Source organism: Olea europaea, chromosome 4 (genome assembly GCF_002742605.1).
Source record: "Olea europaea var. sylvestris chromosome 4, O_europaea_v1, whole genome shotgun sequence".
In the NCBI taxonomy this organism is placed as follows: Eukaryota; Viridiplantae; Streptophyta; class Magnoliopsida; order Lamiales; family Oleaceae; genus Olea; species Olea europaea.
In genome coordinates this window covers 3,740,808-3,807,262 of record NC_036240.1, presented here as the reverse complement: position 1 = coordinate 3,807,262, position 66,455 = coordinate 3,740,808, and the positions used below count along the sequence as shown (strand labels likewise).

Sequence of the window (66,455 nt, the reverse complement as noted above, 5' to 3'; positions counted from 1 at the left end):
GATTCATACACACTTTTGATACCCGATTTTCCTAAGAGATTTCCACTAACTAAGTTCCGATTCATATCCGGAACATGTAATACATTAGTGAGGGTAACGTTTTTCCCGGAAGTGAAGATTAAATCTACATTTCCTTTACCAATGACTTTGGATCGAACTTCGTTGCCCATTTGAATCTCTTGGTCTCCATCCATTTCATGATAGGTCTTGAATAAAGATTTATCATATGATACATGCACCGTAGCACAAGTATCATACCACCACCCGGGAACCTTTCCCTTAATTGCATTTATCTCGCTCACGGTGGCCACAATCTTTTCTTCTTGAATGGAGTTGATTTTACCTTCGGAGTTGTTTCTTTTCCGGTGTCTACAGTCTTTTGCATAGTGACCAGACTTTCCACACACAAAGCAACCTCCTTTGTTCTTCTTCTTGAACTTGTTAAAGTTTCTTGAAGGCTTCCTTTTGTTGGTTTTTCCAGGTGGTTCAGATTTCTCTATAGCATTCGCTTTAGAAGTTCCTTCCGAAGAGTTTTCACTTCTATCGCGTAACCTGGATTCTTCTTCAATCCTTAGGTGCTTTTGCAATTGTTCCAAAGAGTAATCCTCGAAACTATGCATAATTTTCTTCCGGTATCCTTTCCAAGTTCTCGGGAGTTTTGCTATTATAGCCCCCACTTGAAAGGTCTCCGGGATTTCAATCTTTACCGCCTTTAGTTTGTTGACAAGGACTTGCAACTCATGTATTTGGGGAAGTAGGGGAATATTTTCCAAAAACTTAAAATCAAAATATTTTGAAATTATAAATTTCTTTGTACCTTCTTCCTCTGCTTTGTATTTGCTTTCTAAAGCATTCCATATCTCCTTTGCCGAAGAAGTGTTGGTGTACAAATCATATAAACGATCTGAAAGAGCATTGAGTATGTGACCCCGACATATGAGTTCATCTTCTTGTCGTTTTTACCTTTCTGCTCTATCTGCTTCGGTTTCTCCATTGGCGGGTTCCGGTAATGGCGTCAATTCTGGGTCTAAGATATAGAAGATCTTCAATGCGGTGAGAAGAAACTTCAGCTTGTCTTGCCATCTTGTGAAATTTGTGCCATCGAACCGATCCAATCAAACCAAATCTTGATTCATCAATTTGATGGTCGCCATTGTAGTTTCGTTTTCCATCACACACAAGAAAACTTCGTTTGAGATTGTTGGAAATAATGTTACTCCATCAAAGATGAGAACGAATTACAAATAGAAAAATTATTGAAAGAAGTATAGGAGATGAACAAATGGCAAAGGATATATGAAGAACTTTGAAGGCTCAAACACAATCTTTGATTGTTGTCCTCAAACGAATTTTGCCCCCACTATTTTGGTGTTTAAAGGGTGATCCGGCAAAAGGTTTGAAGGATTAATCAAGCCTTATAGAGATTCAAACACTAAACACTTGTTTGAATCTCTAAAACTTAAGAACACAAAGAAAAGATGAATATGAGAGGGTATTTTATCTTTTGGATTTGATCTCAAGAAGGATCAATATAATAAGTGTTTTTTCAACATTTTTCAATGACCCAAGATCACCTATTTATAGCCAAGTAGTATAACTTTACGAAGTGGTGCACCTTATGGATGAAAAGCCACCAAAAAACCAACAAAAAATGACCCAACGATCGTTTTTTCTGTACCATGCGACCGCATGGTACAAACCCATGCGGTCGCATGGTACAATCCTACCGAGACCATATGGTCTCGGTAGGGTTCCATGCGGTCGCATGGCTTTAGGCTATGCAACCGCATGGCCTAATTTTTTTTTTATTTTTTTTATTGTTGGTTTTGAACAATTATACCACTTCATAACAGTCTTGAAAGCACGAGCGCCACCTGTAGCGACGAACAGCTCGTTGACGCCCTCAAATCATCATTTAGCAGCGCTCAGAGCGCCGATCTGTTCGTCATTGTAGAGCACCGCACATCAGCGCGCTACCTAAGCCGTCTCTACTCACGGCGTCAGAGAGTATGAGGTGGGTATATAGAAATGCCATCGGAGAGTGTGGGGGGTGGGGTTATACAGAGATAAGGGAAAGGGAGAGATAATGGATAGGAAAAAATGTGGATTGAAATTGAAATCACTTGTAAACTTCATACTTGATTTTTGCACAATGATCTTTGAAATCAGTATAAGGTGTAATTTCCACTTTGCATATAATAACCAATAGAAGACATGCAGACAAAAATGATTGATTCTAGTTTAGTAAACATGGGAAGGAGGCGGCCTGCTGGTTGGCTATGTTGGACTGTTAAACCAACAAGCGTGCAATCGGGCCCACTATTATGTCCAGTGTAATTCAAGTTTACGCTTACGGTTTGCCATTGATCTAATAAAAAAATGAAAAATATGTCGAATTTACACAAAATATCTTTGACTCAATCTCATAACTAAGCACGTAATTTTTGATTGAGAATTTTTAAATTTTATTTAGAATTTGAACAATTGTTTCAATTTTACTTTTTTTTTTTTTTTTTTTTTTTCGCTTTTGAAAAATTCTAATGTGGGGATTAAAATATTTCGATCTCTTTCCAAGTCTTCCATTAAAACCGATATCTAATTTTATAAGGGAAAAAGCATGTTGTATAACATGATTTCTTTGGGTTAATCTTGAAAATATCTCTCTTAGAGTTGGAGTAAAAGTTTAAAAATAATGTAGGATTAATTCAGTGAAATTATAAATAATATTACTATTTTATTATATTTGTTAAGAACTGAAGATTCAACCACCAAGTTAGCTGTTAAACCACGACCACAATGACCCACCCTTTCGTCCAGGTTAGTGCATGAGTTGAGTTTGAAAATGTTAACCAACAATGTATTTCAAAAGCAGTATTAGGTCTAGGGATACCAACGGTGGGAGAATCACCAATGGCAAATTCAAGATTAGAGTTCAATTACGACGAATCGTTGATAGTTAACCGTTGACCATTGATCGTCGATAATCAACGATCGTAATAGCGATATCGTTAATTAATATTTGCCTTATTATATATCTCTTATTTTTCGATTAAAATTTATTCTAATGTTTGTCTTTTTATCTCTTTTCCCTTCTTATTCAACTGCATTCTCTCTTTCCTCTTCTTAATTCTTATTCTTCTATTTTTTTTCTCACAAACAGGCCACAGTCTACAGTTTCACTTAGTCGACTTTTCTTCTAAGTTCTACACACTATTCTTCTACTTTCTTCTCTCACAGTCATTATAATTTAATAAGTTAACAAACCAAAAAGAAAAATAAATAAATAGGCGACGGGATTTACTGTAACTAACCACAGTCGATGAGAATGTAAGAAAGACAGAAATTGAATCACACATAAAATCGAAGAATTTAAGTATTTTGTTTTCCTGTGTTTCAAGAACAAAAAATATTATCAATCAAGCATTTCAATTTTCAATTCCAATGCATTTAACCAATATTGTAAAACTCAGGAAAAGAGACACTTTCTTTTCTTCCAATTTGTTGGGCCAAAAAAAGAGATGGAAAGTTGGAGAGGCCAGCAGGTTTGGCTGGCGGCAACAGCAGTCACATGGAACTGGGAAGGCCAACGGTGGCTGTAGTGTTCGGTTCGCAGTGAAGAACAGCCAACAAGGGTTTGCAGATGTATTGATTTATTTTATTTTATTTTTTTCAACTCAAATGTCGAATAATAGAATTCATAATTGAGATTTGAGCCTGATTTTATTTAAGTGGAAATTACATATTCTAATAGATTAAAAATCCACATTTCATAAATAACATGCCATGTTTAGTATTTCACAAATCAGAAAATTTTTTAATTACTTAATATAATTAAAAATTAATTAAATTAATAATTTCAAACCTAATTATCGCCTATCTCTCTCTGCCCCAATCTCAATTGCATTTCTCTCTCTCAATTCCCTCTCTCTCCTTGACGTCTCGTTCTCTCACCATCCTCTTTCTACTGTGTCGTCACCGGAGCACCGTCGACGCCGGTCAACATCGTCAATCTGCAGTCACCAAAGGGGAAGAAAGACTCGACACGCCTCTGTCACTGTTTGCACCTCGATCTGCAGTCACCATTCCATCTTCTTTCTACTGTTTCTTTTTTTTTTTTGATGAATTTATGGCGGTTGTGGCGGTTTTATGTGATTTTTGAGGTGGTTTTGTGGTGGTAGTGGAGGTGATGGTGGTGGTCGTGCACAAGGCACCCGTGATCTGGTGGTGTCGCGATTGATGGTTTTGACTTTGGTGTGCGGTGGATCGGTGGTGGTGTTATTACAATGGTCGTGTGGATGATGTGGATCGGTGGTGGTGTGTTATAGTGATGGTGATTTTGCGTTGATGTGGTGGTGGGTTTGCATTGACGTCGTGTGTGGTGGTTGCTGTTGAGGTGGTTTTGCACAATCTGGTGAGACAACGGTGATGGTTGTGGTGATATGTTGGCGGCGACGAGTCTACTGAGGTGGTGGTGGATATGGTGCGATGATGTGTTAATTTGAGGTGGTGATGTTGCCGTCGGGAGGTGGCGGTGGTGGTAGTTATGGCGACAACTGTGGCGGTGGCGCTACTATAAGAAGTGGCTACATGGTAGTCACAAGTGTTGTGGGGGTGTTTGTGACTCTCGATTGTGACTCACAATTGGATATGTGACCTGAAAATTGTGACTGTGACTCATAATTGATTAAATTGTGATCGAAAAATTAATCATGACCAATAAATTCAATAATTTGCAATGAGTAAATGAATTGTGACCAATAAAGTTTTCAATATATGACCGATGAATAATCTGTGACCTGTAAAATTTTTGGATTCGTGACCGAAAAATATTCTGTGGCCTATAAAATTTTCGATCTGTGACAAAGAAATAAGTTACGACCAATAATTTGATAAGTCGTGACTAAAAATTAATCTGATATGTGACCGATGAATAATCTGTGACTTGTAAAATTTTTGAATTCGTGATTGAAAAATATTCTGTGACCTATAAAATTTTCGATCTGTGACCGAGAAATACGTTACGACCAATAATTTGATAAGCTGTGACTAAAAATTAATCCGTGACTAAATAATTAGATAACTGTGACCTAAATATATTAAATTAATAAAATAATTAATTCATAAATAATTTTAATAAAAATCTGATTTTTGAATTTTGAAACTCGTTTTCTTAATTTTGAAACCTACCATATTTAATCTCTCACTTATAAAATTTTTCCTTTATTTAAAAACAAGTGGCCCAAAAAAGGCCCAGAACTTAAACAAAATAAAGGTCCAAAACATCAACTGCGTTGTTTCATCTTCCTCCCACTTTCCTATTGGCGGCCACTATAAACTCTGGCAAAGCCAGCAAGAGCGACCGTGCCCCCTCACTAGATACTGGCTTCGCCACTCCCAACACCATCCTGGCCCTCCATTGAAAATTTTCGAGAAGCATGCAAGGCGCGGTTATCATCCCATCTAATTAAGTAATTAATGTTTAAAAATAAAAATATGATTTAAATTGAAAATTATAAAAATAAAATAATTCAGGATGGATTTGAAAATTTTGAGGCGAGGCAAGGCACGGCCTTTCACCATTCGAGTTGGGACAATGCAGGACATGTCATTGGGAAGTAGATCGTCCTCAATAATACTATTAGTTCACAAATTGCTTAATAAAATTGCAAGAATATTTTGAAAATGGGAGAATGAGGGTGACAGATGATTTCATTATAGCAAAAAATTGAATGACCAAAAAATTAACACTTTGCAAACTTTTAGGCTGGCATTACATAAACGACTCATTCCTGACCTCAAATGCCTTTTGATTAGGGATGACAAAAAAATTTGTTCAACCCGATGCCTGTGGGGCCCCATCCCGAAGGGGTAGAGTTATACCTGCCTAACTGGGTACATGGGATGAGTATGAGGAGATGGTCATTGCCCTGAAGCGGGTATAGAATGGGTACGGAAAACATAGTCCTCGCCCCGTTTAATATTAATTTCGAATTTAAGTTTTTATCAAACAAAAATAATAAATTTATTATTCTCTTTAAGGAGAATATAAGTTGTTTTTAACAAATTGGTAAAAAATAAATACTATTTACTAACTAAGGACATAGAAAACTAAAAATAAAAAAATAAAAAGAAAAAATAAATGGGGAAGGGGACTTGCCTCGTCAATCTTTAACCAGGTATAGATATGGAGTAAGATAACAAAAATACTAGACAGGATAGGGGTGGGAATGGCCGACCCATCCCATACCGATCCAGTTGCCATCCCTACTTTTGTTTGTCTTAAATGTCAACTTCTGCCCGTCCAATCATTGCCTTTATTTTCACTGAATAATAGATAGGAATGCTGATTATTTGGTAGCATCGGTAGGTATACCGTTCCTCACCTATGATATCCTATTTGCACATATATGGTCACCAGCCGTAGTTGTGTACTATTCAGCCCCTCCAATTACGGCAAAAAGGCTTTCCCGAGCTTGATATAGGCGTTGACTGGACAGAAAACAAGAGTCTGCCAACCGGGAAAATTCATATCAAATTTGAAGCTATATCTCGTGAAAAAACTGTGTGGTCTTGCTCCTAAGTTGATTTCCAGTTGAAATTTCTTGTCGAAAGCTTTTAACTTAGTGAACATCTGCACTTTGGGTCTGAAAGCATCAAAAAGAGCCGGCAGAAATGAAGGTAGTTGAGCCATCAGTTCCTCTTGGGAGAGCATTAAATGATAAAAAAAATTTACTTTTGAAACTGTCCTTTGTCACATGGAGCAGTTTTTCAATTGGAAAAATCCTTATGTATAGATTTTAAGTTTACAGAAGTTGCACAGAATAAACTCATGTGTGTGAGCCCCACGGTATATAAAATATTCCAAAAATGTTGTGGGCCCCAGGAACTGTGAGATTTCTGTACCCATTCTGTAATAAAATTTTCTGTACGTGTATAACAGCTCTTTTCAATTACAATCTCGACAGAATCCTCTATAGCATCTTTCTGTTAAAAAGTACAGAAAACTAATAAAGATTGAACAAAGGGCTAATTGTGGGAAGAAATGCAAGTATCAGTGATCCAAACCCACAAAAACATAGACAATGGACCTGATTATTCAGCATTTCAACAATCAGTGTAGAGCCAACTCCAGAATTGATGAATCAGAATCATCCAAAACTTCAAGAACAGTGGTCAAAATCTGATTGAAGTACTGCAATATATCAAAACTTATTAATAAATTCAAGATGTCTTTTTTCTCATTGCAAACTATTACTGGATGCTAAATGATTGAACAGGAAAAAGTTGAGCACTTTTAAGACGGTGACATCACTAAAAAGTAACAATAGCAAACGATAGTTATTTAAATTTGACAAGTAATAATACCTTATTCCAAATTGATTGATCATTGGATGCAGCAGCTTCAATTAACTGCTGAAGTGCACCACCTTTTTATTCTGTAGAACTTTCTTCATTCCCATTGCAAATCTACCCAAAGTAGGGCGGAATGAGGGAAAGACAAGAAAATAAAAAGGGCTAAATTTCATCAGTTCAACTGATACGTAATGTTCTTGTGCAGGGGTGGACCCACATGGGGTCATGTGGGGTCAAATGACCCCACAGATTTATTTTTTTTTTTTTAAAAAAAAGCTGTTATCCATGAACATTTGGGGGTTCCAATTAATTCCTAGCCGGCTAGCCCAATGACTCCAATCCATCATCCATATCCATATGATCCAATGACTCCAATCCATTATCCATATCCATTAATCCATAGTCCATAAATGATAGACCTAAGACCATAATCCACTCTCCACTCCATTGTCTCCCCACCGATTTCTGATGAGAAAAATGTAGGAAAATCTGAAAATTTAATGAACTCTAAGTCACGAAAAACGTTATATTTTAAGAGATGTTTCTTCCCTATCCAACGAAGTCACAACTGGGGTATGATAAAAAATCTCTCTTAGGATATAATGGAGGCGTTTGATTCAAATTGTGACTATTTGATCAAACCAAGAAGACACTCGAAAAAGAACTGATGATGCCAAGAGAAAGAGAGAAGAATATTTTTTAATGTGTTTTGCAAACAAGAATTCGCCCAGAATTTATAGAAATTGAGGCAACCGTTTGAATAGGTGTGTCCCTTGAAATGAAGAACACATATGTTGGAAGTAGTAGTTAGGTCGATCCCCGTTGCGCAACGACAAACACTAGTCGGGGCGGCAAATCATTCGCAAAACAAAAAAATAAATTCATGTAAAATGATGAAAAATATCTAACAATTTCTTCCCAAACAGCAGTGGCGCAGCTGCGAAGGGCGAAGCCTTCATTTTTGACCCCACAGTCCGAAGTCTCTGGGTTCGCCCCTATTCTTGTGGAAGAGATAAGAACAAAAAATTTCAAGTCCTCCACGTCAAAAAAGACGAGATTGCATGGCAAAAATATTTTAAAGAGAAAACATCATTTGTAGCATGCAAATGGACTGCAGAAACTCACTAAATGAAGAATCTGCGGTGTTGAAGAAACATCAGCCCTTGTATGATTATCACGTTTCTAGTTGATTAGCCGAAGAACCTATTCCAGCTGTTGTATCAGAGGCATATTTCAGAGTCTTAAAATCAGAAGTAGGGTTATCGGGGTTGGAACCATTCTCTGGTGTATGATACAAGTGTTCCTAAGCTTCATCAGATTTTAAGTGACCAGTAGAGCTTATGAAATGTGATGCATCTTGATGTAGAACAGATGGCTCAATGGATTGAAGAAGAATTGGATCAAATGGGAAAAAGGTAATAGCACAGGCTGGGCGGACCCACTAAGGGACGAGTGGGGTCAGCCACCCCCACTGAATTTTCGAAAACCTTCAATTCAACCTCGTTAAATTTAAATTTTCAGATTTTTTTGGTATTTTCCATAATTTATTTTAGCCAATTTTGATGAGGACATCCAGTCGTTTTTATTTATTTTTAGTTGGACCTTATTTCATTTTTGTGGATTTTATTATTGTGGAAATTATATATTCTAATAGATTAAAAATTCTCATTTCTTAAATAAGATGTAATGTTTAATGTTTCACAAATTAGAATTTTTTTAATTAATTAATGTATTTAAAATAAATTAATTAAACAAACCCTAACTATAATAATTTCAGTCTCAATACCCTGTATCTTTCTACTCGACTCTCTTGTTCTCTTTCTCAATTTCCTCTCTCTCACGCACAGCGGCAGTCAACTCTTCTCTCCGATCGTCGTATCTTCGTAAATTGTCAATTCTACAGATCTGGTTGAGGTGGGATCTGGCTGTGATTGGTAGGTGGCGGTGGATTGTGGCAGGTGGTTTGTGTGTGGAATGACATGGGTGAATTTGGTGGTTGATATTTTAGGAATTTTCATTATTAGATCTGTTGTGCAGTGGTCGACGACGGTGGTGGTAGTTGTAGCCGGGGTTTATGTGTGGGATGGTGTGCGTGACGCGATCTGATGATTACTGTGATGGTGGTTTTGGGTGGCTGGTGGTGGTGATGATGATCGGATCTGGCGGTGTGGTGTGGTGTTAGAATAGGTGGTTGATAGCGGGTGAGGTGCAATACTTGTGGTGGTTTTGGCATGGGTCGTGGTGGTTGGTTTCTGCCACTGTGTTGGTGGAATGGGTGATGCTATTTGGTGTTTGTTTTTCGCGACGGTGATGTTGTTGGTGAAGAGGGCGGTTATGGCGGTGGTGCTGTTAGAAGTGGTGGTCGTCACAAGTGATGGTGGTAACGTCGTGGTGGTGGAGGCGTCGTTGGTGTTGATGATTGTGGTGGCTTCGTGTGGAGTGGAGTGGGGTTGCGGGATGGTGGAGTCTGGGTTATGTTGTGTTTGTCGTTCCAGTGGATTGTGTTTTTCCTTTTTTTTGTTGGCGTGAGATGATTGGATAGTTGTGATGTCATGGCAGTGGAGGCGCTGTTGGTGTTGATGATGGTAGTGGTAGCACTGCATGGAGGGGAGTAGGGCTGCAAGATGGTAGAGTTTGGGTTAGGTTGCATTGGCAGTGACGACAAAGGTTGTGGTGAGTTGCTAGCTGTGTTATCATCGTTGGTTGTAGTGAATTGCTGGCTGTGGTAGTGGCGGTGGTAGAGTAGGTTAGGGTGGGTGAGATTGTGGTGGTAGTGGTGGTGAGGTGGTGTTATACTATGTTTGTGACCAATAAATTGGTTGAAAACTGTGACTGTGACTCAATAATTGATTAAGTTGTGATCAAAAAATTAATTGTGACCAATTAATCTAATAATTTGCAATGAATAAATGAGTTGTGACCAATAAAAATTTTGATTTTGTGATTGATTATTAATCTGTGACCTATAAAAAAAATTATTTGTGATCGAAAAATAATTCGTGACCTAGAAAATTTTTAATTTGTGACCGAAAAATAAATTATGACCAATAATTTAATAAATTTGTAACTAAAAATTAATCTGTGACAAATTAAATTTTTGATTTTGTGACTAATGAATAATTTGTGACCTATAAAAAATTTTATTCGTGACCGAAAAATAATATGTGACCTATAAATTTTTTGATTTGTGATCCAAAAATAAGTTGTGATTATAAATTAATTCGTGACTAATTAATTTTTTGATTTGTGACCGATAAACAAATTGAGACCTTCAAAATTTTTGAATTGTGATCGTAAAATAATTTGCGACATAAAATTTTTGATTTATGACCAAAAAATAATAAATTAGTAATTAAATTACTAATTTGTGACCAAATTGTATACACCCGTGACCTAAATATATTAAATTAATAAAATAATTAAATCATAAATAAATTTAAATAAAAATCTGATTTTTGAATTTTGAAACTTATTTTCTTAATTTTGAAATATACTATACTTAATTTCTCACTTATGAAATTTTCACTTTATTATTTTGGATTCTTATTAGGTTTATATTGGCCCAAGTCCAATCTAGTTAGGGCTTAGGTTTTTAATATTTAAATTACTTTGTATTGTAATTTATTTTCAGTTGATGATTGAATAAAGATATTTGGTGGCTTGTGGCAAAATTTCCCTCTTCCTCATTCTTCTTCTTCTTCCCCTGTTTTCTTCTTCTATCATTCATTTCCTTGATTTCTTTTTCATGTTCATTGATTTTCTCACTCTCTATTAATTTTCTCATTGGTGCTGCATCAAATTTGATATCAGAACCAAAATTTGGGTAATTTTTCATCTACAATCCAAAATTTTCTTCCTATGCTCTTCCAAAAAACTTGTGGAACAGCACAAACAAAAAAATTTGTTGTGAGGCAGCAGTTTTCTTGTCCAATTTTTTTTCTAGTTGATTGGGGGGGAATCGTTACTATTCAGGAGTATTGTTCACACCCGGAATTTCATTTTTTAATTTTTTTCTACAGTTTCCCAAAAAAAAAAATTTAGTTTTAGAGTTTTAGGTGGTTGCTGCTGCAAAGTGTGTTGTTTCATAAATTTCATCCCTAACAATCAAACCCTACTTACATTCAGCCTCCATATAATATCAGCCCACCTTACGTTAATCCAACCCTATAATAATCCATATACCTACATATAATTATTACCTGCGAGCCCATTCCTTTTATCAAGACATTTAGGCCATAAACTAGTGGCCCAAATTACTCCCAATCCTAGTTAAAACTCACTCTTACTTAATCCAATTCAAACCCACAACCCATTTCTTCTCAGCCACCACGGCTATCATAAGTCACAATCACCAGACAAATCGTTCCACCTACACACAACCCAAACGTAGTACACCCCTTCACTTCCACACTCATGATAGATGTCACAGTCGTCTCCACCGCCGCCTGCCACCGCCAGCACCACAACAAAGGGATAGTTTCTACATGCACCACCAGCAGAACTAGAACAATAGTCACTCATATTCACAAAAACCCACCTGAAGGGAAGGAAAGGACGCAATTATATCCAGAGCCCACGTGTCAGCAGTTCGAGCAACTAAACGACATGGAGTCCTTGACCTTTATTTATTGTTGGTTTACACTACTTCATTTTAAGATCGCATCATTTACATTACTTGTGTTGCTGTTGTTGATAATTGTAGCCTTAAAAATCCACTTAATCAGAATTTGTGAGTTCACAACCATTGTTCTCCAATTACCCCCACATGATTAGACCTTTCGAATAATTATTTGTATCCTTGCTTTCTATTTTATTTGCATCACTATTATTAGGTTGCCACGTTCAACCCTACGTAATCCCTTCTTTTTCTCAGTAACTTAAAAAAAATAAAAATTAAATAAAATAAATTACTATTTTACTGTTGGTACCTGTTGTTTATTGATATCAATAGTGCATTTCACTTAGTTAGTGTTACTTTGTATGCATTTGCACAGTGATCGTGTTACTACCTCTAGTTCTAGTACCCTTGCCATGGATCCATCCCAAATTGAGGCCTTCAGCCGACAGTTAGTACAATTACAAAATTAATTAACGGCTGTCCAAACTGAGGTAGCCGCTACTCGTGAGGAGAATAGAGCCCTAGCCGCTAGGTTGAACATTTTTTATCTAACCCCATATTCGACTAAAGCTGAAAACTCTGAAGCTTTCATGAATAGACATCAACGTCGTCCACAAGGTGGTCGACACCACGCCAGATATGATTGTAGGGAAAGAAATCAAGCTCGTGGACGAGAGAGGGAATATCACCGTCATGGGACACAAACTCCCCCTTGCCACAAGGACCGCCTCTTTCAAAACATTAAGTTAGATGCCCCTACATTTGATGGTTGTCTAGATTCTAGTGTATTTAACCAATGGATTAGAGAGATGGATCGCTTCTTTGCCTGGTATGGGGTCCCGAAAGATCGGAGGGTACAATTTACCAGTTTGAAATTAACTGACACTACTCAACTCTTTTGGGAAAGTGTTGAGGACCTCCGGGAGAGGCATCATGCTCCCTTTATTGAGAGTTGGGATGAAATGAAGTGTCGCCTTCAAAAAAAATATTTACTTTAATCTTACCGGGGTAACTTGCTAGATCAATGGAACGCCCTTATGCAAGGCAATCTACCTGTGACCGAATACATCGCGTAGTTTGATGAGTTTCGAATGAGATGTCAGGTCGTTGAGGATGAGGTCATGACTTTGAGTAGGTTTAGGCAAGGCCTAAGAGATTATCTTAGGCGTGAGCTTATCCTTACGAGTTAGTGACTAGGACACCGTATAGAACTCGTAGTGACACTTGCACTACAACCTCTTCTGCATCCACTCCATCCCCTAAGTCTAATCTGGGGCCTCCTCCTTCTAATGCTACCCCTGCATTAAATAGTAAAGGTAAAGGTTCTGAGGTTTCAAGGGCGTCCTCCCATTTGCAATGCTTCAACTATAAGGATTTTGGTTACATTTCTTCTAAGTGTCCTAGCCGAGCCCTAGTTATGGAAGAGAGTGGAGGTATAGTTGACGAGCCATTAGAGGACCAGGTTTATGAACCTAAGTTAGAAGAGTTTGATGACTTGGAGGATAGTGAAGATATCTTCTTAGGTTGTATTCAGGCTAGTCCCCTTATCCCACATACGCTTAGAGTCGATGTCATCCGTTGCACTCTTACCCAGCCTAGGGATGCTAATAATTGACGTCATCATGCTATCTTTCACACTTACATCAAGATCAATAACAAGGGCTGTAAAGTTATCTTGGATAGTGGCAGCTGCATTAATGCAGTTTCGATGGCTACTGTATCCCATCTAGGGTTGAAGCCAGTTCCTCACCCTCAACCATACAACGTCTTTTGGGTTGATAACTCTTTTATAGCTGTTAAGGAGCGTTGTTTAGTCCCTATCCAGTTCCTCGAGTATAAGGATCATATATGGTGTGACGTCATTTCAATGGATGTTGAACACATCATCTTGGGACGACCTTGGTTATTAGACCTAGATATAACCATCTATGGTCGATCCAATTCCTGCTCCTTCATGTTTAATGGAAAAAAGATTCACTTTAACCCACTGTCCCTAAAGCCTGTTTGCTCACAAGAAACGAAGAAGAGTGTGGAACAAAAGGGATTGCATATAATTAGTCCTACGGAGTTTGAGCGTACGCTTGTTGGTGACTCAATTGTGCTCGCTTTAGTAGTCATGGAGGTTTCATCTAACTCCACAATAGAGAGCCCTGCTGAAGTCCAGTTGTTCCTTCAAGAGTTTCGAGATGTCTTTCCAAAGGACCTACTTGATCATCTACCTCCTCTACAAGACATTCAATATGTCATAGATTTCATCCCCGAGACATCCCTTCCAAATTTGCCTCATTATAGGATGAATCCTACCGAGCACGCTGAACTCCAAAGGCAAGTGGATGACCTCCTTCATAAAGGATTCATTCATAAGAGTTTAAGCCCGTGTGCTGTCCCCGCCCCATTGACGCCTAAAAAGGATGATTCTTGGAGAATGTGTGTGGATAGTCGCGCTATCAATAAGATCACGGTGAAGTATCATTTTCCCATTCCTAGACTTGACGATATGCTAGATATGATGGTTGGTGCTACAATTTTTTTGAAGATTAATCTGAAGAGTGGATACCATCATATTAAAATTCGCCCAGGTGATGAGTGGAAGACCGCTTTCAAAACAAATGATGGTCTTTATGAATGGCTAATCATGCCTTTTGGGCTAAGTAACGCGCCGAGTACCTTTATGCGGGTAATGACACAAACTCTTCAACCTTTCATGGGTAAGTTTTTTGTTGTCTACTTTGATGATATTTTCATCTATAGTAAGACTAAAGAGCAACACCGTGACCACCTTACACAAGTTTGCTCTAAACTACGTGCAACTAATCTGTATGCTAATGTCAAGAAGTGCTTTTTCTTCACCGATACAGTTGTTTTTCTGGGGTTCATTGTCTCTTTGATAGGAGTGTCTACTGACCCTGTCAAGGTTCAGGCGATTATTGACTGGCCTGAATCTAAGACTATTCATGACGTCAGGAGCTTTCACGACTTAGTTATATTTTACCGTCGCTTTATCAAGGGGTTTGGCACTATTATGGCGCCTATTATGGAGTGCATGAAGAAAGAGGAGTTTCATTGGACACAAAAAGCAGCTAAGGCCTTTAAGTTGGTCAAGAAGCAAATGACGGAGGCTCCTGTCATACGTCTTCCCGACTTTTCCAAAGTCTTTGAGGTCGAATGTGATGCCTCCGGGGTAGGTATAGGTGGAGTCTTGAGTAGGGATGGCAATGGGGCAGGCCGCCTTGCCTTAGACGAGGCAAGACGGGGTAATGCCCTGTTTACTGCCCCTTTTTTTCTCTCTCTCTCCTTCTCAAATTCACAATTTAAAAACGTTAACATCCAAATTAAATACTCGAAACAAACAATATCCGAAAATAAACAATTACAAATATAATTACATTATAACTAAATTTCACTTCTTTATCCAAAAATAAATTTGATATTTTTCCATCTTTATAACTTCATTCATCGGCAGGTTCAGAGATTATAGAAGATGTATCCTTAAAAATGTAAGAAATATTATACTCAGTATCATCATAAATTCATAATAACTATGATTAAAATGTAAATTATGTAATAAATAAAATTACCTCCTCATCAACATCCTCATCATTCATCTTGGAGCAACTTCCAAAATATGCAGACGACGCAAAATTCGCTATTAATAAAATAAATTAATTAGTAATAAGAAAATTCATAAAAGAAACAATATAAAAAGAAAATGTTTCTATACATCGTACTGTGAATATCGGCCCATAACCAATCTTGAGCACACATTAAAGCCTCCAAAATTTTGGGGTGAAGTCTATTTCTGTGTGGACTAACAAATCTACCACTAGTTCTGAAAGTAGATTCGGATGCCATAGTAGATATCGGGATGGCCAAAATATCTTTTGCAATTCGAGATAAAGTCGGATATTTGATTGACTTCACTTTCCACCATGTCAATATATCAAAATCATTCGACCGAGGCAATATAGGCTCATCCAAAAAAATATCAAGCTCGGTTTTCACACTACTAGGAGCTTCAACATTAGAAACAAATTTATAAAAATCCGCCATGCGATTTGATTTATTATTAGCACTTGACGTCTCGGTTTGACAAGAAGAAGTAGAAGACTGAGCTATAGACCCACTTGAATCATTCTTTTTCTGATAATCGTGCACCAACTTGCTACAAACTTGATATATTTTGTCAATCTCACTTGCAGCATTGTGATTAAAAATACAAGATAATAAAACTTAATTAACACCATCTTATACCTCGGATCCAACACTGCTGCTAAAGTTAAAACTCCATGAATATCGCTCCAATACTTAATAAACTTTTCCATCATACCAGTTGCCATCATTTGAACTTCCACATAAGGAGATTCAAGCCACTCATATAACGACAGTTTGATATCACAAAGATTTGCAAAGAAGAGATTAGAAGATGGATACTCTGTTCCTAAAAACAATTCAATAACCTAAAAAAACCTTTAACTTCTCACATATTTCTTTTGCTAAATCACAATCACCATCACTAGGGAAATATTTATATCGTGACTCCCTCTATTTCAAATGCGAAAAAACATCCTTATAAATCAAAGCAATACTAAGCATCAAATACATCGAATTCCACCTTGTTTTACAATCAAGCACAATTTTTTTTCACAATCAATTTTCAATTAACGTGCAAAGAGCTCAAAAATTTCAAATCTCTTTGGCGTGGCTGTCCAATAAGCAACACTATCACTAATTTTCTCAACACTACCACTAATAATGTCCAACACATCCTTCACAATAAGATTTAATATATGTACACAACACCTCATATGAAAAAATTCACCATTCAGTACAAGAGAACGAGTACAAAGTTGACTTAACACAATACTGATCATTGCATCGTTTGTGGTGCAATTTCTACAATCAAAGTTGGTAACTTACGATCAATATTCCAGTCCATCAAGCTGCTCAATAGAGTTTCTAAAAGCATATCAGCAGTGTGTGGGCACGGTACATATATAAACCTGAGTTCATTCAAGAACAAATTAAATCAACTAAAAGAATATCATTTTGGTAAATTATGAGAACAAGTGAATGTAATGTTTTACTATACCTCACGATTCGACTCTATAATTTCCACGCTTCATTTATGAAATGAGCAGTGATAACCATATATCCACTCTTTTGATTAGAAGAGGTCCACATGTCGGTAGTGATCGAAATTCGACTCTCAATCTTCTCAAGTGCAATCATATTTTTGGCTCTTTCGTATTCATAGATTTTCAAAGTGTTGCGAGAAGGAACCTTAAACAATGGTTTTAGGTCATGCAAAAACTCTCGAAATTCAATGTGATCAACTATAGACAAAGGATACTCATGCAAAATCACCATTTTTGAAAGGCTATATCTACATTTATCTGGATCGAAAGAGTTGTGAGCTTGCCACTCGTGGCATCCTTTTTGAAATTTAATATTGCTTGGTGAGTATTATCCTTATAACGGAATACACATCTCTTCAAATGATCATGCAAAGGCTTTTTACCAATTTTTGTTTTACCCCCTAACTATTTCTTGCAATGATTGCATATAGCCTTCCATTTCTCACCAATTTTCTGTCTTTTGTAGTGCTCCCACACAAGTTGAAGTGAATTTCCTCTTTCCAAATGATATTTCTCCAATATCACGCTCCTTATCACTTAGGTTTATTGTTCTTTCATCCGCATTTGGTAACAGTTCAATTGGATCTTTTTGCGGGACATTGCTCTTCGGTACATTGGTCATGCTATCTTCCTCGCGTATTGGTCCTAATCCAATACTTCCAATACTACTTGGGACAGACATCTATGCAAATAACAAACGACATCAAACACAACGAATTTTCTAGTTTGACGTGAAAATCATATTTATAAAAAGAGCAGGGGATAAAATATCTAAAGTAATACTTGGCAGTCATGCTATCATTGATGTTACACGTCCATGGATCTCTTGTAGATGCTGACTTAATGCGAAGTTCTTGATCTACGACGGTGTAGCAGGATCGGCTATTTGGCGTGCTTCAGGGCCAGTTGATATCTGCCATCAAAAAATACTTGTCAGCTTGAATTGAGAGTGGAAGTATATTGAGGGGTTACAAACCAAAGCCACGATAATTCATTTACTTACAAGATTGTTAAGAATGTTATTTCCAAGTCATTATGTAAACAAAAAGTAATGAGCATAATGTCATGATTCACAAATAATCTCATTTGCTGTCTTTCCTAAACAAGAATGATTTTTAATCTTTCCCCAGTGTTATTAGAAGTTATAGTAACCAAAATAATCTCTAATTCATTTCAAACTCCTAATGGAAAAATTAATCTCTAAGACCAGTATAAAACATAGAATGAGAACACGAAGATTTTTCTTCTCTTTTCTTTTCATGCTTGGTGTTTGTGGGGCTGTTAATGACAATGCATAAATTTATTACTATGAAGTCAAATGATATTGGTCACTAACTATTAAAGATGAAGTTCAAGTCAAAATGTTCAGAATAAGAATGCCAGATTATGAATTAGAGATGGGCAGAAATATACTGTTAGACTGAGACTAATTCGAATAAGAAGATTCAACACGAGGATAATGGGTGCAAGACAAATCCTAGAAGCTAAGCACTAAAAGTTGTTTTTAAGGTGTCCAGCAAAGTTTATCCCCTAATCATATGCAACTAACAGTAAAATAACGAAATAACATTCTTTAAAGCAAGCACTTGGCATAATTTTGGCCAGAAGTGCAGTTTTCACTTTGTAATTTGGAAATCCTACCTAACCACGAGGATTGGTCCAGTTCATAGAAAAATCAGTCCAAGCAAGGAAGGTTTAAATTGATTAAGGCTGGTGAAAATGACAAGATATTGAACTGGAAAAGGAGACAATGGGTAAATTATTTGGTTGGCACGAAAAGAAAACAGTAGCCAAGGGAAATTTTTACCTTTACTCTAGTGTTTTGGGTAGGGATGGGTGCACAGTTCACATCATAAGAAGACGCCTTAAACTGCTCAGCAGATGTCCTTGTTATTGAGAAAAAAAAGTACTCACCCTTAATTACCTCAACAGATGGAAACAGATTAAACTCAACATAATACATCCATATTAAAAAAATTGTATCAACAACCAAGTTTTTTATAATAAGTAACCGTACTCAACATTACTCTAGGATTTCAACTTAGAAAACTAGATCTGTGCACATCACTAGAAAAACCTATAAAGTTTGCATATTTCCTATAAGATAGCAAAATTTTTTCACACAACAGTATATTATTCCAGCAAAAAACATAGACATGAAACAATTTCCAGAAATCTAAATCTAGAATCCAGTGTCACGAGATATAACTCACCAAGTTCAGAAGCTATAGATTTTGCAAATTCTGACACCATCCAATTGAACCTATACTTAGGAAAAAACTGGGAAAAGAAGCAACACAAAACCTTTCAAGCCTGAAGCCATATTAGGATTTGGCTTTGTGATTTGGGTCGTAGATAATCGTTCTCACATTTTCAGCTTTTGTATTTGCAAAAAGGCTCAAAATTGATTGGGTCGTTAGGGTTTGGCTTAACGATTTGGGTTGAATTTCATCGTTCGAAATTGATTGGCAGAGATGAGAGGAGACTCGAGAGGAAATAGAATTATAGAAGTGGAAATTGGAAAAGAAAAGATTAGGGCAAATGGGGATTGGGAAATTGGGCAACCGGTTGTAATGTAAATTACGTAATACACACACACACACACACACACACACATATATATCGGTGACCCGAGACGGGGGTTGCCTACTTTAGTGAGAAGTTAAATGAGGCTAGACAACGGTACTCAATTTATGATAAGGAACTGTATGCGGTTGTCCAAGCTTTTCAATATTGGCGCCACTATTTGTTGTCCCAAGAGTTTGTCCTTTATTTGGACCACGAGGCTCTCCTTACCTTAACTCCTAGAAAAGATTAACCTCTAGACATGGTCGTTGATTTGAATATTTGCAAGCCTAGTCATTTGTTTTAAAACACAATAAGGGCGTGGAGAACCAAGCAGTTGATGCATTAAGTCGTCGTGTCTCCCTTTTATCTATCATGAGTGTCAAGATCATCGATTTTGAAATGCTTAAGGAGGATTACAAGACATGTCCCAATTTTAAAGATATATTTCTTGATTTGCAAGGGGACAATCAGACACCACAAATGGCTTCCTACTTGAGGAGGGTTATCTCTTTAGAGCCAATAAATTGTGCATCCCTCGAACTTTAGTGCGAAATTTCATAGTGTGGGAAATTTATGCAAGAGGTTTAGTCGGTCACTTTGGGCGTGATAAGACCATAGAGGAAGTTGAACGCCAATTCTATTTGCCTAGTTTGAAGAAAGATGTGGTTAAGAGTGTTAGTACATGTAACACTTATCAATTGGCCAAACAGAAGAGGCAAAGCACAGGCCTATACACTCCTCTTTCCGTCCCCAATTGTCCTTGGCAAGATATTAGTATGAATTTTGTATTAGAACTTCTACGCACTCCAAAGAAACATGATTCTACTTTTGTGGCTGTCGATCATTTTTCAAAAATGGCTCATTTTGTCACCTGTAGCAAGACTTCAGATGTGTCCAAGGTTGCCATGTTATTCTTTAATGATATTGTCAAATTGTATGGGCTTCCTAAGACCAATGTGTCCGATAGGGATGTTCGTTTCACTAGCCATTTTTGGAGGACTTTGTCGCAAAAGATAGGTACCAAATTGAAATTTTCTACGGCCTACCACCCTCAAACTGACGGTTAAACTGAAGTAGTTAATCGAAGTCTTTGTAACCTATTACGCTGTTTAGTCCGGGAAAATCTTCGAAATTGGGATTTGATCCTACCTATAGCTCAAATTGCTTATAACAGTTCCATGAATCGTTCATTGGGTATGAGTCCATTTGAAGCTGTTCACGAGTATAAGCCTAGGAAACCGTTAGATCTCATTCCTATGTCCCCACAAGCTAAAGTGTCAGTGTCAACCAAAGCATTTGCACAATATTTTTGTGATTTGCATATTAAGATCAATAAACAACTTGAAACCAGTAATGTAAAATATAAACTTCAAGTTGATTTACATCAACAACATGTTGAGTTTAACATTGGAATTACGTTATGGTCCGCATTAGGTCAGAGCGGCATCTACATTGACCCGTCTCCAAATTGCAAGTCCGTAGTACTGGTCCTTTTAAAATTTTAAAGCAAGTTGGTCCAAATGCATATATTGTTAACATTCCACCCCACCTTGGTTACCACTCTACTTTCAATGTTGAGGACTTAGTTGCTTATAAAGGCCATTTCATTCCCTCGGATGAACCTCTGTTACCTCCTTTTGTGGATCTTGACCCTGATTCTTTGGCCCCTTCTAACCTACTACCACCTCTCAAAGCACAAAAAGATAACATTGATGTTATTTTAGATGAAGAAACAGTGTTAACTAATGATAGAGAGGTTCAACACTTCTTTGTTCGTTGGATTGATCGACTGAATTCTGACTGTACATGGATCTCTAGAGAGACACTACAGCAATTGAATCCAGATTTATTGGAGCTTTATCAGAGTCAACAGGATCTTCCTTGGTCCAGATCACCTCCCGTCCACCCAAGGAGCGTTGGTGAGGACACCATATTCAGACCTCCACTGACACATTTCTACAGACGTCGGAAAAAGCTTGCCCAACCACTCCACTCAGTTTATGGTTGGGAGATTGAATGCAACCTATATTGATATATCCACTCGACAGGGTCGAGTTTTCTCCCACCCCGGGAGAGTTGATGAGGATATCCAGTCGTTTTTATTTATTTCTAATTGGACCTTATTTCATTTTTGTGGACTTTATTATTTTGGATTCTTATTAGACTTATATTGGCCCAAGTCCAATCTAGTTAGGGCTTAGGTTTTTAATATTTAAACTACTTTGCATTGTAATTTATTTACAGTTGATGATTGAATAAAGATATTTGATAGCTTGTGACGAAATTTCCCTCTTCCCCATTCTTTTTCTTCCCCTGTTTTCTTCTTATATCATCCCTTTCCCTGATTTCTTTTTCATGTTCATTGATTTTCCCTTTCTCTATTAAATTTCTTATTGGTGTTGCGTCAAATTTTCTGTCTCATCTCTCTGAAGAATAATTCTAGGTCCGCCCCCGAGTACTAGTGTGGCAGTAGAGCTCCAGTTTGGGCCTATAATACCATTCTAGAAGGAGAACGACGAGATGAGTAAGACTCAAAAATTGCTTTTAAAGTTTTAGTGTTATTTTAGCCATTTAGTTTATTTCGAATTCTTTTCAATTTTAGTTTGATTAAACAAGGTTTTCATGTAAATCCTTACAATTAAAGGGATAATTCTTTGTTTTTGATCTTCTTACATTAAAAAAATTTCGTGAGTTTATTTCTTTCATAATTTGGTGAATTCCAAAAATTTTCTTCTTGAGTTTTTCACTTGAAGAGAACTTCATTTTCTACCATCATCCCTATTGAGAAAAATAGCAGAATACCCTCCTAAGAAAAACTTCCGAACGCATCAGATGATCACACGAGGACTACTTGCTGTTGGGAATCTACTTATACATGCACAGCGAAATTTAATTAATTTTCGATTCCCACCAAGCAATAGTGATAAAGATTGTACCTTTGAAGAATTATGCAAACTTTTTGCTTCTCTTTTCGTTCAAGCAATCTTGAATCTGCCTCCCACAGTTGTCCAATTATCCAGCCTCCAACAGTGATCCACACAGAGAATAAGATTGCAGCCACCAGGGTTTTCCTCTCGTGCCAGCAAGAGTAATGAAAAACCATATGAATTGAAAATCATAACCTTTTATTTATATAAGCCCAAACGGGTCTGGCCCAGTCCGGTCTAATATTTAATTAAACCATTTAATTAAATTCGATCCATAAATTAATTAATCCAATTAATTAATTCGGGCATATAAATAACCAACCCAATTAATTAATTTATCCAACGATTGTTAAATTAATTAATTGATAAATTACAATCTTCCAATTCTCTTTTGTGTGAGACCCATCAGGCTCCCGATCACGATACCTAACGACGTAAAATATTATTTTGATCTAATCAAAATTGATAAATTAAAACACCCTTTTAATTTATCGTCAATTCACACTCGCCGTCCCTAATTGACATCTAGCAATGTGTTAGAACAATACATGTGACGGGAAATGTCATGTGGTGTGATAAAACCAAACTCGTTCGTTTACCGTGAAATTATAATCCCTTCGTCAATATGATCCGATCAACTACGAGATATGAAAGTGTGTCAATCTAGATTATCGATCACATCTTTCACTCCACTATTAAGTCAATATAAGTCGAAAACTTTTTTTCGACTTGTGAGTACACCTTGGCCAAGGATTTCATCATTGACTTAATTGAATGAACGCAGATCATAATCTCCTACTATCTAAGAGTGACGAATCATTTATTGATCAATCACAACCTTCATACGATTCTTGACGTACCCGAAACGATGTCGTATTGGCGGTCCTTTTCAGAGTAACATCCAATACCGCCAAAGTATGACTGTCCTCATATAAGGTACCATGACGACCTCAAGTCAAAGGACCAATTCCAATGACCTCAAGTCAAAAGACCAATTCCACTACAGAACATTAGAGATTAAACACTGACACTCAGATAGTTATCCATGTGGAATCTCTTAGCGGATCTCCAATGTTTTGTTCTATAATAAAATATCCACGTGTTCATTTACTTGTGAGATCAGTTACTTACTTCACATTCTCACAAGTAAGAAATGTCACACGTGATGGTCTATCCATAATAACGATATCCGTATCTCGTTATTACTTACGACCATGGATGATTTAAGATTCAATCAGATGTAATTTGTATCTCACAATCACACCTCCTTGTGATTAACAAATTACGAAGATTTAAATTTTCGGACTCTATTATTTATTTAATTGTCTATTAATTAATTAATAGATCTGTCATTAAATTGCATTAAATATATATCAAAAGTATTTATATCCAAAATTGATTAGACTTAGGGTATAATACTTACAAACTCCCACTTGCATTAGATCCAATCACTTATGTATCCAATATCATAAGTTTACATGACGATCCTGTTTATGCTACGACAACTCTTTGTCAGTGGCTTTGCAATATTGTTAAATGTGAGAATTTGTTCTTCTCTTTATGTCATTTCTATGTATTATCTCTCTGATGAGATTATACCGCCTTAATACATGTTTGGATTATTGATGAGATCATAGTTCCTTTGCTTTTGCAATGGCTCTATTGTTATCACAATACAATGATATGTGATCAACAATATCAGGAACTATTCCAAGTTCATTTATGAACATCATGATACAGATTTCAACTCTTTGCTACTTCTGAAGTAACCATGTATTAGGTTTCTACTATTGAATCAACGATTGCTTCATGTTTGGAACCTTTCCAACACACCGTTTAAGAGTAAACCAATTTCTCCATATAAAATCTTCTCAATATTTTATATAGATTGGGACGAGTTAAGCAACCTTCTAGATCTATCTCTATAGATCAAGTCGCTTCTCCAATATCGTTCGAGAATAAATCCTTTAACAACCATTATTTCAACGATTGAAACATAGGGATGTCGTTTTCTATAATATTAGGAATACGACAATACTCCCACTATCTTCTTGTAAATACACAATTCGTCTTCAAATTTGATAAAATCAAACACTTTGACTTTTTCCATCAAATCGAAGATTTCAGCTCCATAGAGACTTATCTTAATGTTTAGTTATGATATGCAACTGTTGCAAATAAAACCTGATTAGACTTCAGCAGGGCCATAGGAGAAAGGTTTTACCAAGGTCAACACTTAACCTTTGCTTCTAGTCTTACTTTGTATATATGGATATTCACATCCACATTGACCTTTCCCTTGTAAACTATTTACAAAACCCTATGGGTTTTATTCCATCAGGAGGCTCGACCAAGGTCCAAACCTTGTTCACATACGCTGAGTTCATCTCGAGTATCATGGCCTCTTGATGTCTCTTTTAAGTCAACACTTGACTTTATTTTGTTGCAACTAGCAGGTTCATTATCCTGGATCACTAATACCTGATTAATGATCATGGATTCGCACCTTCTTGAAGATCGAATGATCCTACTAGATTTACATAGAGCTGTCATGTCCTCAAGAGTCTTTACTTCCTAATCCAAAGTATGTCCCATATCAGATATGGGATCAAACTCGGATTTATCTACTTGGTTAACTATATCTATGGACTCTTGAACTCTTTCAAATTCTATTTTACTCCCACTGTCCTCTCATAGAGTAAACATTTTCTCTAAGAAGATGATATGTCGTGAGACGAAGACTTTCTTCATGATAATAGAATTAATATTCAAACGTCTGTTTTGAATATCCCCACAAATACGTATTTATCATATTTAGCATCAAACTTATCCAATTCAGGACGCTTCAAATAAGTGTCATGGCCCCAAGCTTTCATATAAGATAAATTAGGACTATTGCCTTTCCATAACTCGTATGGAGTCTTGTTAACAAATTTAGATGGGACATGATTTAGTGTGTTGCACACTGTAATCAATGCACGACTCCAAAACAATTTTTGGGAGATTTGCATGGCTTATTATTAACCGCATTATATCTAATAATTAACAAGTCCTCCTTTTAGATACACCACCTTGCTGCAATGTATATGAAGGAGTCCACTGCAAGAGAATTTCATTCTCTTTTAGATAATCTAGATTTTATCTTTAAGATACTCCCACTTGATCGAATATTAATGTGAGGGTATCTTTATCTTTTTGTTTCTCTAATTCTAGTGTGAATTCCTTGAACTTTCAAGAGTTTCATGTTTAAGTTTTCATCAAGTATACATGATCATTGAGGAAATAAGAGAAACATTACCTGACATTAATTGACGCGAGTCCATATGCATCACCATGTATTAGACCAGTAATTATGCTGACCTCTCTTCTTTTCAAGTAAAAGAAGATTTGGTCATTGCACTAGACATGCATAATTTGTTCTTGTCAAAATCAATTAATCCCAAGTATACATCTTTATGTAACTTTGGAATTACATTTCATCTAAATGACAAAGTCTGTCATGCCAGATTTAGGTAATAACTAGATTATCACATTTATTCCTTATAATTTCTATACTCATTATAGAATCCTTAGCATTAAAGAATATAAATGTCGTTTTGTAATTTACCATAGCCATTGGGATCTTTATCAAGATAAACAAGAACAACAATTGTCCTTAACATTAAAATAGTTCATGTACGAACATGAAATTCATTTTAATGTTCCAACTATGGTGAGTATAAAGCGACATTTCTCTAATTCTAACACTAAAACCAAAAGGCAATGGCAAGAAGTATATTCATACAAGCAATGCAACAACATTTGCTCATCTCCAACGTGTATGTCAACTTCTCCCTTTCGCAGTGGTCTACTTCTTTTTAGTTTCTCCATATTCGTATAAATATGGAATTTACATCTGGTATCAAATACCTAAGAAACTCGTGAAGTAGACGTAAGTCACGCAATATTCCTTCCAATGACCTTTCATTCTATAATGAAATCAAAGGTCATTAGATTTGGTATTTTCCTTCGCTTTGACGATCTTAACTATATTGAACGCTTTCACAAAGCCCTTTAGACTTCCTCTTAATATCTTTAGAGGAATCAATGGCTTGCACACTATTAAATTCGATGTTGGGCTTAACAGTCTTAAGCATGTTAAGCAACTCAATAATTATGCATTCAAACTTATATACGTTAAATTCATAATTAGTTATAAATAGCTTTCTCTGATAGAGATTGTAGAACCAAGTCACTACTTAGTTCATGGTTTATGATTGAATTCAATTGAGACATTTCTCAGCGTCAATCATCTTCAGTATCTAAGTATCGATTGAAGATTACTCTGTCATTTTGCACCGGTATAGTTGTTCGGAAGTCTCATATCCTTCCACACACGATTATTATCATACAACTCTTTGTAATGAAGAATTATGTGTTAACATTTATACTCTCAAGTCGCTTTTGTAACTCAGTGATATAGTTGCAAGTATCACATACGTTGCTGTACTATTGTCATCACTGTGTTTATTTCAGTAGCCACCTCTTCTTTAATCGAGTCATCAGCAAGTGTCTCTGGAAAGGACTACTCAAGGACGTGACCAATTTTTCATGCATGAGAACAATTCTCAAATTGTTGTGTCAATTAAGAAAATCTATTTTGGTTGTTGACATCTAGTATGCCATTCAAATACATATGGTTACTCATGATTCAATAAGTATAAATGATGAAAAAGGAAAGAATAATATATAAAATGCATCAATTAATTTAACATGGACTTTTATTAAATTAATTATGCTCCCACTGTTTAAATAAAATTTATGACCCTCTTACATAAATTTATGGAGTCCATACTTGACTCCCAGTGGGCTGGAATCCCATCTATTATATTAAGATCTTGAGTGTACTCAACAAGCCTTAATATAACATTTGGGTAGATATTGTTATCAATTGTATCTCCATACAACTCCCAAATCATTAAGCTAACAACTCTTTGTTTTCACACATCTTATGTGTTAGTTTAACATGCCTCTAAAATTTATCTCCTTGAGTTTACTCAACAAAAGATAATTTTTAGTTAAGTCAAACCCGTCATTTAGAAATATCAAATATTTCATAGTGTCAAATATATCCCTAATGAACCAGCCTTGAGTGTACTCAACAAGTTGAGACGATTTGGGACTCTGATTTTTCACTATAATGATGGAAGGCGATTACAAATGTGACTTAATATTTTATGGAGTGATTTTGCATTCAAAAGTCTCATCAACAACAATACAATCATATATATATAATTATACATCTACCATGCAAATATATATATATATATATAATAATGTGGAAAATAATGGACTTTTACTATCTAGTCTTCGCGAGTCATAAGAAAGACTAGTTGGCCAATTCCTAGGGGTATAGCATTGAATAGTATCAATGCACCATCTCCATGGTCTCTTCCTCTTCTTTTCTTTTCAATTAGTCCAGTTGCAACCTTTATCTTATACTAATTGGCATGCAAGTTTAAATGAAATTGGACTCGCAGGCCCACAGCAATAATAATAATAATAATGGACTCGCAAGTCCAAAATGATCAAGAGTTCGCAGGCCCAAAATAGTAATAATAATAACGGGCTCGCAGGCCCAAAATAATTAAAAGCTCGCAGGCCCAGAAAACAATAAGAATAAAAATTAACCATTCAACACATCCATATGGTCGAGTCCATAATCGTCCATTAATAATACATTCATCACATAAATGTATACCTATATAATAACTAATATTATATGCAAATTAATTTTAAGTTTCTAGCAATTAAGTTGTCTAAACTCTTTTAGACAAATGGATCGGAACAATTAAATAATTAATTAATCATATTAATCGATTATTTAATTAGCGGGAATGTTTAATTAAAATCAAATTTTAATTAAATAACAAATTAGAGTCCAACTCCAATTCAACAATTATATGGCGGGATTATTTAATTAAAATCAGATTTTAATTAAATATTAAATTAGAATCAAACTCTAATTTGAAAATATAAGGCGGTTGAATTTAATTAAAATCAAATTTAAATTAAATAACAAAATTAGAGTCTAACTCTAATTCCAATATTTAAGGGCAAATTAATTTAATCAAAATCAAAATTTTAATTAAATACCAAATTAGAATCCAACTCTAATTCCAAGAAGAAATTTAGGGCGAGACAATTTAATTAAAATCAAATTTTAATTAAATGTGAAATTAGAATCCAATTCTAATTACAAGAATATATTCGGGTGAATAATTAATTAAAATCAAATTTTAATTAAGTATTAAATTAGACTCAAACTCTAATTTAAATTGAATTAATATTTTAATCTCGGATAACACTCCTAAATAAAATAAAAATTCAATTGGGTCAAAGTTTAATGTTTAAGTCAAAATTCAATTTTAACGAAAATATAAAATGTCGTCAATTTTAAATAAAATTTTAATTTGGGTCAAAATTAAAATTATGGATCAAACCCATTTGGAAATCAAATGTAAAACACCTCCAAATTTAAAATCCAATACATCTTTGAAAATTCAAAATTTGACCCATTTTTAAAAAATACCAAACAGGCCCTCCGATTTCTGAAATTATGAAAAAGGCCCTTATTTCAATATTTACACATTTACCACCGAAGTGAAATTACAAGTAATGGTCCTCAATATCAAATAATACAAAACGGCCCTTACTAAAATAACTTACAAACTGACCCCAAATGGATATTGCAAACGGGGGCTTGCAATTTCATAAATTGCGTCAGAAGCCCCCGCCTCCAATGCATCTCACCCGATTGTTTAACCCTAGAAAATTCAACCAATTTTTTTTTAAGCACTCTTGGTTGGCGGCGCCACCCTAATAACCCGGTAGGCGGCGGGCCGTTGCCAGCCTCGCTCTGCTGTAGCAACAGCGGCAGATGCCGCTGGCCGCTGCTACTCTTAGCAGCAGCATCTACCGCCGACAGCTTCACCAACGTCGACAGCAACTGTTGCTGTCGGCATCCCACCCCTCATATATATATATATATTTTATACCTTATTAATTCTCCAATCCAAAAAATAATTTCTATTCAAAATCTAATTCTGAATATGAAAAATTATTTATTTCGTTAATCGCTAAAACAAGAAAAACAATTAACATTTAATTGTTCTAACATGCAAAATAATTTCTAACAAACACAAAGTAGGCTCTGATACCACTGTTGAGAATCTACTTATACATGCACAGCGAAATTTAATTAATTTTCGATTCCCACCAAGAATCGCCTTTGTGTTTAGATAGAAATCGTGATAAAAATTGTACCTTTGAAGAATTCTGCAAACCTTTTGCTTTTCTTTTCGTTCAAGTAATCTTGAATCTGCCTTCCACAGCTGTCCAATTGTCCAACCTCCAACGGTGATCCACACAGAGAATAAGATTGCAGCTACCAGGGTTTTCCTCTTGTGCTAGCAAGAATAATGAAAAACCATATGAATTGAAAACCCTAACCTTTTATTTATATAAGCCCAAACGGGCCTGGCTCGATCCGGTCCAATATTTAATTAAACCATTTAATTAAATCTGATCCATGAATTAATTAATTCAATTAATTAATTCGGACCTATAAATAACCAACCCAATTAATTAATTTATCTAACAATTGTTAAATTAATTAATTGATAAATTGTAATCTTCCAATTCTCTTTTGTGTGTGACCCATCAGGCTCCCGATCACGATGCCTAACGACGTGAAATATTATTTTGATCTAATCAAAATTGATAAATTAAAACACCCTTTTAATTTATCGTCAATTCACACTCGTCGTCCCTGATTGACATCTAGCAATTTATCAGGGCAATACATGTGACGGAAAATGTCATGTGGTGTGACAAAACCAAACTCGTTCGTTTACCGTGAAACTATAATCCCTTCGTCAATATGATCCAATCAACTACGAGATATGAAAGTGTGTCAATCTCGATTATCGATCATATCTTTCACTCCACTATTAAGTCAATATAAGTCGAAAACTCCTTTTCAACTTATGAGTACACCTTGGCCAAGGATTTCATCATTGACTTAATTGAATGAAACGCAGATCATAATCTCCTACTATCTAAGAGTGACGAATCCTTTATTGATCAATCATAACCTTCATACGATTCTTGACGTACTCGAATAATGTCGTATTAGCGGCCCTTTTCAGTGCAACATCCAACACCGCCAAAGTATGACTGTCCTCATATAAGGTATCATGACGACCTCAAGTCAAAGGACCAATTCCACTACCGAACATTAGAGATTAACCACTGACACTCAGATAATTATCTATGTAGAATCTCTCAACGGGTCTCCAATGTTTTGTTCTATAACAAAACATCCACGTGTTCATTTAAGTGTCACCACACTTTAGCTTGTGAAATCAGCTACTTACTTCACAAGTAAAAAATGTCACACGTGATGGTCTATCCGTAATAACGATATCCGTATCTCGTTATTACTTACGACCATGGATGATTTAAGATTCAATCAGATGTAATTTGTATCTCACAATCACAACTCCTTGTGATTAGCAAATTACGGAGATTTGAATCCTCGGACTCTATTATTTATTTAATTGTCTATTAATTAAATAATAGATCTGTCATTAAATTGCATTAAATATATATCAAAAGTATTTATATCCAAAATTGATTGGACCTAAGACATAATACTTACACTTGCCACGTCTGTCTTTCCTATTCTGCATAAAGTTATCGAGTCTACTTCTATACGAGGAGAATACTACCTGAGAACTCGTCTTAAGGAATTTTGTTCAACGAATAAGCCAAGAATAGAATTCAACACAGCTAGAGAATCATGATAGGTGTAAACAGATATGATGCAGCTTATAGCTGTTGCTGTCCATTTGACGTTTTTCTCAAGGATCAATGGTGTCAACATTACTAAACGCCGAGAACGCTCAGGCCAGGTCCTTGCAAACCTTCGGTAACACATCCTTGCAGTAGAGCGGACCTGTAGAAAATGGAAAGTTTAATCCCAAACATTTCAATGCACCAAAAATAATTGATAAGGAAAAAGCCTATCATCCACCAGCTTCAAGAAACAGAGACATTTCATGAATGAAAAATATATACCTGGCTCATAGCATATGTCACACAATATCTGATTAAAGTCTTCATAAAGGTCAGTTGAGCGCTATATTTCATGTGCATCAGTCAAGTATTCAAGTACAACACCTGATTCGGGAAAATAAAAATATAGAAGATACTTCTGTTGGGAATCAACTTATACATGCACAGCAAAATTTAAAATAATTTTCGATTCCCACCAAGAATCGCATTTGTGTTTAGATAGAAATTGTGATAAGATTGTGCCTTTTCCAGATCTGCAAACTTCTTTACTATTCTTTTCGTTCCAGCAATCTTAATTCGCCATCCACAGTTATCCAATTGTCCAGCCTCCAACGGTAATCCACACGGAGAACAAGATTGCAACTACCAGGATTTTTCCTCTTGTGCCAACAAGAATAATGAAAATCATTTCGATTGAAAACCCTAGCCATGTATTTATATAAACCTAGACGGGCTCGATCCGTTTCAGTCCAATATTTAATTAATCTATTTAATTAAACCCAATCCGTGAATTAATTAATCCAATTAATTAATTCGGGAATATAAATAATAAATCCAATTAAATAATTTATCCAACGATTGTTAAATAAACCAATTTACAATTTGTAATCTTTCAATTCTCTTTTGTGTGCGACCCATTAAGTTCCCGACCACAATGCCTAACGACGTGAAATATTATTTTGATCTAATCAAAATTGATAAATTAAAACACCATTTTAATTTATCGTCAATTCACACTCGCCGTCCCTGATTGACATCTAGTAATGTGTCAAGACAATACAAATGACGGGAAATGTCATGTGGTATGACAAAACCAAACTCGTTTGTTTACCGTGAAACTATAATCCCTTCGTCATATGATCTGATCAATTACGAGATATAGAATTGTGTCAATCCCGAATATCGATCATATCTTTTACTTTTCTATTAAGTCAATATAAGTCGAAAACTCCTTTTCGACTTATGAGTACACCTTAGCCAAGGATTTCATCATCGACTTAATTGAATGAAACGCAGATCATAATCTCCTACTATCTAAGAGTAACGAATCCTTTATTGGTCAATCACAACCTTCATACGATTCTTGACGTACCTGAACAATGTCGTATTAGCGGCCCTTTGCAGAGCAACATTCAACACCGCCAAAGTATGACTGTCCTCATATAAGGTACCGTGACGACCTCAAGTCTAAGGACCAATTCCACTACCGAACATTAGAGATTAACCACTGACACTCAGATAGTTATCCATGTGGAATCTCTCGGCGGGTCTCCAATATTTTGTTCTATAACAAAACATCCATGTGTCATTTAAGTGTCACCACACTTTAACTTGTGAGATCAGCTACTTACTTCACAAGTAAGAAATGCCACACATGATGGCCTATGCGTAATAACGATATCCGTATCTCGTTATTACTTACGACCACGGACGATTTAAGATTCAATTAGATGTAATTTGTATCTCACAATCACAACTCTCTGTGATTAACAAATTACGAAGATTTGAATCTAAGGACTCTATTATTTATTTAATTGTCTATTAATTAAATAATAGATCTGTCATTAAATTGCATTAATTATATATAAAAGTATTTATGTCCAAAGTTGATTGGACCTAGCGCATGATACTTACAACTTCGAATGCTATTTGAAGTAGATCCAGTTTATCAGAGAACAAAAGCAGAATCACACCTTGCACGAAGTACACGTACTGCATTTCGGTCATTCTTCGAACAGTCAACTATACGAGGAAGCATACGGGGAACTTTGCAATTGCGTAACATCTGAAAACAGAAATAAAGAAAAAAAATCACAGAAGGGTATGCAAAATATAGAAACAGAACAAGCTAACCAGTAAGACAGACAGAAACACCATTTTTATGCAGTTATCTGCAAATTCCAAACTACAAGTACTGTTATCACAAGAAGCTTGAAAAGAACCTAAATGTCAAACTAAAGGGTGAGAAGCACTTGTGATCATATAACGCTATAGTAACTAAATACAGAGACTGCTATTACCGGAATAAACATGTACTGAAAGTCTCTCAAGAGCTCTTTTGATAAGAAGCATAACAAATGGCATGCCTAGCAAAATGGAGAAGGAAGAGCATCACGACAGTTTAGAGTTCAGAAAGCGACTAAATATGTAAAATTAAAAGAAGGAACATTCTATTCATATAAAATCCAAATTAAAAACTTCTGCACTATTAATGAGTATTGAATACAGAAATCAACTATCCATTTATCCTTATCAATTACATGTTAAAACTCGGAGTGATTAGATAGTCCATGAAAGCAACCTCCAGTAAGTTTATGTATGGAAGAGTACACGAAAGGGTATGTATACTTTTGTTAATATACATTTTTTGCAGAAATGACAGTGCAACTAAAGATATACAGAAAGAAACTGTTAACTTCTACATGAAAATAACTTCATATTCCTCTTGTTTTAATAAACATTGTATAGGAACACATCTCAAGGATGAAATACAGTAGTTCCAAAAAAACCATACAAAAAAAAATGCAACCATTAAAATATATGATTTCGAATTGGAAGCAAGAGGCTTTTAGTAGAGAGTGAGTGGCTCACAAACCTCCAATAATAAGGCCTTCACATAGACCAATCTTTTTCTGGTACAATGGTGGAAGCAATTTTTTCAAACTCCTTCAAAAGCTCCTTTTCTGAATATACTTTAATCAAATCAACAGGATGCTTGCTCTGTATTATCGCCATCTGCTGCTCATAAAAGAAAACAAGAAGTCGGCAAACATTTTGATTCCTCATTGAGCTTAAAACAGAAACAGATTGCTCTTATCTTGATATTGACGCCTCGCAGAAAGTGATCTTATCTTCTTCAATCTCAGAAGGCATCATCAATCCTTTTACACAGTAATAAAAATCTATTAAGAAGATGGCGACGAACATAGGTGATAAAAAAGAAAAAAACATGCAAATTGTTTGATGGATGTCAATTACAAGGAGGCCGTGTAGAGCTCCAAATAAATTTCTGCAGGTTTTATTCTGTTCTTGATATTACAAGCATAGAGCCTTGATTTCACTAATAATCACCATCAACCTGACAAATGAATTATTGTGCCAATTTATTAAAGGTATCCAACACCAAAATGCATGGATGACAAACAAGAAAATGACTGACATAATAACAACAATTTTTTTATTACTTCTAACACTACTACTATTGCCATTACTGGTTCATAAAATATGGACAGAAAACAAATATGAAACAGAACCCTCGATACATGAAATAGCAGCTTCCGCTCACAACAGTAACTAATATTAGTTATTAACAGAAGATATTGCATTATTACTAAATCTGCTCATGAATCAGACGAAAAAGGTAAATATCAAAATAACTAAGAGTGAAGCTCAAACATGAGTAAAATATTCAATTTTATAAAATCAAGAGCTAATAAATATATGAATTCATGCATATGTTGTTTTACATATTTTTGATGTATCAAACAGTTGAATGCATTTTTCAGTAATTTAAGTTCAAGCTTGAAAAATATATTTTTTTTTTATACCTAGGTGTCCATCTTACAGCGACTAATCCTGAGGTTTATGATCCAACCCCTCTTCACGCAGATCAGGTAAACCACGAGTTGTTCCCCAAATTGGTCAGGGTCCAAGAGCCCCTCCAACTGAACTGTCAAAGTGTCGAGCGAGTCAAACCTGTGTATGCTCCTTGCCTTTCAAGAAATATCCTGCCTTCCAGGAGAAAGACTTACCTTCCAAGAGCCCCATGAATCGAACCTACGACCTCTAAACTGCCTGCCTTGAAGAATTCCGTCCTTTGTCAGTTGCGATGTGCCCGAAGGGCATATTTTAGTTTATTTTTCTTCTTTAAGATTGCTTGCTGATGCTCAATTTACTTTATCAAATATACCTTAAAACATAAAATAACATGCGTACACTAAATATCTTTCTTGATTTTTGTGGTCAATAGTAAATTTGAATTGGATTAACTTTTATATTATAATAAACTTGAGTTTGGGCAACAATGATTGATAAAGGCCCGCCAACAACAACAACAACGAGGATAATAAGTCAATAAATGAATCATATTATATTTGTTAAACTATTTTTGGATTGGAATCAACTTCACAATGGCATTATTACAAACAGTTAAAAGACAAACTTAGAGACAAAGCAAAGACACCAACGCTTTTTGAAAGGACGAGAATAAACATGGTTGCTATTTTCACTCTATTTTCCACCATTTTAGGCATCATTAAGCACCAAGAAATTCAATTGTGCAATAAGTACGATGGATTGTGAGTGGTGAAATATCGCTAGTTCACTCGAAAGGTCAAATTCTCAACAGCATACATATGCCCACGTCATAGTTTTAGGGTTATATTTGAAAAGTTACCTTTAATGAGTTTCAACAATTTGTGTTGGTCTCTTTCCGATTTCAATTCAGGACTCATTTGACATGATTTTTGAAAAGTCAAAAACTACTTCTTAAATTAAGAAGCTGTTCAGCATGTTTAAATAAATTTTTTTTAGGTACTGTCTATCTAAAGAGCTTTTATAGGAAGCATGAAACTTTTTTACAAGAATTTGCTCAATTAGCCCTCAATTGACATCAAATTGCATGTTCACCGTATTTTCTTGAATCATTATTATTATTTTTAGAAAATTAAAGAAATGAATGAATAAAGGGAAAATTTCATAAGTGAGAGATTAAGTATGGTAGATTTCAGAATTAAGAAAACAAGTTTCAAAATTCAAAAATCAGATTTTTATTAAATTTTATTTATGATTTAATTATTTAATTAATTTAATATAGGGCCCGTTTGGTAGAGATTTTGAGAATTGATTTTTTGACCGTTAGAAGAAAAGTGGGGTCCACATGTGAAGGAAGAAGTCAAAAATTACGGCTTGAATAGTAAAATAACGGTCAAAAAATCAATTTTTTGGGACAAAAAATCCCTACCAAACGGGGCCATATTTAGGTTACGATTATCTAATTAATTAGTCACAGATTAATTTTTAGTCATAACTTATCAAATTATTGATCGTAACTCATTTCTCGGTCACAGATCAAAAATTTTATAGGTCACAGAATATTTTTCGTTCACGAATTTTTGGTCACAGTTATCTAATTAATTAGTCACAAATTAATTTTTAGTCACAGTTTATCAAATTATTGGTCGTAACTTATTTACTCGGTCACAGATTGAAAATTTTGTAAGTTATAGAATATTTTTCGGTCACGAATCCAAAAATTTTACAGGTCACAGATTATTTATCAGTCACATATTCAAAACTTTTATTGGTCACAATTTATTTACTCATTGCAAATTATTGAATTAATTGATCACGATTAACTTTTCAATCACAACTCAATTAATTGTGAGTCACAATCAGAGGTCGCAGTCACAATTCTCAGATCACATATCCAATTATTAATATCAATCACGTAGATAATTGTTCACAACCATTCAATCCATCCCACCCCGACCACGGCCTCCACATAAACACCAAATCCGCCTAGATCAGCCACCACTGCCACCTCACCATCGTCAGGAACATCTCCACCACCTCACCACCGCTGCCAACATCACAACCAAAACCATAACACAGCCACCGCAAAAACCATGCCACCGCCGCAATAACCCAATCAGATTTCATCTCCCAGATCCCCACCTATTTCATCGCTGCAGCAGATCCAGATCTTGGCGACATCACCGCAAAATAAATCCAAAACCACCATCACTATCCACCATGCCGCCACCACCTGCACCGCATAAAAAAAAATATATATATATATATATCATTCACTGCACCTCACGCCATCGCCACCGCAGACACACCACTCCCACGCACACGCACACCACTCGCCACAACAACCACCACACACCGCCTACACCGCAAGTAGATCCAATAAAAATAACTCCCAACAAAATCGAGGCGGCGTTGTCGACGCTTCACATTGCTGCGCCGCTAGATTCACCATAGCCGCAGCAACCTAACCTCGCAGCACCACTCTCTGCTTCACAGCGCGACAAGGTTGGACCACTATAAATGCCGTCCACGGCGGGACGATGGAGCTGTTTGTGGGGAGTGATACGAGACGGGGAAGATGAAGCAAAAGAGAGAAGATGGTTCTAGGGTTGGGAATTGGCATGAAAATTATGTATTTAATTTTTAATATTTAGATATGATATCTGATATTTCTGATTTTTGTAAAGTGAAACTACCCTTCCGTTTTTAAAAATCAGGATTTTAACTCTAGGGTATTGTGTAATTTTCACATGAATAAAACGGTGCTAAAACATGGGCTCATTGTATGATGATGGGCCAAAAACTAAGGCCCATCTTCCATCCAAAATGAAATTTCTTTTTCTTCTTTTTATTTTTTATTTTTGGTTTAATTTCCTTTTGCCCCAAAAGTCAAAAGAAATCATACGCCAAGAAAGTTTTTCGCAGAATAGATTCTGCTGATACAGTTTTAAAATTCTGTCCTCCAAAATCTTGTACTGAAAATTCCAAAAAAAAAAAGAAAAAAAAAAAACCCAAAAATGCGAACCCCATGTTGCCATACATTTCTTGCATTCGTCCTCAAATTCCTGAATTTTTTGCAGACATTTATTGGTATATCAATCATAATTTACTCTGCTTATATGCTTAATCAATGGCAACACCATACACCTCCTCCAGCTCCCATGCCGTACGACCCGGAATTTAAGCTTCCTGGTAACACCATCCCCGCTATCAATTCCGTTTCCGACGTTGTTTTTGGAGTTGGCGACAATGGGATCCGCCTCAATTCCCACATCATCCTAGCTCCTTGGTACTTTATAAAGTTTTGCTTTTCTGATATTGAATTTGTTTATTAATTTCAAACTAAGAGTGAATTTTCGTTTTCTTTTCACGGATTTAGGTTTAAAGCTTGTATTTTATCGCATCTAATTAGTTATAATTGTTTCCTTTTCTGTTCTAATTGGCAGGTTCATTTATGCATTTATGGGAGTTGGGATATTGATTTGTTGCATCACATGTATTGGTCACATTGCGGCTGAAGCAATCAATGGCTGTTGCCTTTGCTTTGTATCCTTTCCTTTTCTGAAATGAGAAGGAAATTTTTTCCTCATTTTTGGCCGCTAAAAATGTGCAGTAGCATAGGTTTCAGGTGGATGGAAATTCGATAATACTCTGCTTTTGATTTTCATTTCTAGTCGTGTTGAGTCTATATATTAGGGCATTGAATTGTGGCCTGGAAATAGGAGTTAAAATTGATAATTTCTTAATCAAATCAAGTCTTCAACTCCTTGATGCCAAGTATCAAAATCACATATTTTCTTTTGCTTGTGTTGTTTCATTCCTTAGTATATTGTTTTCCCCTCAATATCAATGCTCAAGTTTATGAGATGATCTGTATTACAATTTCTTTCAGAGACGGATATGGGGGGGGGGGGGGGGGGGGCCTAGTAAGTTTGGTGGCTTTTATCGCACTTGATCACCAATGGGAGAAGGTAGATTGTGTCTTTGTTGGTATTTCGATGCTGGCACTTGCATTTTACTTCCACGTTTACAATTTACTGCATAAAACTTTTAGGATCTCCCATTTGACCCCACTGGAGAACTTGATAGCGTGCGAGCATTTATTGAGAAAAATGCAGATGTTTTTATGTGGGTTGGCATATCCATCATTACAATTCAGGTATGTTTTAGAGCATATTCTTTATGACATCTATCTTTTAATTACTTATGGACATCAATACAAACTTTTTGTCTACAAAAATTACTCTTTCGAGGTCAGGAGATCTGCTAGCTCCAATACTTTTCACTAAAATGAAAACACATTGAAAAAATTTAAGAAGTTGCTAAGTTATTTAATTTCTTCTTGAGGACTGGTTTTTGCTGATGGATGATTATTAATGTAGATAGTAAGTTCTCAGATATCTCAAACAAGCATGCTTCACAAAACGCATGCGGAAACTTGCTGTTAAGGCCACTTCAAAATTAATCTTGGACATGTTACGTATTTTAGTGTATATGTGATTTGGGGCCTCAAAATCTTCCTTGCAGTCATTCTAAAACTGTCCATGCCCAGCTTTAAAAGATGGAAAACTGAAAAGTTGAGTGATGGTCTCTGAACTACTAGATGTTAGTTTTCATAAAAGATAGAAAAATACTAGACATTGCATTTCACGACATATTCAATTGTAATAGTTAGCTGCATCATAAATTTTGATGTTATTGACAAAATTCTTTATTTTTCTTCTCAGGTGTTATCCCTACTTCTTGCAACAATACTCAGATCCTTGGTTTCCAGTCAGAGGGTAGACCATGATATTGAGGAAGATTATGATGCTAGGAGTAGAATGAGGGAGCCACTGCTTAATCCACATCCAAACCAAGCATCCGGGTCAACCAGGGCCAGGGGGGATGATAAAGTCGTGCACAATGACATCTGGAGTTCACGGATGAGAGAAAAGGTAGGCCTTTAAGTGGCAATAACAATCCTTTACATTTTAGTGTTCAATATATGCACATCGAATATGTGTAGTTCTCAGAGCTACAGGATACATGGTATTGATCAAATTAATCTACCAATTTATATGAGTTGGCAGTTTGTCATTCTAATAGAACTGCTAGGATAAATGACGAATGAGAATAGATGGGGAAGAGGGAACCATAACCCAAGCCTCTCAATAATCTAGTATTAGATGCTATTAACTTTCCAACAAGCTTATGTTATGTCATGGTCATTTGCTTTTGAATTTGCTAGATTTAGTAGAATTTGTGAAGCTTGGAATGTAATCAGAACTGTTTATCAAACATATCAATCTTCAGTGTTAGATGCGGTCCAACTTAATGCCTAACAAACAAATGTGGTCCATTCATACAGCTACCCTGTGCTTCTCTGCTTGTTTTTTTGTGTTTGTATTTAATGCTATGTTCTTTACCTCATGCTAAGCCTTCTCTGTTTAGGAAGGTAGACGAGAAACACTATCACACTATTTGCACAAAATTACATCCAACTCAAGTGTGGCTTGAATGAAGAAATTCTTGACTTGTTTTGAAATTGTAGGAGCATATATCTGCAATATGCTAATACAATGTGTAAATTACATCATGAAAGTGCCTAAAGCTGTTGGCTCCATTTGAAGTATAGGAACCATATGCGAAATGGACCCCAACTACTTATTGGTGCCAGTTATTAGTCCTCATTTTATCTTCTCCTTTGCATTAATTTCTCCTAGGTTGTCTTCTCCTTTGCGTTAATTTCTCCTAAGTTGTCAGATCCATAATACAGACAACTGTTCTTTCAGTTTGTGACCTTCTAGTTTGTTTTCTTGTGCTTGACTTGTAAAATTCCTCTTTAAAATTATGTATTGCAGTATGGACTAAACAGTGGTGATGCCAAGTATAATTTACTTCACCAAAATTCATCTACGGACACAAAATAGAAGCAGTGAATATCTGAAGGCGTGAATCTCCTGGAGCAATATGCTGGAATAACTTCTTTTCATAATTAGCTCCTGGAGCAATTTTCATTTCATGTACATAGATCTTCAAAGCATATTGTTCACCATAAAGTTAACGCTATATGTTGATGGACATGTGATCGCGTGGTGTTTTCCTTGTGCTGGGTATATTTGTTTCAACTAGTGAGAGTGACTTCTTTTTTGCCATTAATTTGGGTTGTATATCCAATGGGTTCTTGGAAACAGTACTGAAACTGTGATTGTAAAATTAGATTGGTGAGAATCTTGTTTTTGTTTATTGTGACGACAAATTAATCTTTATTCTTAATGAATTTGGGAGTCGACCCCCATATGCCATTTCATCAATCCTCTAGATTCGTCGCTTCATCTAAGAAGATTCCAAATGACACAATTTCGAACCAGCCATCCCACCTAGAAGTACCGTGCCACAAAAGAGTTCAGATCTACGGTTCTAGAAGACTGCAATTACTAGAAATTTACTTCTCCCTACAATTTTGAGACGATATAAGCATACTAAACCTCACTACAAGATCAAGATCATTCATGTTTTGCATTGAGTTCAGATTTGATATCCTCGCAAGACTATCCCTTTGACATTTACCCATGTTTGAACTCCATTCTACGATAATTCAGTTTTCTCTAAATTTCCAATAACGTATTCTTTCAATAAAATTATTTCACACGTAAATCCAAAAAAAATTCTTGCTTTCTAAACCATATATTCTTAAAAAAATCACCATTACATAACTCATTTTCCCCAAACAAAGAACCCAAACAAAGCCTTAATGCATACACAGTCGGCGAAGTATAAACGAATAACCCCAAAATGCAATAATTTCACTCCATGTGAGCCTCTCACTGTCATTGTCATGTTGCTGTTGGGTCTATTAAATTCTTAGTCCCCAACTAGTTCATCCCAGCAAAAGACAGAAAATTAAGATTCTGATTTTTGGTCACGAGATTTTCCTGTCCATGCTTTGGATTATGGTAAAAGTTTAAAGGGATGGATACTGAAAGTACACCTGCTACTTACTGGCATTCAAGAATATCACATAATAAAAGCCTTGGATGTATACTCTGATAAATATCACTTGTCCCCTACGCTATTTCAAATAGTTTGGGAGTAAATTGCCCAAATTGTCACTGAACTTTGTAAAATGTTTCCAAGAGGTCACTGAATTTTGCAAAAGATTTCTACAGGGTCAATTCAATGATCTCGTGGAAACCCTTTGCAAAGTTCAGTGACCATTAGGTGATTTTTAAAATTCAGTGACCTCGTAGAAACATTTTGCAAAGTTCAATAACCATTTAGATATTTTTAAAGTTCAGCGATCCCTTGAAAACCTTTTGTAAAGTTCAGTGACCATTTGAACAATTCACTCTATAGTTTAGCACGCTAGAGAGAAAACCCCCCGTGTCTATTGAAAAATCTCATATATCATATACCATTTGAATTCTGCAGCGTTTTGTGCTGTTAATGACCTTAACAAATGGCTACAAATATAAGTATAGAACCTTGCTGATTGGAATGAATTTGGAAGGTTTTGCAAGGTTCTACTGTCAACTTGATAGGTCTCGTTATTCGTATACTCAACCCTATATTTTCATAAGGATATAGCAAAATTTCTGAGCAATCCTCATGATGTGGTAAATGGAGTGTGTTAGGGGAAGCAATGAGAGGGGATTCCCCTACAGAGAGCCGGCTGAGGGGAGACCTTCATGCCAGGTTCAAAAGGCAGAATATCCCATTAAAAGCCATGGTGGGAATCCAACATATTCAAAATAGACCAAGTAGAACATCATGCTTCAGTCTTGAGCAACTAGTCCGACCTTTTGTTCATTTTTTATTTTGTTGCACGCAAATCTCAAATGGATAATTTATATCCACTGGAGAACCTCTTGCAACAAATTTAAAAACTGGGAGACCAATCTATCTATAACATATTAAAATATCATATCGAGGGAAAATAATTTTTCGAACGATTTTAATCCCCTACAATTCAATTATTTCAATAATACATTACTTTTCGTTTTTCGATATGTAATAAATACTATATAATTAATTAACACTCACGTTCACCTAAATTCAATGAATTTTCACTTGATAAATCTTGAATTACATTATTCTAGAGTTATGATAGATAAATTTAATCATATTCATATATCTAGAAATTTTAATGGGTGTTTAAATTTATGTATTAACAATTAATTTTTATGTATAAAATGTAATATAAAAATATTACTCATTTATAGTATTTTATCATTATAAAAAATTTGAATCATAGAAATTGAATTTTGAGTGCACAATTTTCTTCTCTTAAATTTCTATGCTAAATGTTTTTTTTTTTTTAATTCGTCTGAGACTTATCAAATTCTCCAACAAAATGGTACCAAATATTACTTTTACATCACTTATAAATGACTTTAGAATAACATACAATGCAATATCAAATTTGACTAGTTACTATAAATAAAGTGAAATTGAGCCCTTTTAAGTCATAATCTATAGCATGGCTTTCTCCAGAACTACAGAGCAGGCCAAAAGCATCTGCTGCTCAACCAGAAAGTGTTGTTTCCCAACTCCGACATTTTTTAGAAACGTGGCATCCAATGGTAGAAATGTAGCATTCATACCAATGGATATTGGTTGGTCTGCTTACGATTTTTACTCCAGCAGGGTCACATGTTTCCGTTTTAGTAACCTATCTCGTGTGTGTTGTCTTCTTGTTTATTGTTTGGTGGATATACTACGGAGCTTTTTGAAATTTATACTAATTAGGTAACTTCAAATGGTAGATGCTGGATGCCCTTTTTCCATTATGAAAAACCAGGCTAAAAAAGTCTATCTTGAAAGACATTTTGAATGGCTTAAGCACCAAAATTTATCAGACCTATGCATAAAACATCCTGTAATCCATGCAGACTAAGCTAATCATAGGAAACATTTGAGAATTTCTCAGTTAATTATTGTGCATATAGAAAAACACTTCACATAAACTACCACCGTCAGGACCATCCACAGTATAAGACAGCGCAAGGCAAATCTACTATATATTTATGCATGAAGATTCTAGTGTTCTGTATTGGATAAAAAATGAAAAGAAAAGGTTGTACAGCAGAAATCCAGACATACGTATGGATAACATATTTGCAACAATTTGCAGCATTAAATAATTAGAGATGGGCTGGGGATCATTTTAACATATTAATATGCACAAAAAATAGAGTTGTAAATTAAAGAAATTATTTAAGTCACTAAAATGTATAAAGTATCATCAAAGTCTACCTGTCAATTCCACCTAATATGCACAAACAATAGAGTTGTAAATTAAAGAAATTATTTAAGTCACTAAAATGTATAAAGTATCATCAAAGTCTACCTGTCAATTCCACCACAGCATCTAGCACAATCTCTTCTAGCAACTTCCCTTCAATTTCCTTTCCTAAATTATCCATCTCCAGTCTCAAATGATCATCCCACCCCTTCCCCACCACCTCTTTTCTTACTACACTCTCAACCACCAGGCTGTTGTCATCCCCAAAACCTATCGAAACACATCTGGCCTGACCAGAAAACCATATCTTCATCCTGGCCCACACCTGGTCCAGCATCATCAATGATGCATTCTCCAATGAGCTATTATTAGCCCCAGTGCATGGGATGGTTCTTTGGGATGAGGCCGGTCCATATCCCACAATGTCCACTAATGCTGCGTTCACACAATCAAACACAAGTTTACAGGTCGACCTCTTTTGCCTTCGCTTAGCCTCATGTAGCGTCTCTTTCTCATTTAAATCTATGTACTTGTCTCTTAATGATGGGTCCAATGGGCTTTCAGGTGAGTGCCATCTAACCAAGAACGAGTCAGGTTGCTCCTCACCAACAAGTCCAGCCACTGATAATAATGTCTGAACAAAGAAAAACCATTCTTCCTCTGCTCCTGGGGAGGGTAAGGATGATTTTAAGGGATATGAAGAGGATGTATCCATAACCAAATCAACCAATGGTAGTGTCCGAGCAATAGATCCTATGGGTGGTGATTTGTCAATCAAATTTGATCTAACAGGATGAACCGGCAACTCAAATCCTGTTTTTCCAAGAAGAAAAGCAAATAAACTAAATGAAAAAACAAATCAACAAATAACATGCACATTGAGAATTGAACAACAAACTTTACCATGTCGATCAGGCTTGACAAAACTAGAGGACTCCAGCGCTGCATGTTCATCCTCTTCAAAATTTGGATCTAAGACTGATATTGGACTTGGTTGGTCCTGGTTCTCACTTCGGTTTCCAGGTGCAACAGATTTTGTTACAGACAGTTCACTCTGAAAAGGTGGAAAGACGTTAATGATGTCCTAAGTTTCCCAGTTCAGGATAATATGAACATATGTTAGTGACTATTACTACAGTTTCAAGCTACAAAAAATCATCGATGAGGAAACAACTCCATGACAAGCAGAAGAAAACACCTAATCAGAACTCAACATGTATCCTGTCCCTCATTTGGATGAATAGCCCCGCAAACTTCTTTCCATTAAGAAAATCTGAATTATTATCCTTTTACATCCGGTGAATTACCATCATTGTAATTCTTGTTAGTTGCCATAATTTCATAGGGTAATAGAAATTTATGGTCGAGGCAACCGGTACTATATACGTACATATTCATTAACAAAAATGTTGCCTTGGTGGAAGCTGAAAGAGCACTTTCAAAGGCCGTCGTGTTAGAGAATGAAGTACTCAACAAAAGCATTTCGATAGTTGTTAAAAGTTTCGTAAGGAGAAAAAATAATCAATCATAACAAATAAATGCAGCAATCACAGAAGCTTCTCATGTCGCTTATTCACCAGTAACCACCAAATCAAAGCATGCATTAGGTAACAGACCAAAAAAATTTAAAGAAAAGTGGGGGCATAGCCAACTACAGCGATAGTAGAATTACCTTGGGAGATGTAATGCCCTGCTGGCCAATTATATTTGGGGAAGCTGCTTTAATTGATGGATCCTTCTCAACAGGTGACAGACATTCAAGCCCTTCATCACTAAGTCGTTCACCTCGATCTCTGCCTACTTGCCCAAAATGTATTGCAGATGAGCAAGACTCATCTTTGCATTCAGATTTATCTTTACTAGTTTTTTTGTTTCTTGAGAAAAACAAACTTGAAACCTTTCCTCTGAATGACAATTTTCCACTTCTTGTCTTTGTAGCCTCCTTAGAAACCTCTGGATCCGGAATGTCTACATTGAGCCTGGTGCCAAACTCAGCAGAATATACTGGAACGGATTTTGACCTCGAGAGATTCCTAGGAGAATTATCTAGATTTTCATCCTCTGTCTGCTCACTACCAAAGAGAGAATCAGAATTCTTAGGTTCTTCAATAGTGCTACCTAGTTCCTTAGGAATTCCAGCCTTCTTTGCCTCAGAAAGAGCAAGCATTTCCCCCAATGTGCTAGAGCTTCTCCTCACGGGTCTTTGTTCTAGACAGCTCCCATTAGATGTCATCATTGCCCATCTTTCAGAGAGGCGCTTCTTTGCTTCTCTGCAAACTGATGACTCTGGAGAATATGATGCACGGCTAAATGAGGATGAGTAAGGGCTACCAAACCTATTAACATAATCCCAAGAGTGCCTAGATGTGGGTGATATGACTTCTGAATCACTGAGATTACCCTCTGCATATTCAATTTCCGATTTATTAAATGAACTTTCATCACCGACATATCCGTTGGAGAACATAGAAGAAAGCAAGGTTTCATCTCTATGGAGCGTTTCACGCATCTGCTGTGTGATTGCTTTTGCAGCTTCTTTAGATTCTTGTTTCTCGTCATCTTCTACATCACCAAAAAAATCATCCCCATGTAATATCCTTGGTGATTCTGACCGTGGAGAATCAACAGACTTATTATCGTGTGGTCTCACTGAGCTTGGCTTCAGAACTACTATTCGAGTTGGTTGAGTGGGAGTTTCGTCAATCTTCCGTCCCGCTGGAGGGGAACATCTCTGATGGCTTTTTTCCAATCCACCTTTCTTCACCAGTTTTCCATCTTTATTCCCCACTGCAGAAAAGTTGTTACCGTCCACCATCTTTGAAGGTCTAAGAATGGTAATTCTCTTCGTCTCAGGAGGAGGAGGGATAGACTGCAGATTGTAAAGATTCTGAGAAAACAGTGAATTTGGTTCTTGCAGACACCTAAGAAATAAGTCTTTGTTGGAATTTAAAACTTCTAAGGCATCTTGGAATTGCTTTGACTGCCGAAGTTTTTCATCCATAGACAGGTGTTTTGCTTCAATGAACTTCTGGCGAACAAGAGCCATCTTCTTGTCATTAGTAGTTTCATAATATTTTCCCTTCTGTGGTGATTTGTCTAGCAGATAATTTGTTTTTTGTGATTTCTTACGTTTTTCATAAACATCGCTGCACTCATTTGGTTCTACATATTCAAAGAATCCATTCTGTTGCTTCCAGTAACTCACTGGTATATCTGAATGACTTCGAGGATGACCTTTAAAATGGCTTCGTCGTGCAACTGAATCAGGTTCCTGGCATGGAATGGCATCAAGACCCATCAACTTAGCAACCACATTAGACGGACTGTGTTTGGAATCTACTTCTTTGGACATTTCTCCGGCAATGAGCATCTTTATGGGTGTTGCATTTGATTTTCTGTTTGAACCAGTTCTTTCGAGTTCAGGCACAATCTGCATAACTCACACCAATGCACAATATAATTAAATATCGAAGAAAATTAGAAAAATGTTTGGTGATATTTCTTCCATAAATTACACTCCCAACTTAGTAATATAAATTGAAACATACCACTTTGTCCTCTATTTGGTAATTAGATGGAGACAAAGATGCATCATCTGCTTGGCTTTTTGAGAGTGGTGAACCTGTGGATCAGTTACTATTGTGTCACAACACACCCTTTCTATTGTGGAATGTACAATTAAGAGGAAAACAAACTTCCAAACCCATCAACCTTTAGGTGAAGCAAGACACAAAAAGGGAACCCATAAAAATAAAAACAAGTTCACATACCAAATATAATATAAGGCGATTTAGAACTTTGTTCATAATTTATGTCATCCATATCTGACAAGGGTTTGGACTTAGATAACAAACAATCAATCAACCAGAAGAATTTTAAAAACATGTTCCACTGCAGAACACAAGTCAACAACGTATTCTCGACTTCATTGCTATCAATGTAAAATCATATGCTAAAATATATGACCCAGACTAGGTGAAATTTTTATGGTATTGAACATCAATATTTCTAATCAGTTATCTAATTTTCTGCGAGGAAAATATAAAAAGAGTAAGCACCATCTCGATGTGGTTTATCAGTGAGCAGCCTGTTTCCAGCCACTGCACCATTCAGGTCAAAAAAGTTCGCCATTCTTCCCAAGCACCCCGGAAAAGTTCTCTCAAAACTGCAGTTTTTTCCATTCTGGTGACTCCCGTTCATTTCAATAACTGGTATTGCACACTCCACTGCATTAATTACCAAAAAAATAAAATAAAATAAAATAAAAAGATAAATTGCTGGATTCGATGCTAAAAATTGTTAGGTTTGCAACCATTGAGAATGTAAATTAGCTAGTTCGCAGTTGAAAACAGAGAAAGAGAAGCTGCTTTTGCAAAGAACCTCAAACCACCAAATACACGGCCAAACTCATGAAAAGTGAAAAGTGAAAAGTGAAACAGAAAAATTGAAATTGCCCAACATTGCCAATAAAAACGAAAACAAATCAAAATTTTGCTCTTTCATACCAAAAAACTTGCTTCAGAGATGAAAATTCAAACCGTCTGTTTATAATAAAGAGAGGCAGGGGGAGAATGAGAAGAAAAGAAGGCTAACTCGAAGAGTCAATCACTATACACTGCAAAAGAATTGCCTAGATTTAACTGGGAAAAAAGGGGAAGTACGAAGAACAAATAACAAAGACAAGACTTCTGTATGCACGCTGTACTGTTAATGCAATTTTCAGCATATTCCCATGAAACCTCGCATCAATCACTTACATTCCTGAATAAAGCTCAAGTCCCTCAAAATAAGTGCAATTAAACTTACATAACATATCATTAAATCAGTATAGTTTCAATTTAGTATTAGTAAAGTTACGACTAAAGCAAATTGAAGCTTTAACTTTAAAGCCTCCAGAAAAAAATAATTGACCTTTCAACTTTATATCATTGAACAAAAAGGCCATATCTTTATTCAAAAACCATCTTCTTTGCTTCTCTGCAAACTGATGACTCTGGAGAATATGATGCACGGCTAAATGAGGATGAGTAAGGGCTACCAAACCTATTAACATAATCCCAAGAGTGCCTAGATGTGGGTGATATGACTTCTGAATCACTGAGATTACCCTCTGCATATTCAATTTCCGATTTATTAAATGAACTTTCATCACCGACATATCCATTGGAGAACATAGAAGAAAGCAAGGTTTCATCTCTATGGAGCGTTTCACGCATCTGCTGTGTGATTGCTTTTGCAACTTCTTTAGATTCTTGTTTCTCGTCATCTTCTACATCACCAAAAAAATCATCCCCATGTAATATCCTTGGTGATTCTGACCGTGGAGAATCAACAGACTTAATATCGTGTGGTCTCACTGAGCTTGGCTTCAGAACTACTATTCGAGTTGGTTGAGTGGGAGTTTCGTCAATCTTCCGTCCCGCTGGAGGGGAACATCTCTGATGGCTTTTTTCCAATCCACCTTTCTTCACCAGTTTTCCATCTTTATTCCCCACTGCAGAAAAGTTGTTACCGTCCACCATCTTTGAAGGTCTAAGAATGGTAATTCTCTTCGTCTCAGGAGGAGGAGGGATAGACTGCAGATTGTAAAGATTCTGAGAAAACAGTGAATTTGGTTCTTGCAGACACCTAAGAAATAAGTCTTTGTTGGAATTTAAAACTTCTAAGGCATCTTGGAATTGCTTTGACTGCCGAAGTTTTTCATCCATAGACAGGTGTTTTGCTTCAATGAACTTCTGGCGAACAAGAGCCATCTTCTTGTCATTAGTAGTTTCATAATATTTTCCCTTCTGTGGTGATTTGTCTAGCAGATAATTTGTTTTTTGTGATTTCTTACGTTTTTCATAAACATCGCTGCACTCATTTGGTTCTACATATTCAAAGAATCCATTCTGTTGCTTCCAGTAACTCACTGGTATATCTGAATGACTTCGAGGATGACCTTTAAAATGGCTTCGTTGTGCAACTGAATCAGGTTCCTGGCATGGAATGGCATCAAGACCCATCAACTTAGCAACCACATTAGACGGACTGTGTTTGGAATCTACTTCTTTGGACATTTCTCCGGCAATGAGCATCTTTATGGGTGTTGCATTTGATTTTCTGTTTGAACCAGTTCTTTCGAGTTCAGGCACAATCTGCATAACTCACACCAATGCACAATATAATTAAATATCGAAGAAAATTAGAAAAATGTTTGGTGATATTTCTTCCATAAATTACACTCCCAACTTAGTAATATAAATTGAAACATACCACTTTGTCCTCTATTTGGTAATTAGATGGAGACAAAGATGCATCATCTGCTTGGCTTTTTGAGAGTGGTGAACCTGTGGATCAGTTACTATTGTGTCACAACACACCCTTTCTATTGTGGAATGTACAATTAAGAGGAAAACAAACTTCCAAACCCATCAACCTTTAGGTGAAGCAAGACACAAAAAGGGAACCCATAAAAATAAAAACAAGTTCACATACCAAATATAATATAAGGCGATTTAGAACTTTGTTCATAATTTATGTCATCCATATCTGACAAGGGTTTGGACTTAGATAACAAACAATCAATCAACCAGAAGAATTTTAAAAACATGTTCCACTGCAGAACACAAGTCAACAACGTATTCTCGACTTCATTGCTATCAATGTAAAATCATATGCTAAAATATATGACCCAGACTAGGTGAAATTTTTATGGTATTGAACATCAATATTTCTAATAAGTTATCTAATTTTCTGCGAGGAAAATATAAAAAGAGTAAGCACCATCTCGATGTGGTTTATCAGTGAGCAGCCTGTTTCCAGCCACCGCACCATTCAGGTCAAAAAAGTTCGCCATTCTTCCCAAGCACCCCGGAAAAGTTCTCTCAAAACTGCAGTTTTTTCCATTCTGGTGTCTCCCGTTCATTTCAATAACTGGTATTGCACACTCCACTGCATTAATTACCAAAAAAATAAAATAAAATAAAAAGATAAATTGCTGGATTCGATGCTAAAAATTGTTAGGTTTGCAACCATTGAGAATGTAAATTAGCTAGTTCGCAGTTGAAAACAGAGAAAGAGAAGCTGCTTTTGCAAAGAACCTCAAACCACCAAATACACGGCCAAACTCATGAAAAGTGAAAAGTGAAAAGTGAAACAGAAAAATTGAAATTGCCCAACATTGCCAATAAAAACGAAAACAAATCAAAATTTTGCTCTTTCATACCAAAAAACTTGCTTCAGAGATGAAAATTCAAACCGTCTGTTTATAATAAAGAGAGGCAGGGGGAGAATGAGAAGAAAAGAAGGCTAACTCGAAGAGTCAATCACTATACACTGCAAAAGAATTGCCTAGATTTAACTGGGAAAAAAGGGGAAGTACGAAGAACAAATAACAAAGACAAGACTTCTGTATGCACGCTGTACTGTTAATGCAATTTTCAGCATATTCCCATGAAACCTCGCATCAATCAGTTACATTCCTGAATAAAGCTCAAGTCCCTCAAAATAAGTGCAATTAAACTTACATAACATATCATTAAATCAGTATAGTTTCAATTTAGTATTAGTAAAGTTACGACTAAAGCAAATTGAAGCTTTAACTTTAAAGCCTCCAGAAAAAAATAATTGACCTTTCAACTTTATATCATTGAACAAAAAGGCCATATCTTTATTCAAAAACCATCGCAGAAAAGCTGCAACTACAGCAGACAAGTAATTCAATAAAAAGAATCAGATTCGATTCACATTTTTACCTTCCAAAACCGAGATCGAAGAACCGTAACGAAAAGTACTGCATCGACTCTAAAATATTCACACACAAATTTCGCAATGCCAACCTCTAATAATGTGCACAGACAAACACTCCACAGATTTTTCTTCTACCTTCTCCACACAGTCAAACACAGAAATAAAGGCTTTTAAATAGATTTTTTATGAGGAGCTCGAGTCAGATAGCAGAAATAGCGAAGGCTGACAGGTTTCCGGAATCAGAAATTTACGGCAAGGTTAATGCCGGAGAAGCCGGATTTTAGAGAGAGAGTATTTTGTTTTGCAGTGAATTTTGCTTCTTTCTTCTCCACCGACTCTTTGTCGGACTCGACAAGGTATCATTTACTCTGATATATTTATCGGATTCGATTACGTTTATGGAAAGACGTGCAAATTTGAAGTAAAAAACTATAAGCGTCGGTTTGATTGCAAATGTAGAATTTGGGTGGAAAAAAACGAATTTTAGAAAATTAAATTGATGGAAAATTATTTTCTTGAGAATTATAAATTATTGTGTTTGATTGGTATAATTTTCCACGTGAAAAATGTTTAAATTAAAGTGTTTTTTTGATGTCTGTTTTGTTTTGTTTTACATGAAAATTGTCAATTAAAGGGATAGAATTTACTGGTATTGGAAATAAAATTTGTTTCCATTGCCAAAACAAAAAAAAACAAAAAAAATCAAGAAAATCATCTATTTTTGAGTGTTCGTTTGGCTTTATTTTATATGAAAATTGTCAATTAAAAAAATATTTTTTTATAATAATTCTTAGAATTTGTTTCCATTACTAACACACAAAAAAAAAGCTAAAAAAAAAATAAAATTGAAAACCTGGAATTCACTTTCCTACCATATAGGTGGAAAAACCAATTCGTTGAAATGAAGGAAAATAGGCGCGTGTGTGACTTGCATGGAAAGTGAATTCTAAGGAAATGTTTTACCATCAAACACTAGAATCTGGAAAAGATGGAAATTAATTTCCACTTTCTAGGGAATTCATAGGCAATCAAACGGTGCCTAAATTATTAAACAACACAAATAGGCTTCGAAATTCCTTTTGCTAAATGGTCCTTCAACTTTAATGTGGTTTTAATCGGACCCAAAAGAATTCAATATGAATCTCTGCCATTATCTTTATAAGAATAATGCTACTTTGACCAAAAAATCCTGCCAGATGCAATGACCGAAGATGTCATGACGGGAGTTGATTGGTAGAAACAGCTGATTATGTTTAAAACAATTCAATAATGAAACGTCACGTAGTATTATATCAAACTTTATGTTTCTGTAACATGATTGTTTTTATAATTTCAGGTCTATATGTAGAAGTTTTTTGTCCTTAAACTTGTTTCGATATTGAGAAATGGATTTAATACAAACTAGGTTAATTATTAATACGATGTGAAATTCGATTTATGTTTTCATTGTATCGTGTTCTTATGCACTAAATTTATTCTCGTGTTTTTAATTAATAGAAATGGTTGCAAATTATTTCATATTTTTGGTGACGTATTTTAAAAATATAGAAAATTATTAATTATAGATTTTCTGTATTAACAACAAATTTTATTTTATTTTCATTACTCCTTTATTAATCCTCCTTTAATTTTATCTTATGCATCTCACGATTGTCAGCTTTCAAATCATGTTGAAATAAATATTTCAAAATTCAAACGTGAGATATTTCTATATAATTTGAATTGCTCGATTTTTAATATTTTACTATGTGGATTTGGTGATTGTTAAAGCTCAAGTTTTAATATTTTATTATGTGGATTTGGTGATCGTTAAATTTCTCGATTTGTATCTCATTAATGTTAAACCAAGAGCGTGAATATTACCATATCCTTGAAATTTGAATGGCTCGAATTTTTATTTTTTATTAACATGATTGGATCACGACAAAGAATACGAAAGTTGTCACGTCCTCAAAAATTTGAAGCTAGAGCTTTACTATCAGATTTTGGAATTGTAATGGTCCTGCAGATCTCACATTTTTCTAATTGTCATAGAATTTTTAATTAAAACAAAAAAATGTATAGCACTCGAATATGGAACATTAGTCTAATGTCTAGGAAAGAACCTTTTTTTATTATCCTAGCTCCTGTTTGTTTCCAATTTTTTGTCCAACCACAATTCATTTTTGGATTTTTCAGCCGCAATTTTTGAATTCCTCTCTCATAATGGGTCCCAGCTGCTGACAAAAAAATGGATTATTCTGAACAAATTATTGAAAATAAACATGGACTTAATCTTTTCGAGCACGCATCATGGTATTGCACTTTGCCAAGTCCGTTGAATTTGGTTTCTTAATTTAATTTTGACATTTTCGCGTAGGAGATATAAAACAAATACATTCATTAGATGCAAGGGCTCGTATGCAAACGTAGAAATGAATAATGTAGTTGCATAATAATAATAAATAAAAAGACATTCTTATAATATAATTAACAAATAGATTATAAGTGATTTTCTTATGATTCGCCTTATAATGAGGTTTTTGGCTTCACTTTATTCACTTGAAGTTTCGTCCTTGTCTGTGGGCACTTGACAACGCGGTATTGACGGTTGAATTTTTACTTAATATGCTTTGATAATGACATTAACACACCTTATTTTCAGGTTAATTACAAAAATGACATTTTTAAATACACTTGTTAGCAATCGCAGCATTGACAGTTGCGCGAATGAATCTCAGCCTTTGAATTGTGACGTAAGAATCCAATGGAAATATTAGCGAATAAGGGACCCTACCCTCCAACTACCGTTGGCCTTCTTTGTCAATATTCTAAATGCATTGTTTTTCTTTTTCCTTTACATTTTTTTTTTCTGCGGAAATAATTTGTTTGTTTGGTGCATTATTTACCTCCTTGTAATGAAATTAGGTAATTAATAATTATAATATTTTGGACGAATAAACCAGAGAAAGATTTATCCATAAATTAATGAAAGACATAAAATTCAACATAATAAATGTATATTTTGATTTATATCTTATGCAACATCATCTATTGATAATTTATTCTCACATTATAAATATGTCAACCTGTTAAAATAAGTATGGATAAGGAATTGCAACAAGTCATCGAGTTAGTCCTCAGACACTGAGCTCAACTGGTGTCTAAATCCTAGCTCGACAACCCTTTGATTCAGGGTATTTAAAGGTCAAGTCAAGCTGTGCAAGTACCCACAAGACATCTCATTTTTTAAAAAAATTAATAAAGTCCAATACAAAATTAAAAAACAAGATGACCCACGAATTCAAAACAAGTCTGCTCATGAAAAAATAAATGAGCTCGACTTGACCATGACTCATCCCAAAATCATCCCAAGCCACGAATAGATCGAGCTAAGATTGCAAGGTTGATGAACGACTTAAATCAATTGCCACTATTAAGTATAGATCAAATGCACTTGATATATAACACAAATGCTTCCATTTAATTCAAGCATTGTTTTCACAAAACTAAAAATCTTATTTTTCCTTTTCCCATTTCTAATATATATAAACTCACTTTGTTCCGAACTATATTATCTTTCTTTCTTTTTTATCGAATAAGTCGATTTAATCATGCTTATAATATTGATGTCTCCAATAAATATTTGACAAGTGTTTATATCATATTTCTTAATATTAATAAGTGATACCTACTTCTTCATCATTCACCACTATTTATAAATACTTTGATCTAAAAAACACTTTTTATCAAATCACTTTACTTTTACCTATAAGTTATTATATTTCATTGAATCCACAAGCACTTCTCACTTTTCCATAGTCACTTTTCACACTTTGGCCCTATTTGACCAACATTCATTAAAAAAAAAATCATTCTTATACTACAATTTGACATCATTTCAATCACATTTTTTAATAAAATAATATTACACTAAAATTCAAACTTTTTTTTTATTTTTTTAACCACATATTTCTGATCGGTACAATATTCAAAAATGAATTCTTATAAAAATAATGTTACTCAAACAAGGGCTTTATAAGATAACTCTTCTAACTTCTAAGACAACCTTTTTATTATGATTTATAATTATTGCTTTTCCTAAAAGCCAAAGTCAAAATTATCCGCAATTGATCCGGCGCAACTTTTGATAGTCTACTCGAGTAAGAAATTTCAAATGAGGTTTTGTTGTTTATTGCTTATTTTTAAAGAAAAATAGTAAATGACAAAAGCGATTAATAATCATATCGATTAGTTTAATTACCATAAATCTGCACGTTTGATGTGACACGTTAGATCCAAATGCGCGATCATCAGATTTAATCTTTATTTTCATTATAAGAAACCTGTACAAATTATTCACTATGCTAATAATGTAAACTCAGTACAACAAACAATAAAAATTTAGGAATGAATTTAACAAATTGAATTAAATAGCATTAAAAAAATTGCACACGATAAAGTGTGCCGATTCAATTTAGAATAAAACCAGATGTACAAGGTCGATTTTCACAAGTAGTGCACAGGCACTCACATGTGAGTGTGAATCCCACATCGGTATCATATAATTAAAAATTGCACAAAAAATGTTGACCACCTCCACTGTGAGAGGCCCGTAAAGCCTTTATAAAAACTTTTTCTGACAGTGTAGTGCTGCCTTTCAATTTATCATATCAAATACAAAGTAATTAATTATGCCACAAGGTCAGGTTTTGTGCAATGAGATTACGAGCTGATCATAGCCTAGGAAAACAACTTACCACATAACCAAATCTAATATAATGGGAAGAAATCAAGCTTCTATTCAAAGAAATGTAGTTCCTATTATGTTAGGTTCAAGCACGCTCTAATATAAAGATCAATGTAACCTTATTAGCTTTACTCAAAAGCCAAATAAATAAATAAAACTGTTCTACCCCAAAAGAAACAAAAAAAAAAAAAAAACCCAATTTTAAGCTCTCATGGGCAAACAAGAGGAGGTCAATGCACTTCCTTAAGTGTATATTCAGGAAATAAGTTACCAGTTTTAAAGTAATCATCACTTACTATCAAAATAAGTAACTTTTTTACTTATTTATCGAAACAAGTTTGGAAACAAAAATTTATTTATAAGTAAGTTGAACTTTCATTTAAGCTTAGCCAAACATGCATTGGACCAGAAAGAAAATAATTTCACAGATCAAAGCTACATGAATTACATTTTCAGCCGGTTATCAAAGACAAATCCATATTCAGGGCTATAAATGTTTCATCTTTAGTTTGTTTTGAGAAACCTATCGATCACTACCTGTTTGATCTGTTTATCATATGATCCACCTAAAGATATTATGGCAATAGAAATCTTAACACTTAAATAAAGCATCTACCAACAGAAAATGAGTGATCCTCACAGCTAAATCGCAATGCAAATCCATTGAAGGCAAATTCCAACGAGAACACACAGTTTTGTTTATATGCAAGTAAAATATTCAACCATATTTCAATTCATTGTCATCAAAATATATTTCTTGCTTCAGATCTATCGTGGCTTGCACTATCTAATAGCAAAGGGCAGTCCATTAATTTGTCGAGGAAATAATGAAAATTAGAGGATCCAGAATGAGTGTTATACGCACCTTCACGATAAGGAGTGAAAGTTTCTCCGGGATCTTCCTCCATTTGTGCAGAAGAATATGAACTGCTGTCTATATGAGGAGACTGCCATGGATGAAAAATGGATGGATGGTCCTCTGCAAAGGAATCTGTAGTTGGTAAGCACTTCCACTTGAAATCAGTATACAGGCAGCTAGGCAACACAAGGAGTTCAAAATCCTGTTGATGCCTATCGAATGAAACCTTGTTGGTAAGCAAAGGGGGATATCGACGAGAGAAGAGAAGATTGCTAATTTCAAGTGCATTTTTTGTACCGCAATCCTCCGCCTCATTATATATTGGAGTACATGGTAAAGCTAAAGGAAACCGTTCTGTTTCAGCCAACGCACACTCATTTTTTATAAATGGTCCAAAATCCTGACTTCTAAAGCTGTTTGAATAATAATTTGGCAGCGAGTCGAAATCGAGAGAGTATTTTGAACATGATGATGATAAACACAATGGTTTGGCATCAAGAACATTATCCATATCATTCTGGTGATCCACATTCCATGAAGTTGCTGGTCTGGTTGAATAATAATTCGGCAGTGACTGGAAGTCTAGATAATATGTTGAACGTAAGGATGATGGACACAGTGCTGTGGCATCAACTGTATTATCCATACCCTTTGGGTGATCAACATTCCACGAATCCCATCCAGGACACAAATTCTTCGAGATGTCGTGAATGATAATGGATGAATCAACTTTATCTTCCTCCCTTTCGAAGTCCCAACCTAGCAAAAGCCTAGGCGGTTCACTTCTTGAGTATTCAATTGGACAACAGAGTTCATCAGGTTCTTCAAGATGACATGAACCAGCATATCCAGATCTTTCAAATGGTAAACAGAAAAAAGATTTATGCTGTGTGTATAAATTTCTAATCATATCACTCTTTGAACTGCAATCAAGATTCACTAATTCATCTCCAAAATGAGTTGCTGTATCATAGTGGGATGGAGGAAAGTCAGAGACAGAGGGATTCCATTTTGAGAGAACAGCCTCTCCTGATCTGCCAGAATAGTTATTCGGGATATCCTTATCCCAGTCTTCGGTATGAGCCAAATGGAGTCCCTTCTCCAGATCATCTGACTCCCAAAATGTCGGAGCTTTACAATTGTTATCCATATCGACTTTGGAGGGCCTTGAATCCTGGAAATAGTACCGAAAACAAATCTTCAGCACCAAATTATAAAGAAATTCACCCATGCAGAAGTCGAGACAACATACATCATTTTCAATGTCCTTAAAGAACAGGCGGCTTAAGAGCAAGGAAACCAAATTGAACCTGGAGAAAACCCAACTGAGTCAAAGAAAATAACTGCTGAAATAATAAAGTACTCAAACTACATGTGTCTGACCCCTTAGAGTGGAGTTTCTCAATGCCACAAAATGAGGCATCAGCAACACACTGAAGTAACCTCTGTCTTTTTGCAGAAAAGATTCCTTTCTCAGTGCATTGGCTCCCTGAAGCTGGTAAGAAGTCTATTATGCCATAATTTAATGATGCTTAACATGATTAAACTTTTAATGAATATGCTGAACGCTTTGCACCAGTTTAAAGATACAAGTTCCAGCAACTGCCTTATTGGACATGGGGAGGAATACATCATGCATGCAACAATAAGCCTACTAATGTTAAACTAACCCTAGTACAACCTAGTTTAAAAAAAAAAAAAAAAAAAACTATCTATTATGCCATAATTTAATGATGCTTAACATGATTAAACTTTTAATGAATATGCTGAACGCTTTGCACCAGTTTAAAGATACAAGTTCCAGCAACTGCCTTATTGGACATGGGGAGGAATACATCATGCATGCAACAATGAGCCTACTAATGTTAAACTAACCCTAGTACAACCTAGTTTAAAAAAAATAATAATAATAACTGATAAGTGGAAGAATTAATCTTATAAATAAATGCATCATGCCGATTACGAAGAGACTGTAGGCATGGGAACAAATATTCTTTCAGCCATTTACAGAGACAGTTGTTATTTGAAAAGAAAAGGATTGTCCTGAAGATCCCTTGTCTTGATGCTTATACAGTATTGATTCACAAATATATTTTACCTTGGAAATTAGAAATAGTTTATTGATATTCTGAAGAAGTGAATCAAATAAAATTGTACTCGTTATAACCATCAAAATCATGGGGATATTGAGAAGCATTACAATTTAAAGATTGATGATTAATTTTTTTACGTCATTTGCAAATATATAGAGTAACAGTATAAGATGGCAGATGAGAAAGACCATTTTTACAATCAAGCATAACACAATTATTACGAAGGATTTATTTTCTGTCATAAACATGATTCAGGATTCTAATAAATGGCACAAGAAACCAGTTGAGTTCTCTAGTAGATTCGTGGTATTTGACCAACATATATTGAGGAACTTTTTGCCATAAAGATTAAAATAGCAGCTAATCAAAGGGAAAAGGAGAAAGGATAATGTAATTCGTGTAGATACAACTGTTGACAACAAACAGTTTGCAGCAAATCATTACAATTAAGCATCATTCAACTCCTCCAATACATTGAAATTATCCAAATTGAAGACAAACCTTCTGATCGCAACTTGAGAGAATTTGAGATAACAAATTACAGTGCAAACCTGAGTTCTCTGATGTCCCTTCAATGGGTGAAAAGAATAAATTTTGATCAAGAGGTTTAACATTGTTGGGTATATCTGCATCACAGCACACATTCACACACTACTGTCAAGTAATAACAAGCATGGTACAAAGAAAATAAATAAATAAATATGTGACATCAAAGATGCCTAAATTACAGATAACAGACCTTTGCCTCTCAACTGGTTAAGTTTCTTACATTCTCCAACACGAGGTGAGAGGAATGTGTGCTGGTCAGTGGGCCCTGGCATTCCTTCAGGGAACGTGAATCTGAAGTCCTTGTTTCTGGGGTTAATTGTGGCAGAAGCATTTGAAGTCTCTACTAATTGTATCGACAACAACAAGATAAAACATGTCACGATCCCCCCATCAAACTAAAATGCATTTAAGGCTGATTTAGAACCTATGTAGGATTACCTCCACTGCAGTCATTAAACTTGGAATCTTCCAACCGTTTGTCCTCCCTATGTGTTGCACCGGAATGACCACAACCAGCACTATTCTTTACTTTCTTAAAATATGCATACTCTGAAGTTTTGGGGGCATCAGCTACAAAACAGTATTTTTTAAGAAAAATAATACTCTTCACGAGTAACACCAACCTTAAAAAATTATGGATTCATGAGCAATAGTGTATATACTTAATAGAGAAATATTAAAATAAACTAGCAAAAATAGCAAATATCACTAACATTTTGTCGATTGGCTCACTTCATATTTTCTTAAAGAAACGCCTTGTGCATCGCTAGGAAGCATATCCATCTCAGGATCCGCAAACCTCACTCTTTTTAACTTGCTCGTATCTAACAAACAAATAAAGATCTTCGAAACAAAACTTCAGGACAAATTAGAAAAACCAAGGAAATGCAGAACAGTTAAAACTCATATTGCAGCTACTACAATCACTTGGTTCCTGCATAACTATAAATAATTAACTAAAGCAAACTTCGAATTACATTTACCTATCACTTAGCACGATAAAATATATGAACCAATCAGATAAAATTCAAGGGTGAGAAATGCAAGGTTGGTACAAGAGAGATCATGGTACCCAATTTGTTGTCCGAGCCCTGATTTCTGGCCGGTCGGATCTTACGTGGATCTTCGGAACTGGTACAACTGGATTTGAATCTTCTACTCATTGTGATTCGGATCGAATTGAAATGCGAATCAAAAGAACCCTAATTTTCGGGATGGTTGATTTGAGGGAGAGGAGGGAAATCTTAAGGCGCCAACTCGCGTCATGCTTATATTTATTACTGATCTTAACATTCAAAATTCGAATTACTTATGGTTACTCCATTTTTTTTTCGTTTTTTCATTTTTTTTTCCTAGGTATATATTCACACTACATTTTTTGTTAACTGCACCACATTTTAATTACAATGAATATGCCTAACTTTTTCTTATTCTTACATAGATATTTTCAACATTTTTTAAATTTTTTTATCATCAACCCTTTATTAGTTTTCACTCCATGTCTATAGAGACGAATTCGCACAAAATATTTATTAGGAGGGCCAAAAAGATATATTTATCTTTTGTAACTTTAAATAATCAAAATAAATAACTAGTACAAAAATTAAATAAAATATTTTCCATCTTTTTAATGCAAGTTAGTAGAATATTTGGATGGAAATCATAATTAGAGATAAAAATATATTAATTAATTGAAGGTTAAGAATGTCAGTACAACGAGACAAAAGTTGAGGATATGAAAACAAAAATGAGCAAATATTAGAAACCTTTCCTGTAAGTAAAATGTAGTGTAAATATGAAAAATTGTTATGTGAATATAATTATGAGAAAATTACCTAGAAACCTACTTTTAAACAATAGTTTTCAAAAATAAAGGGAATTAATTTTCATTTCACAGATCAGGTGGTAATTAGAAATTATTAAATTAATTAATACATAGTTAATAATAGAAAATGTTTTATATCTTCCCCCAGCCAAAACCACCCACCCACTCAAATTAAACTTTTTCTCTCTCTTCTTCCTTTTCTAGTGTCTTTCAGGGATTGATAAAAATGGAAGATTCTTAAATTACAAATCTCAAAAATTTCAAAGTCAGGTGTCATAGATGGGACCATCACGACAAATCTACACCCATGACTTCACCACCCCCATTCCACCACTACTGTAGCCATGGGTTTCTATAAATCAAACTAAAATTGTGATTTGATTATGTGTACTTGTTCTTCTAATTTTGATTCAATTGGTTGGTGTTTTTTGAAGGTGTTGGTGAAAGTTATGGCAGTGATGATTGTTGTTGTGGATTTGAGTTAAAGATGTTAGTAGTGGTGGCAGTTATTATTTTCCAGAACAGATCTATTGTGGTGGTTGGAGATTGGTTTTTTCTGCTCGAGATCTGGTTGTGATTGTTTATGACCTATTTTGTGTTGATTGTGACCGGTTGTGACTTGAAATTGATTTGGTCACAAACAGTTACATTGAATACAAACTTGGTCACAGACTTCATATCAATTTACCCCATATCTTATATCAATTTTTAACCTACACAGTCTATTTCTTCCCCTCAAAAATTAGTTCGGCACTCTCTTACCCAAAAATCAAATCTACGACTTCTTCCCCACCCATCCTCTAGATTCCGACCACCTACCCCTTCTCTCATTGGAGTTTCACGAGAGAAGTGTGGTGGTGCTGGTTGGGGTTTTTTGAAGAATTGGTGGAAGTTATGGTAGATCAGATTGTTGTGAATTTGAGGTGCATGTAGTATTTATGGTCATCAAATTGAGTTAAAGATATTAGTAGTGGTGGTGGTTATTATTATTTTGAACAGATCTGCTGTGGTGGTTGGAGAGCTGGTTTTTTCTGTTCGAAATCTAGTTGTGACTGTTTGTGACCAATTTTGTATTGATTGTGACTGATTGTGACTTGAGATTGATATGGTCACATAAAGTCACAATGAATACAAATTTAGTCACACCGAAGGCAAAGTTGGTCACGGTGATTTTCAAATAACATAAGTCAGTGAATTGATCACATATAACACAGGCATGGTCACAAATAACATGTGAAATTTCGAACTTTATTTCTTAATATTGAAATTGATCGTATGCGTGTTCATCCCACTTAATTAGGTTACAGATCTAATGGAACTTGTAACAGGTCATTGTCAAAAAAGAAGAAAAAAGGTAGTCGTCGGAAAGGCGATCAGTCATCGGAATATTCGTCGAACGGTAGTTGGAGCATCGTCGAGAGGTCGTCGAAATTGTCATCAGAGCAGTCGCTGGAATTGTTGTTGGAGCCGTCGCCGGAGGTGGGGTGGGGTGGAGAGAGAAATAAAAGGGTTTGATGTGATGGGTGGGTGGGGTTGGAGATGAGGTGGGATGGGTAAGTAGATTAATTATACTATATTATAATTAATATTTAATAAATTTAATTATTACCTGATTTTTGAAAACTTTTTTAGAAATTTGTTAATTTTGAAATGTGATTTTTAAATGGAAGATCTATGTGGTGTTACCTATAATTATCCTTTTTTCGAGGGCCCATACTCTGTCCTTGTGTGACTATTATGCTCTTGCTTGTTTCTAAATTTTTTCCTCATTTTAATGGTTTTTAGGATCGTTGCATAGGTACTAGCCCTTTTTTTGACGTATGATCTCACAAGGGGACCCATTCGTTGGAAAAAGGATCAATAAAGTCATTATTGCATTCAATAATGAAAATCGAACAGGGGCTAAATATTTGTTTGATAATACTTAAAAGTCATAGGTAACAAATTGATAATAAACCGTGTTCGTACATAATAAACCATGTTTGAGCCACATTCTTTTAAAAAATATATTTTTAAACAGTAATTTGATATCATTTCATTCGCACAATCTTTAATAAAATAACATTACACACAAATCATATCAAAGAGGTTTCTTACTAGAGATGACAGTGGAGCGGGCACCCTCGCCCCGTGACACCCCACTCCGTCTCAAACGGCTCGCCACGTCCCATTTGTCGCCCCGTTTAATTTTTATTTTTTCCTAATTATGTTATTATTAGAGAATTAAATATAAATTCAAAATTTTAAAATTCAAAGTAAACACTTGAAATAAACAATGTTAAAAATTAAACAATTTCAAATAAAATTACGTTTTCACTAAATTTTATTTCTTTTGTAATTAATTAAAATTTTACATTTGTATTTTATTATCTAAAAATAATATAACTTGAAAATTTTAAAAAAAAAAATCACGGGGCGCGGTCGGGGCGGGGCACCCCCACCCCGTCCCGCCCCGCCCCGCCAACCCATCGGGGCTGGTTTTTTTGCCCCATTCGAATCGGGGCGGATTTTTTTGCCATCACTATTTCTTACTTTCCAAACAGATCCTCCTAAATCTATATATAAACGTCGGTTTATCAAAGAATACACAAGAAAAGCACTTCGAATTGTTGATTAATCGTCAGAGATAGCTTAGAACAAATAGTTCATTATCTAATGGATCTTTCCGTTCTAATATTATATCCGAGAGTTATCAGTATTTATCAAATATGTTCCTATCTAACGAAACGCCATTGGATTAAATGACAAAGACATTGTTGAGAAAATGGCTTTTCCAGAATGAATTGAAAATTGGATTTATGTAACTAGACAAAAATTTCCCATTCCTTAGCCGAAAAGATATGTGGCCATGAAGAGAAAGAGGCATTAAGTATAATAGAATTAATTGGGTGGTAGAGAGTTGTGGAAACATATGTAAATAAATCGCAAATACGATACAAGTAAATAAATGCCCAAGTTTCCTTTGGGTCCCAACTCCAATATGATCCCCATGCTTCGTTAGCTCATACTGCTCCAAAAAGTATCCGTTAAAATAATAAATCCTAGACTATTAACTCGATAACTCCAATAATCCAATTGTTGAATAAATTACGACCTGTAATAATTATTCAAAAAAATTTCCTTATTTTTTAACTATACATTTTTCTTCAATACACCATCATTATAAACCATCATTATAAAAATAATGTGAGAGCTTAGATTCTCTATATTTACTTTTAAAATTACAATATTTGTGTTAACTTAAATTATAATTTCTTTAATAATGTCAAAATATCAATTATTAACTTAATTTTTAATTAATTATCACAAGTTTATATTAATATATATGTGAAAAAATTTCTATGAACCACTTCATATCTTTAAAAACAAGTCCTATGAAAACCAAACTAATAAAATTAATAATTGTTCGACCTCTACAATATGTAAATAAACTTTGAAACTAGCTGTGTAGAGGCCCAACCAGATGAATTGAGCCTCTCCAAAAATTAGTGTATGCCACTAATTGCAACGAACACACGGTATTCTTTAGTAAAAGGCGAAAGAATAGTTCGCTTTGTGTTCACTGCGTGGCTGCATACCTTCCATGCTTCCAATTGGCTATTTTATATTAGTCCAGTTCTATAACAACTTTAGTCATGTTTCGATGTGGGATTTATTTAGTTCATTTCCTCAGCTCTTCCCCCATTAGGGTTGCTTCTCTACGGCGTATCACAGCCTCAATCCTGATTGGCTGATCCCAACAATGCGTCATTTCAATGAAAGTCTATTGAAGAGTTGCTACTTGGAGAGATGCCTACAAATCATCATAAGCTGCATTCGAGTTTTTAAACTAGTTAAATGTTCTCTTGTTTTTAGTGAATATCAGGATTTTTGTCTGCTCAAATATCAAAAATGCAAGTTTGATGCTGTATTAGTCCTTGGAGGAGACTATAACGAGCAGGGATGGGAATGCTATCTTTGCTTCTATTTCTTATATCTATATGCACTTCATTCAGATTAGACATTCAATGGGGAAAGACACTATAATTGAGGAAATATCACAACTGATTCCTGAAGAACATTAAACAACTAAGCTGTTCTTGATTTGTACATTATGCTGTATTTCAGGTTTTGGGGTTGAGTTCATTACTAAGAAAGCAACAAAAACCCACAATACAAAATTGAACAAGATTAGGTAAACAAGAGCTGCGT

The 66,455-nt window shown here is 35.2% G+C and overlaps 3 protein-coding genes and 1 long non-coding RNA gene across 10 annotated transcripts; 1 reads left to right on the top strand and 3 right to left on the bottom strand.

Annotated features, from left to right (window-relative positions):
• Positions 1–15,556: 15,556 nt before the first annotated feature.
• Positions 15,557–35,094, bottom strand: LOC111393337. Of its 4 annotated transcripts, XR_002702396.1 has the most exons (8): positions 34,698–35,094; positions 34,315–34,600; positions 33,740–33,805; positions 33,413–33,504; positions 17,890–18,019; positions 17,061–17,788; positions 16,889–16,971; positions 15,557–15,617 (listed from the first exon to the last, which is right to left on the bottom strand). It is a non-coding gene; the product is annotated as an uncharacterized LOC111393337 (long non-coding RNA). The 4 variants fall into 4 exon arrangements; XR_002702393.1 differs by lacking the exon at positions 15,557–15,617 and having other exon boundaries at positions 16,611–16,971; positions 34,698–35,093; XR_002702394.1 differs by lacking the exons at positions 15,557–15,617; positions 33,740–33,805 and having other exon boundaries at positions 16,611–16,971; positions 34,698–35,092.
• A 3,037-nt stretch (positions 35,095–38,131) lies between these two features.
• Positions 38,132–41,493, top strand: LOC111392513 (tetraspanin-18-like). The gene is made up of 7 exons (XM_023017880.1): positions 38,132–38,541; positions 38,699–38,821; positions 38,949–39,029; positions 39,145–39,223; positions 39,307–39,411; positions 39,980–40,189; positions 41,096–41,493. The coding sequence occupies exons 1-7, from the start codon at positions 38,270–38,272 to the stop codon at positions 41,162–41,164; spliced, it is 939 nt and encodes a 312-aa protein (XP_022873648.1). The 5' UTR covers positions 38,132–38,269; the 3' UTR covers positions 41,165–41,493.
• Positions 41,494–44,508: 3,015 nt separating this feature from the next.
• On the bottom strand, positions 44,509–52,588 carry LOC111393336. Of its 2 annotated transcripts, XM_023018832.1 has the most exons (7): positions 52,215–52,588; positions 51,244–51,411; positions 50,734–50,807; positions 49,443–50,615; positions 46,151–46,735; positions 45,382–45,532; positions 44,509–45,291 (listed from the first exon to the last, which is right to left on the bottom strand). In XM_023018832.1, exons 2-7 carry the CDS (start codon positions 51,383–51,385, stop codon positions 44,573–44,575), a joined length of 2,844 nt encoding a protein of 947 aa, XP_022874600.1. In that variant the 5' UTR covers positions 51,386–51,411; positions 52,215–52,588; the 3' UTR covers positions 44,509–44,572. The 2 variants fall into 2 exon arrangements, with proteins under 2 accessions (XP_022874600.1, XP_022874601.1); XM_023018833.1 differs by lacking the exons at positions 49,443–50,615; positions 50,734–50,807; positions 51,244–51,411 and adding exons at positions 48,027–48,100; positions 48,537–48,704 and having other exon boundaries at positions 46,151–47,908.
• A 4,993-nt stretch (positions 52,589–57,581) lies between these two features.
• LOC111393335 lies at positions 57,582–61,799 on the bottom strand. Of its 3 annotated transcripts, none has more exons than XM_023018829.1 (8): positions 61,512–61,799; positions 61,153–61,263; positions 60,878–61,009; positions 60,630–60,782; positions 60,442–60,516; positions 59,181–59,292; positions 59,050–59,107; positions 57,582–58,971 (listed from the first exon to the last, which is right to left on the bottom strand). In XM_023018829.1, exons 1-8 carry the CDS (start codon positions 61,600–61,602, stop codon positions 57,682–57,684), a joined length of 2,022 nt encoding a protein of 673 aa, XP_022874597.1. In that variant the 5' UTR covers positions 61,603–61,799; the 3' UTR covers positions 57,582–57,681. The 3 variants fall into 3 exon arrangements, with proteins under 3 accessions (XP_022874597.1, XP_022874599.1, XP_022874598.1); XM_023018831.1 differs by having other exon boundaries at positions 59,181–59,286; XM_023018830.1 differs by having other exon boundaries at positions 60,630–60,779.
• Between the last annotated feature and the right edge of the window lie 4,656 nt (positions 61,800–66,455).

Coding starts and splice junctions, on each gene's coding strand:
- LOC111392513 (XM_023017880.1), top strand. CDS start 38,270: ATGCGAACCCCATGTTGCCATACATTTCTTGCATTCGTCCTCAAATTC. Junction 39,030..39,144: donor CTTCAACTCCTTGATGCCAA/GTATCAAAATCA, acceptor AATTTCTTTCAG/AGACGGATATGGGGGGGGGG. Junction 39,412..39,979: donor TATCCATCATTACAATTCAG/GTATGTTTTAGA, acceptor TTTTCTTCTCAG/GTGTTATCCCTACTTCTTGC.
- LOC111393336 (XM_023018832.1), bottom strand. CDS start 51,385: ATGAACGGGAGACACCAGAATGGAAAAAACTGCAGTTTTGAGAGAACT. Junction 50,808..51,243: donor TGATAAACCACATCGAGATG/GTGCTTACTCTT, acceptor ACTGATCCACAG/GTTCACCACTCTCAAAAAGC. Junction 46,736..49,442: donor TTTGCAGAGAAGCAAAGAAG/ATGGTTTTTGAA, acceptor GAAGCAAAGAAG/CGCCTCTCTGAAAGATGGGC.
- LOC111393335 (XM_023018829.1), bottom strand. CDS start 61,602: ATGAGTAGAAGATTCAAATCCAGTTGTACCAGTTCCGAAGATCCACGT. Junction 60,783..60,877: donor GTTTAATGACTGCAGTGGAG/GTAATCCTACAT, acceptor CGATACAATTAG/TAGAGACTTCAAATGCTTCT. Junction 60,517..60,629: donor TAACCAGTTGAGAGGCAAAG/GTCTGTTATCTG, acceptor GCTGTGATGCAG/ATATACCCAACAATGTTAAA.